Source organism: Globicephala melas, chromosome 3 (assembly GCF_963455315.2).
Source record: "Globicephala melas chromosome 3, mGloMel1.2, whole genome shotgun sequence".
Classification (NCBI taxonomy): domain Eukaryota; kingdom Metazoa; phylum Chordata; class Mammalia; order Artiodactyla; family Delphinidae; genus Globicephala; species Globicephala melas.
Window position 1 is genome coordinate 730,874 of NC_083316.1, and position 69,884 is coordinate 800,757.

At 57.4% G+C, this 69,884-nt stretch overlaps 2 protein-coding genes and 1 pseudogene across 2 annotated transcripts in view; 1 reads left to right on the forward strand and 2 right to left on the reverse strand.

The window, feature by feature from the left end:
• The first annotated feature begins 17,906 nt into the window (after nt 1-17,906).
• LOC132596972 (guanine nucleotide exchange factor subunit RIC1-like) lies at nt 17,907-20,316 on the forward strand (annotated as a pseudogene).
• On the reverse strand, nt 20,085-54,891 carry SLC6A3 (solute carrier family 6 member 3). Its single transcript, XM_030856526.2, has 14 exons — nt 54,606-54,891; nt 53,354-53,485; nt 47,535-47,760; nt 43,172-43,310; nt 42,148-42,282; nt 38,215-38,318; nt 36,680-36,804; nt 33,143-33,255; nt 31,858-31,986; nt 31,121-31,220; nt 28,662-28,762; nt 27,348-27,515; nt 26,419-26,490; nt 20,085-21,270 (listed from the first exon to the last, which is right to left on the reverse strand). Exons 1-14 carry the CDS (start codon nt 54,889-54,891, stop codon nt 21,247-21,249), a joined length of 1,854 nt encoding a protein of 617 aa, XP_030712386.1. The 3' UTR covers nt 20,085-21,246.
• A 14,857-nt stretch (nt 54,892-69,748) lies between these two features.
• The window catches only part of LPCAT1 (lysophosphatidylcholine acyltransferase 1), a 48,285-nt gene continuing 48,149 nt past the window's right edge, over nt 69,749-69,884 (reverse strand). The window contains exon 14 of the mRNA XM_030856527.2: nt 69,749-69,884. This exon is cut by the window's right edge and continues 1,962 nt beyond it. The gene's annotated coding sequence lies outside the window, so the exon portion shown is untranslated.

The window sequence follows — 69,884 nt, forward strand, 5'->3', positions numbered from 1 at the left end:
ACCGCCCAAGGGCCTTTCTTTACTTCATTCATGGTAATTCCCAAGTGGAGTGGACTCCCGGTATGATCCCAAGTTTTTATTTTATTTTTTGGGCCCAAGAACTACTCACCACGCCCCTGAGGATGAATGACTATGGACAGCCTTGGATGGAGTCCACAGACCCAGGTTCCCAGGATAAGGGAGGGGGCTGCCATCGGGGGGAGAAACCTCCTCCGTACCCCCTCACTTCCAGGTACGCCATCGAGTCCATTGTTGTTTTTGCTTTAAACATTCAACTAAATTTTAAGTAAATTTAAAATGAGCAAAGATACATTTTGTTTCTGTACATACACCTGTGCTCTTGGCTCTCGTGTACATATGCTGACTTCTAGCTGGTGTTTATTCCTTTAGCCTCAGTAACTTCCGTTAGCATTTCTTGTTCTGCCAATCTGCTGGTGGTAAATTCTCTCAACTATTGCTTGTATGAGACTCTTTTTAATTTGCCTTCACTTTTTGGAAAGATTTTCACTAAGTGTATAATTCTAGGTTGATGGGCATTTTTTCTTCCAGCATGTTAAAGAATATTGTTTTATTATCTTCCAGTTTGCATTGTTTCTGATGAGAGGTTAGCGGTTATAGCTATATTACCTTTGTTTCACTTTATGTAGGCTGTCTATTTTCTCTGGCTGCTTTTAGAATTTTTATAAAAAGTCGCTGGTTTTCGGCAGTTTGCTGTAGCAGTTTCCCTTGTTTGTCCTGTGTGAGGCCAGTTGAACTTATTCAATTTGTGAGTTTCATCAAACTTTAAAATGTTGCAGCCAGGATTTCTTCAAATACTTTTCGTCTGCCTCTTCTTTGGGGTATGTACGTTGACGTGTATGTTAGACAGCCTGCTCTCCCAATGTCAGTGAGGCTGTTGACTTTTTCGGGTTTTATCTCCTCTCCTTGCTTAGGTTTGAGTACTTTCTAAAGCTATGTATTCAAGCTCCCTGGTATATTTTTGCAGTTTCCAAACTGCTCTTAAGCTTATCCTGTGAATTTTTCATTTTAGATGTTATAGTTTTCATCTCTAGAAGTTCCACTGAGTTTTAAAAAAAATTATTTATTTTATTTATTTATTTTTGGCTGCGTTGGGTCTTTGTTGCTGTGCGTGCGTTTTCTCTAGTTGCAGTGAGCGGGCTTCTCATTGCGTTGGCTTCTCTTGCTGTGGAGCATGGGCTCTAGGAGTGCGGGCTTCAGTAGTTGTGGCACACGGGCTTCAGTAGTTGTGGCACACGGGCTTCAGTAGTTGTGGCTCACGAGCTCTAGAGCACAGGCTCAGTAGCTGTGGTGAACGGGCTTAGTTGCTCCGTGGCATGTGGGATCTTCCTGGACCAGGGATCAAACCCATGTCCACTGCGTTGGCAGGCAGACTCTCAACCACTGCGCCACCAGGGAAGCCCTCCATTGAGTTTTTAATTCTTTTGTTTACCTGCATCTGGAGAAAACGCCCTATGGTAAATGGTGGTGTTTCTTGTGTTTCTTTACAGCCACACGTCTCTATTTTGTGGATGTACCACAGTTTATTCAATGGTCTCCATGTTGATAGACAACTGGGTTGTTTCCAGTCTTTAGTTATTAAGACTAGGGCTGTAATGCATACCCCTGAATATACAATTTCTCATAGTTTTTGACGGTGTGTCTGAGATAGGTTCTGAGAGGTGGAGGCGTAGGTTCAGATGGTAGGTGCAGGTGTTCTCACCAGGTGCAGCCACGTTTCTTCCCCGGCTGGCACACGGCTCAGATTCTCACCGCCAGTGTGAGCGTGCGTGCTCTTCTGGTGCTCTGCGTTCAGGGTCCAGTGTCAAACAGTCTGACAGGTGAGGTGCTGTTACGTGGTGGGAGTTTTCGTGGGTGTCTCTCTGAAGACGAGAGACGCCTGGCCGTGTTGGAGCAGAGCTGTGGCCGCTCTGAGCCCCATTCTGTGCTGAACTTGGGGTGTTTCCTGAGCCCATTCATCCTGACGCATCGGAGGTGACTCTGCAGGGTTTATTTATCAGCAAAAATAAAACCCTGTGAAGAGAAACTGTGAGAAATGCAGTTGAGGTGCTGCTATGTGGAAACAGCAGGAACGGATCGGAGGCGCCAAATGGGGTGGGTGCCGTCCTCTGGGCCCCTTCTCCCCTGGGGTGGGTTGGCTTGTATTCCTAGGTGTGGTCACAGCTCGCGGAGTGAAGTTGGCCGTGACCAGTCAGTCCTGGACACTGGACTCAGCTTTCAGGTGAGACGTGTAACTCCTCCTAGAGTTACCTTTGGTGAAATCGGGATAATCCGCCTATTGGCGGAGAGTTGAGGAGAGCAGAAGTTGGAAACCCGCGGCCCAGAGCCCAGCACGAAGGACCAGCCAGGCCCTACTAGGTTGTCCTGGCCGCCGGACCATCGTTTGTTGGACGGCTGCCCTGTGAGGCCTTGGCCGGCCTGGAGGGAGGGTCAGAAGGGTCTGGCTCTGGGTCCGTGTGGGTTTGCCGTGGTGGCTTCAGCAGCTGACATCCCTTGTCTGAGTTCTGGAGGCTGGGGGCCCAAGATCAAGGTCTCTTTGAGGGCCATCTCCTCACTGTGCCCTCATATCTGTCCCTGCCTGTGTCCTAATCTCTTCTTGCAGTGACAGCGCTCGGATTGGATTAGCGCCCTCCCTGGTGACCCCTTTCAGCTTGATTACCTCTTTAAAGACCTTATGTCTGAATTCAGTGACATTCTGGGGTCCTGGGGGTTAGGGCGTCAACATGTAAGTTTGGAGGGAAACAGTTCATCCCATACAGCCCCTCCTCCAACTCCATTGCGAATCCTCCTGGAATGTCACCAAAATCGGCTGTTTCGAGGCTTAGAGGAGATGGCGGGCAGGAGTGTGAGGTCACGGGAAGGGAGGGGTGCACACAAGCGGGTGCAGCGGCTCTCACCCTCTCAGGAGTTGGGCGCCCTCTGCTTCTCTCACAGCTGGATTGGCCCTGGCCCCAGGGCGCAGTCCCCACCCCGGGGGCAGCGTGCGCCGTCCTTGCGCGAGCGGGGCTGGTGTGGGTCGTGTCCTGAGGGGCTCGGGAGGCAGGCCCGTAGATCCCTCTGCCCCGGCGAGGTGCTGGTGGTCTGCCCCGCGGTGCCCTCACGGACGGACCAGCTTTCCAGGAGGAAGATCAACGTGACGAGAGGTTTCAGCCTTAGAGCCCTCAGCCCTGTCATCATCTCACACATAGCTCAGCCCTGTCATCATCTCACACATAGCTCAGCCCTGTCATCATCTCACACATAGCTCAGCCCTGTCATCATCTCACACATAGCTGGGCGAACCTTCCTGCAGAGCTTCTAACATGACTCCGTGTCGGTACTGGAAACGTGTTTTTGAACAAATAATAGATTCTCTTCTCTGGAACATGCGGGGAGCCAAACAGCTTTTGAAGGCCCCAAACCTTCAGGAAATAGCCCTTCATGGCAGGAAGAGGCCAATTTGACATGGCCACGTCTGGAGCTCTGTCCTGCTTCCCTTGTGCTCTGATGTTTCTGTCTGAGCTCCAGCCCTGGGCCCTGATTGTTGCTATAACAACCCCGCCCAGGACTGAGAGCAAAATCGACAGCCCTGGATCTTCCACGTGGAGACCCCACTGCGAGGGTGCAGATCCCTCCCAGAGGGCACGGAGTCTCTGCACACCTGCCGCAGGTGCGCACGGGGAGCTGGGGCTGAGTCCAGAGAGGCTGCCCCAGCGCAGGGCGAGGGCCAGGAGGGAGCGAGGGAGCCTTTTAGCAGCGGGAGTGGGATGGGCACAGAGAGGCCGGGCCCCGTGCTCAAGACCTGGACGGCTGGGGCCGGTCTCCTGGGGGTGGGTGGCGTCCCGCACAGTGTCCCCGCCCGGCCTCTCCCGCTGACATCGTCTCGGGCCTGGCCTTGCTTACACTGAGCTCGTTAGAGCTGTGAGCAGGGCTTTCTTCCAGGCTGGACTGGTCAGCCCAGCACTCACATCTCATCGCAGAGTGAGCACAGCCCTCGCTCGGTGGACGTTGGGTCCCAAATGTCTCCAGTGACGTCAGCTGCTCAGGCAAGCTCCGTGCGGTTCACCATGGCGGGGGGTTGGGCAGAAACGTTAATTGCGAGCCCTCCGTACGGCGTCCAGAACTCAGAGAACAGGAGACGATCTGCTCACGAAATAACTACATTTCTGTCTGAACAGAGTGCGTCTGTGAGATGCTGTCCCCGGGAGAGTCACCCCCGTCACACGTCCACCCGAGCTGGTGCACAGCCATGTGACCTCAGGTGGGCCCTGGGCCGCCCCAGTCGCCCGTTCTGTCTGGGGTGCGTGGGTGAGGAGGGATCCCGCGACTCAGGGAGCCTTCCTTGCTGTCTGCGGCCGTACATCTCCTGGTGGGCTTCCGAGACCACTCCCTTCAGCTGCTCCCAGCTGGACACGTCCCCAGGGAGCTCCGGGTCATGCTTCTCTGGCCACCAGGTAGTCTTGTTCTAAACGGTTAGCTTTCTCTTCCTTCACATCTTTTCTCAACGTCTCTCTTTCCAGCCTGAGTTAAGATCTGAGGTTTTCCAGTTCTTCACTGGTGGCCTCCAGTTTTCACGTCTGTTGATTTGATCTCGAGTTTTGCTTCCCTTTAAGCTGACTCAGGGCCCCTCCTATAAGTGTATAAGCTAGTATAGTATAGTATAGTATAAGCTATAAGTGTCTCAGAACTTGCTGTCTTTTCTCCAGAAGAGCAGAAGCTCCACTGGCCAGTCCCTTGTCCCCACCCGAATTAACTAAAACTCTGACCGGGACCGTACACACCACCATCTCCAGGACCAGCGTGAGGCAGACACTGAGGCTGACAGCCGACGTCCAGGGCCCGGCCTGTGCGGCGGAGGGTTTGCCCTGCCCAGGTGAGGCCTGGCCCTTTGCCCCCGACTCCAAGGCCCTGGAATGTCTGGCCTGATGCGAGCATCCTTGCTTCCCTGGCCCAGGGAACATGACTCAGGTCAGCCACGCCATGTGGTCACACCAAATAAAACCCTGGACTCAAGGGCTCAGGCCGGGCTCCCTGGCCGTCGCCCCCCGGGCGTGTTGTCACCGTCCGGGACTCCTCGGAGGGAGGGTGCCCGGGCTCCCCTGGGCCCTGCCTTTGTGTCTTCCCCCTGCACACCCCTCCCCCGCCGGCTGGCTGTAATCTGGGCGCTTGGCTGTCATAAGTCATAAGTCAGTTTTGCTGAGCTGAGTCCTAGTGAGTCATTGAACCGCAGGGTGGTCTCGGGACCCTCGCACTGCACAGCCAGCAGCTGCAGAACATCACCCGGCACCGCCAGCACCGGGACACAGAGCAGACCTGGGGCGGGGCCGGTGGGGGGGGGACTTGCAGCAAGAGGGTGCCTCCTGCCTCCCTCCCTCCCTCCCCCTCCCCCGCACAGGGATGATGTCACATGACCTGGGGGCAGGGCGGGCTGCCTGGCGGGGGGGGGGGGGGGGGGGGGCAAGACTCTGGCAGATGTGGTGCTGTGGACGTCTAATGCCCCGCAGCTCAGGGTTCACCTGCAGAGAGAGGTGCTGAGAAGGACCGGGAGATGGCCTCAGGGGTCCCTGGGGAGGCCCTCGCAGTCCCTCGGAGCGGGGCACAGCCCTGGCCACGGCTGCATCCTCCCGGGCCCCTGGCGACGGTGGGTGTGCTGTCACCCCAGGCTGCCGTGCGGTCCCCGACATGCACACCCGAAGGAGGATGCCAGCACTGGCGAGTCCCGGGGCTGGGGGAGCGGACCGGCAGGGGCGGGTGGTCAGCAGGGCAACTGCAGGTGCCAGTCAGGGCTGGCGGGGTGCCGCCATGTAGGGAGACGCAGAGGCCAAATCTCTGGGGATCCGCCGAGCAGGGCTGCAGAGCACAGGGCGCGGAGGCCTCCGCGGAGCAGGGCCGCGCATGTGCAGCAGACGGAGAGGGCAGGGCGCCCTCCAGGACCCCATTCTCACCAGGCACAGGGGCTCGGGGGCCCGCGGTCTCAGGCGGCAATAGGAGCGGGCGGATGGGAGCTCCTTACGGGTTTGGGAGGTGGGTGACGTCGGGGGCACAGTTGCCGCCGGGTTTGGGCGCGTTTGGAGCTTTGAGTGCAGTGCGGCTGGCCTGTCAGGTGACGGAGGGCCGGCTGCGTGGAAGGAGGGGCTCAGGCCCAAAACGTGGGGTCTGCATTGGGGGAAGGGGGCGTGACAGCAGCCCGACCAATGGCTGGGGTGGCAGTGATGGGGTGAATGACCCCAGAGGACTGGAAAGACAGCCAGAGAGAAGAGGCCACATGGGGCGAGGTGGGTGGAAGGTGACGGCTCCGGGGACAGGAGGTCGAGACCAAGCAGTCTGGATGTGGAAGGTCCTGAGGCCGAGGGAGGAGAGCAGAGGGAAGAGAAGGACACGGGGAGTTGGCAGAGAAGGCCGGCCGCTCAGCGCCGCGAGGAGACTGCCACCCTGGGGTGCAATGCGGCCAGGACCTGCAGTCACCCCGCAGGGGATTGGGGGGGAGTCAGGGAGGGAGGGGCGGAGTCTGGCAGGGTAGGGGCTGGGATTATCTACCCAGGGGAAGGCAGGGTCCATTCATCGCCCTTCAGGGTGGAAGCCCGACTTGCTCCGCCGTCCTGGTCGTCATCTCGGTGAGGAGAGGCCTGAGGAAGACAGACCCTGGGCAAGAATTAACACGTCCAGCCGGCTCTTTCCGCCTCTGTCCAGCGTCAAAGCCGGTGTTGGATGGGCACGTTGGTGACAACCACGGCCTCTGACGGGGGCCAAGGGCTGAAGGAGGCGGCTGGGCCTCGCGCACAGGCAGGTGCTGCACGGTGGTGCCGCGTGGCCATGGGTCCAGGCAGCCAGTTACGTAGATTCCCCCACCGCCTTTGTCACTCTCCTCCCTCTGTCTTCCCCTGTGACCCGGTGCCCCCTGCCGGGGGGGACCAGGCCCAAGGGCTGCGCTGGACGCTGTGGGCCTTTGGCTGGTGGCCCCATGCCTGGTCGTTAGGGTGCCCTGGCCCTGTGTGAGCGGTTCGCAAGGTCTTGCCGGACACCCGGTGGAAAGCTTGAGCCCAGATTCTGATTATTTACATATAAACACATAATTTTTGCATGTTTTTAACGAGTCTGATCTTTCTAGGAATTTGCAATAAGGTGGTCGGGGAGGACGGTGCTCGGCTCTGTGGAGAACAAGCACGTAGTGGCCGTCACTCTGGACAACAGGGCACTCGTGTCACCTGCCCTCCCCGCGGCTGCAGTCCCACAGCACCACGATGGGGACGCTGGGTCCAATACCTTGCCTTCCAGGGGAGGCATCTGTGCATCTAGGTACCAAAGTACCTGTTTGCACGTGCAAACTTATTCACCCTCTGCTCCTTTATGACAGGCCGTTACATTGATCTTTCCGAAATGATACGTACAAGTAGGTAACACTGACCCTGACTTTCATTTCGGCAGAGCAAGAGGCGACGGGAAAATGTTTGTTACAAAAGGCAGGCACCAAGGTCGGCAAGATTGGGACTCACGGACGGCCAGTGAACATCCTCTACGACGGCCGAGGGAATGGTGACCACGGAACGTGTGCCACCCGAGAGGCGACAGCAGCAGAGGACGCCCTGGAGGCCACTCTCGGCCCCTTCTTGTGCCCAGGTGGATGGAGATGAGGGTTTTCGTCATTAATTCTTGAAAATTCTTCTATTGGTCTGAATATTTGAAATTTCAGTTTTTGGACAGCAGACCAGTGGAATAGGAGGTATAGAATCAGATGCACATAGACATTTGGCCTATGGTAAAGGTGGGAGGAGATGGACTTTCGAAAATAATATTCTTGGGACAACTGGGCAGCCATTAGAAAAGGATAAAACGGAATCCTTAGCTCATACTCTACACCAGAATAACCCCCCAAAGGACTAGAGATATAAATACAAAAAAATGAAACGTTAAGTTCTAGAGGAAAACACAGGGGAGAAAAGCCTTTCTAGTTACAGTTTACAATTCAGTAGAACAAATAAAAATCAGTAAGTTTAACCATTTAAAATGAAGTGTACCCAATCAAAATCCCAGCAAGTTATTGTAAGTGAATGTCAAGAAAGTGATTCTCAAATTAACATGGAGAGGAGGGAAAAGACCCAGAACAGCCAAGGCAACATTGAAGGAGAAGGACCGAGTTGGAGGACGGACGCCACCCGACTCCAGGACTTACTGTGAAGCTACAGTAACCGAGACTGCGGTGTCGGGGACGGAAAAGACGTATAGATCAACGGACAGAACAGAGCCCAGAAACAGACCCTATAAATGTGGTCACTGACCTTTGACAAGGGAGCAAACACAACGCAACGGAGCAGAGACAGTCTCTTCGACAAATGGTGCTGGGACAAGTGATGTCCACACAGAAGATGAATCGAGACCTCACACCCTTCACAAAAATCAACTCAAAATGGATCAGGGACCTAAAATGAAACTACAAAACTATGAAACTCCCAGAGGATAAGACGGGAGAAACCTAGATGACCTCAGGTCTGGAGATGAGTTTTTAGACCCAACACCAAAAGTATGATCTATGAAAGAAAGAATTGATGAGTTGGGATTTGTTGAAACTAATGAAGTGTCTGTGAAAGCTAAGAGAATGAAAAAAGTCATAGACAGGCATGAAGTATTTGCAAAACACACATCTGATAAAGGACTATTATCCAACATATACAAAGAACTCTTTACACTCAGTAATAACAAAACCAGCAACCCCATTTTAAAAATTGGAAAAGATCTGAATATACACCTTGCCAAAGAGGATACACAGATGACAGATTCACATATGAAAAGATGCTTCACATCCTATGTGCAAGTTAAAGCAACAACGAGACACCGTCATGCACCTATTAATCCAGAACACGACAGCACCGAATGCTCACGAGGACGTGGAGCAACGGGAACCTCCTTCACTCTGGTGGGCACGCAACGTGGTACAGACGCTTCGGAAGACAGTTGGGCAGCTTTTTACAAATGTAAACCTACTCTTACCATACGATCCAGCAATCAGACTTTCTGCTCTTTACCCAAAGGAGGTGAAAACTTATGTCCACGCAAAAACGTGCATATGGACGTCTATAGCAGCTTTATTCATAACTGCCAAAGCTTGGAAACCACCAAGGTGTCCTTTAGTAGGTTGCGGGGTAAATAAACTGTGGTACATCAGACACTGAAAAGAAGTGAGCTATGAAGCTGTGAAGAGACACTGGGGAACCTTAAATACATATGATCGAGTGAAGGAAGCCAATCTGAAAAGGCTACAGACGGTGTGATTCCAAATGTACGATATTCTGGAAAAGATAAACCTACAGATACAGTGAAAGCATCAGGGGTCACCAGGGCTGTGGGGAGCGATGAGCAGACAGAGCGCAGAGGACTTCCAGGGCGGGGGATGCTCTGTGCGACACTGTAATGATGGAAGCACTGATCTAGCCGTCGGGGTTGAGGACGGCCAGCCTCGGGTGAATCGGCCTCGTCTTCTCACTTGAGGGCGTGGAGTTCCCACACATGGAATAATATCATATCGTTAGAAAGAAAGAAACGGGCAACCGCTGGGAATTCCCTGGCTGTCCAGTGGTTAGGACTGCGCGCTTCCACTGCAGGACTGCAGGGGACACGGGTTCGATCCCTGGCCAGGGAACTAAGATCCCACATGCTGCGTGCTGTGGCCAAAAGAAAAAAAGAAAAAAAAAAAAAGAAACAGGCGATGGGAACAAGCGCCTGGGGCTGCCCAGCGAGCTCGCAAACTGCAGGGTCTAAAGCGACAGGGGTTTATTGTCTCTTGTCTGGGAGCAGGTGCCAGACGGTGGTTCCCGCTGAAGCCTGGGGAGAACCTGCCCCGCTCTGGCAGCTCGGGGCTGGGTCCCTGGGCAGGGACCACCCTCCTGTTCCCGCGGCTCCCCTCTGCGTGCCCGCCCTCTTCTTACGGGACGCCCGTGCTGGACTGGGCCCGCGCCACCCGGTACAGCCTCGTCCTGGCCACCCACTTCTGCGGAGACCCTACGTCAAATAAGGGCCTGTTCTGGGTCTGGGTGGACATGAACTTGGGGAGGTGCCATTGCACGCGGGCACAGCCGTAGGACAAAGCGGCGGTGACGTAACCATGCAAGTCGAAGCCTTCGAGCACAGCGCTCACACTGTGTGTCAGTGAGGTATACGCCAAGGACAAAGGAACATCGTTTACTTCAGGGTCACGTTCTAACTGTTCGTTTGGAAATGACTTTGGACTCATAAAAAAGCAAAACCGCACAGGGTGTTCCGGCGTGTCCTGCAGCTGCACCCCCGGAGCCAACGACTCCATCGCCACCATGCCCTGCTCACGGCGGGGAAGGGAACACCGACCCAGCTCCGTGAGCACTGTTGACACCGGTGCAACGTGGCCTCATCTGAGCAGGACCCACCGCAGGACACGCATGGCGTTTAGTCACCATGTCTCCTGGGTCTCCTCCAAGGAGACCTCATTCTTGGACGTTTGGGGGACACTGGCCCGGGCTAGGCCTGTCAGCTGGGGCTCGTCTGCTGCTGCCTTGCGGCCACGCTGAGGACGCGCCCCTGGGTAGGAACCCACAGGGGCGGCACTGGGCCCTTCTGGGGGCCTCTTGTCCGCGTGTGCGCGGCAGGTGGTCTGCTCCACCGTGAACATGCTGCGTCTCCGTTCGCTGTCTCACGGGGAGACTATCTCACGTCTCATCATAATTTCCCACCAATTTTTACATCCCTAGATGCTTCTGGCCTAACACAGTGATCACTGTGGTGTTTGCTGAGTGGCCGTTCTGAGCCCATTGGCCCTTCTGCGTTTATGAACCATAATTCGGCTTCTCCTCCTTATCTGGGCATTTGTTTTCCTAGCTGGTGTGATGGACTACACATCTGTGTGCCCCAAATCCGTATGTTGAAGCCCTGACCCCCAGTGGGAAGTATGGGGAGGTGGGCCTTGGAGGTGATTAGGTTCAGACGAGCCCACGCAGGTGGGGCCCGTGGTGGGACTGGTGTCTGTGTCTACTGCGTGAGGACCCTGCCAGCCCCGTGGCCTGGGGCCTCCAGCCTCCGGGGCCGTGAGATCAGACGAGCCCACGCAGGTGGGGCCCGTGGTGGGACTGGTGTCTGTGTCTACTGCGTGAGGACCCTGCCAGCCCTGTGGCCTGGGGCCTCCAGCCTGCGGGGCCGTGAGAAATCTGCCTGCTGTTTAAACACCCATCTGTGGTGTTTGTCAGGGCAGCCTGGGCTGAGGCAGGAGTCTGTAACCCGTCACTGTCATTATTGTTATTCTTTGGTCAGCTCATCCCAGGTTTGGCCTTCGGGAGCCCTTCGGGGTGGCTCTGTCCTTCCCATGGGCCCCCCATTGTGGCCCCAAAGGACACTCCAGGCTCACTGGCGCCTTCTGGGCCTGAGCTCTGGAATCAGCGGTTTCTCCAGGGCGCCCTGATGCCTCTGGCGGGAGAAGGATCTTCGGAACTGCGGTCTGGGCTCAGAGTGGGCTCCATGCCCACCTGGGCGCTGCGGCGTCTGAGGCCGGAGCTCAGAACATGCTTCCACACACACGTGTGCCCAGGTCTCCGCCCGCCTGCCTGGCCGTGCGTGTCCACACCCATATCTGTGTCACAGTCCTGAGCGCGTGCGGACTCCCATGTGGGGCGGCAGCCCCCCTCCCCCTTCCCCTGCTGACGTGCGGCTCCTTCCTCCAGCCCAGACTCGCATTATCCAGGGCCTCGTGCTTGGAGGGTTTGCGGCTCTGCTGTTGCCGTCCTGAAATTCTGAGCGAGTTTTGAGCAAGGGCCCCGCGTTCTCATTTTGAACAGAACTTGCAAACTGTGCAGCCGTTCTGATTACCTACGCGTTTGCCTGCTTGCCTAATTCTAGAATAAATACAGAGCAATTTCAGGATGGCTCACTCATCTCTGTGCAAAACAAACGCCCTAACTAGGGCACAGCTCTACGCCTGACGGTTCTCAGTCAAAACACCGTCTTCCAGTGACCGGGCTGGGCTGGGGTCAGGTGTCCATCTGTCCACCCACACAGGCTGGGCTGGCACACCCTAGGTCCGGTGGACGGTTGGCCGGCCCAGTGAGGGGGGCTGAGGGAGGAGGGGCATGCAGGGCTGGAGAGGGAGGGACGTGGGGACACTCAGGCCTGGGCCAGGGAAGGGCTGGCCCCCATCTGGCTGGACGGGAGCACGAGCTGGGCACCAGGCCGGTGGCCGGGCCTGGCATGTTTGTGCTTTATCTGCACCTGGTCACCCAGCTCATTCAGTTTTAATTAAACTAACCTCACGAGTGAGGCAACGGCTTAGCATCACTCCCATGAGAAACAGGGGAAGGATGACGGGGGCAGTGCCCAACGGCGGAGCAGCCCCTCCTGTGTGGGATGAGCGGTCAGCAACCCGGCCAGGGGTCAGGAGTGACCATCTGGACGGCCAGCCCTGGTGGCGGCTCTGCAGGGGCACTCGCATCAGCTGTGGCTGCTGAGCCTGGCCTGGCGCCGTGGGTGGGATCTGTAGCTTCGTGGGCCCCCTTCCTCGTTAGCACATCCTGTGCAGACTCACATCTCGGGACACACCTACTTTGTGGAGCATGTGGACATGCGACTGGCCCTCCGGCTTCCGGCGGGGCACAGGGAGCAGTGGGGAGCCCCTCGCAGGGTGGCAGAAAGGGAGGTGCCGAGCACAGCCCCGATGCGGCCTCAGGGGAGCACCGGCTGGACCGGGTGCAGAGGGCAGCGCCTCTGGTGCTCCCAGCACCCGCTCCTCGGCTGCCCCGGCCTGGCCCGGATTGCTGGGACACCTGGAGGGCTGGCCACGCCTCCCTCGCCTTCAGCGACCCCTGCTTTCCCCCGGATCTCACCGTCCAGTGACTGTCGTGCGTCCCTGGGGCTCCTCTCTGGCTTCTGCCCCCCGAGTCACTTGGGGAAGAGATCCAGGCACCTTCCACCCCCAGCCCGGCACCACGATGGTGTGTGTGGGTGAGTGCACACACGTACCCCACACGCGTGCACATGCTCACATGAGCACACATCTACACACACGTGCACACTCACGCGTGCACTGGCACGAGTACACCTACATCACTCCCTTGAGCGTGTGACGTGCTTTCTCGACCACGACACCGGTGAGGTTGGTGGGAATCCTCTTTTCCCCGGGCCATCGTGCGCTTTCCAGGATGGGCAGCGGGTGGGACTTGGGGTCCCGGGCAGCGTTAGATGGGGACCGCCAGCACAGGGCACACACAGCTGGCATCCGTCAGCACGTGAGGTTTTGGGGTCCGGCACCCAGGCTCTGTCCTGCGGCCGTCGCTCAGGAAGAGGCTGGCGGTCTGGCTCCGGAACCCTGGCTCTGCCTGCTGTGGAAGGCATTGGGGCTGTCTCGGCACCCAGGTGCCTCCTCCGTCCTGGGCTGGACATCGAGGTGTGGATCAGTCGTGTGCATCTGTTTCCTGGTGGGCACTCGCGGCGTCAGACAGGAAGCAGTCTACTCCTCAGCCCCAGTGCATGCGTAACCTGTGTCTAAGTAACTGAACAAAAAGTCTCCGGAAACAATTCTTACCCTTGTAACATACAGCGCACGTGGCGTTTTCTAATTCATTAAAAGAAAGAGTTGCTACCCTTGTGTTGGATCCTCCATCCACTGATGGTTATGACCTGCAGGCCGGGAAGCACGGCCCTCGCCCCCCCCACCCCCGTCTGTGTGTTTCTGGTGGGGCTCACAGAGCGGCAGGGAGGGGCTGTGCCGGCCACACCCGCCCACGTCAGCCCCCGAGCGGGGCCTCAGCCCTCTCCTCTCCCGCGTCCCCATGAGCTCGTCAGATCATTGCAGCTGCCACTGAAGCATCTCTTCTGCATCCCGCCTGCTGTGCTGGGACCCTGGGGCTCTGGGGCCTCTTAGCACATCAGCGTCAGTGCATTTGCTGTGTTTGTTAGGCTGAGAGTCTCCCCGGTGAGCTGTGGACCCCAGGACGTGGCCAGGCCTGTCTGGGGCTCCGTTGTCTCTGCAGCACCTCCCAGGTGCTTGGCACTAGTAGGATGTCATGTGTGTTCACTGGACAGAAAGATGAGGGAGGGGAGGTGTGAGTGTCCCGGGGCTGCCATAACCCCTGTTCAGCGGCCGGAAGTCTGAGGTCAAGGTGTCAGTGGGGCTGGTTCCTTCTAAGGCCGAGGGAGAACCTGGTCCAGGCCCCCTCCAGCTTCTCTGCTCTGCTGGCGTCCTTGGCGCCCTGGACCTGTGGAAGCGTCACCCCATCTCTGCCCCATCTTCACATGGCGTCTCCCGGGAACGTGTCTATCTCCGAATGTCCTGTTTCTACAAGGACGCCAGTCCTACTGGATCAGGGCCTGGTCCTGCAGTGTGACCTCATCTTAACCAAATCTATTCACAAAGACCCCATTTCTAACAAGGTCACACTCCCAGGTACTGGGGGTTAGGACTTCAACACGAATCTGGGGGCACAAGTGCAGCCCTAACTGGACAAGAAGTGTGGTGGAGTCCTGGAAATCCCGGGGGCCGGCGTCCAGGCTGCGGGCCCCAGCTCTCCCTCAGGGCCTCTGTTTCTTCAGCCCCAACTCAACGCGTCCACAGTGAGTGCCGAGTCCTCCTGGCCAGGGGCTCACGTGCACGCAGGACCCAGCTGGCTCCCAAACCCGAATGCAGGAAGGGCGGTGGGCCGTCGAGGGGCCCCTCGAACGCTTTGCCCGCCTGTCCCAGCCCTGCGGGACTCGGAGCCCTCCTGGCCTCCCCTGAGCTACGGGGGCCTCACGCCCTGGCCTGCTCAGCCACTGGTCTGCCAGTCTGTCGACTGCTGCCGTGACGGGAGGCTGGGGGCCGGGCAGGAGAGGGTCTCGGGCCGCGGCCCGTCTGAGGCCCGACGGGGAAGGACTCTGTCTAAGCCCCCAGGCTGCTCTCGTGGCCGCGGGCCGGACTCGGTTTTGCTGAATGCTGGCCGGAGGCTACTCCCGCTGCCCCCGGGACCTGGGCCGTCTGCGTCCTCATCACGGAGGAGACTCCAGTAAAGCGGGTGCGGCCTCCGCGGTTTGTCCCTTCATTTCTGCTGCGTCCTGTCAGTTAGATGGGAGCTGCAGGCTGGGCGGCGGGGGCAGGGCACCCGAGGGCGTGAGCTCTGGGAGGCGGGGCAGCCAGACCCCTGGGAGCAGAGGAGGCCTGCGGCATGGGGCAGGGGAGAGGCCACGGGGAAAGGGTCACACGGCCCCATTCGGACTCGTTTCCTCCAATGGCGACTGGCGACAGGGTCGATGGCGGGGCCTGGGGCACCTGTGGCTGAGACGGGAGGTGTCCCCGGAGGGCAAACAGCTCTGTGGGGTGGAGGTGGAGGCTTGGGTGCGTGAGCCACACCCTCCCGGGGCGGGGATGGCAGAGAAGATGCCCCAGCGAGGCCAGTGCACACGTGCATCGGCGTCTGGTCGACATGAGTAGGATGGAGAAGCCGCCCAGGGACCCAAGGGGCCGGACGGTGGTCGGCCGGACGCTCAGCGACAGGCAGGGCGTTTGCGGGCGGGGGCGGGGAGAGGGGGCGTTCCCAGCGCCCCTCCCCGCCTGCCCTGTTTGCGCCGGGTCGCGGGCGACGGGCCTGTGGGAGGGGTCTTGGACTCGGCTGAGGCTCTAATCTCCCTCGTGCTCCCTGGAATCTCCCAGCCCTGCCTGGGAGCTTGAATCTCATTTTGTGCCATTTTAGTTTCAAAGCATTTTTTTATTTTTGGTGAAAGTCTGTTGTTTTGCTAAAACAAGGAAGAGTTTCCTGATATGAGCCCAAACGCAGGGATGTGTTTTTCCATCAGAGAAGAGAAGGTCTAAGACTTTCCCAGCTGAAGAGCCTCAGCACAGAGAGCAGGTGTTTAAAGGCTGAATTCTAGACCTGGACCCAGAGACGTCACAGGGCAGCGCAGGGCTGGAGACCTCGGCCAGGCCCTCCCATCTCACCCGGAGTCACACCCATCAGTGGTGCAAGGGGATGGGGGCTTGGAGGAGGGGGTGTGAGCACTGCACTCGGTCTGCTGAGTGTAACGGGCCCTGCATCTACAAGGTTCTCAGAGCGGGGCCCACGGGAGCGGGGGGGGGTGCCTTGGACCCTTGGGCGCCCATCCTCGCTGGCGTTATCCACTCCCTCCTTCCTGCCCAAGAGGCACTTCCTTCCCGGTCCTCGTTGGCTGCTACGGACACTTCACTGCACGGGCAGAGCGTCTCCCGGCCAAGGCTGCGCCCACATCTCCAAAGCCCTGGCCCCTGTATCCACGTGGGCACCGTGGATGCCTGCAGGGAGGCGTACCCGGGCCACGCCCACAGGGGGCGCGTCAGAGTGACGGGCGTCCCAACGCGCGCACAAGGTAATGGTGCTGTGGTCAGAGAGCGAAGGAACGGACAGCTTAGGGGTTCAAATAAATTTGCATTTCCAAAGTCAGATAGAGCCATAAAAGCAAACCATTAGCTGGATTAAAAACAACTTTTCTACATGCCAGCCGTAACCAGGAAGCATATTAGAAAACGTCAGCTCTCTGTCTGAGATACCGCTCAGAGCAGACGGAAACACCACCAGCCACACTCACCCAGGACTTCTCAGCACTTCCCACATTTTAACACTTTAACGCTTTTAATAGCCACCCAGGTGGGCAGGGGGAGGCACCTATGACAGGTGGGCAAACAGGTGGGCAGTGAGGACCCAGGCAGCGGCAGGACCAGTTATTCACCTGGACAGTCGGGCCAGCCCTGCCCTTGCCTCCCTCTCCCGCTTCGTCCTCAGAGAGCTGAAGTCCCCACCCAGGAGATAAAGGGTGAGCCGGGCCGGCATCACCACCAGAGGGGGAGCCCAGGGTCACCCTCCGGCGGCTTCTCATTCAAGGTGATCATTTCTGGTGTAATAGAACATTTTAGAATTTACATTTAGTTTCTCTGTGTGCACAAGGCTTTAAAGATATCAGAGCATTTAATAGCTGATGGCTCGTAACACCATCTTTGAATACATTTATTGAAAACTGTTCCAAATATTAACCTTTGATCCCGGTGGGAAGGAGCTGGCCGACTGCGCTGCTGCGTAAATACAGACGCCAGGCGGGTTTTAACCCAGAGCAACGCCCTGTCTACACAACAAATGACTTGAAGCAAAGAACTCAGTTCTTGGAATAAGTAGAATTATTCAAATTCTAGGTAAACATCTTCAGCACCGAGTCAATACTGACTTGGGTTTTAAGTTTTGTTAAGTAAACGCAAGCCAGCCTGCGCTGGGGGACGCAGTGGGGCCCCAGGGGGCTGGAGACTAGGCCGTTCTGGAGGTACCAGGCAGACTGGGGTGCTCGCTGCCCTACCCAGGGCGGGGCCTCGAGGCCTTTGACCCTGACCTGCAAGGGCCTGTCTCCCCCCACCCTGTTGTCTCTGTCTGTCTCTGACTTTCTGTCTCTCTCGCGGTCGCTCCCTCGCGCAGGTAAGGTGCATACCTGAAACACGTTTCACAAAACAGACCTTGCCCTTCTTAGGTGCGCTGACTCTGATGTTTTCTATTTTGTTAAATTGCAAAAAACTCAAGGCAGACTCACTAAACTGGCATAGTCCAACGTTTCCCATTCTGTGTAACCACACCACAAATTGTCTGCCGTGGCCCAGTGCAGGGGCGGCCGGGATCACCTGGGGCGCCATTACCTAAGGCCAGGGGCTGGGCAGGTGGACTACCATCTTTGGTTTTGTTTTCCTAGCTCTGGGTGGGCCTTCTGTGCTCAGTGGGAGGCCCCCGATCTGCTAGGAGGCTCTGTCAGTGGCGTTGGGGCCCTGGGGGTCCTTGGGGGACGAGGGGAGCAGGAAGGTCCCCCGAGGTCAGGGCGTGGCAGCATCTTCCACAGGGGACCATGGAACACAGGACTTGCTAATTAAGTGTCTCAAAAAAAGTGACCTTTTCCTGCTGTCAGTGACCAGGAGACAGGTAAAGATGCTGGTCAGGTGCGTCTATAGAGATTAAGGGAGAAGTTGTGGGGCAAAACCAAAGAAAGCCAACTACGGAGGAATCTGTTTACCCTTCAAATCACCTATTTCACTGTTGCCAAACCTTTATTAAAATGCTTCTCTCAAAGGAAAAATCACACGGCTTTTCTGGGCTTTAACACCCAGATTTTGTGTCTAAAGGTCACTGGGTGAAGAGTGTGAACCTGATGGCAAAGTGCGGTGTGGACAGAGGGACCGAGGCCTCCCATCAACAGAATTAGGGTACGGGCGGCCTCCTCCTGCCCAGGGAGCTGGCTTCTGCACCAGGTTAGTGTGGAAAGAAAACACTTCTTCGGGTGTTTCAAAATTGACACGTTTCACTTGTATTAAAGAACCTGACCTCCCCTTGGAGAACAGATGCCAAACACAGCATTCAGATGGCTACTGGGGTGTGTGAGAGTGGACCAGAATGGTAGACCTTTACATGTAATACAGGACCTTCCACCATCTGTGTTTCCACCCATCCACCTACCTGTCCATCCACCCAGGTACACACCATCTACCCATCCACCCACCCATCCATCCACCCATCCACCCACCCATCCATCCACCCACCCACCCACCCACCCACCCATCCACCCACTCATCCATCCATCTACCCATCCACCCATCCACCCATCCACCCACCCACCCATCCATCTACCCACCCATCCATCCACCCACCCACCCACCCACCCATCCATCCACCCATCCACCCACCCATCCATCCACCCACCCACCCACCCATCCATCCACCCACCCACCCACCCATCCATCCACCCACCCATCCACCCACTCATCCATCCATCTACCCATCCACCCATCCACCCACCCATCCATATACCCACCCACCCACCCATCCACCCACCCACCCATCCATCTACCCACCCATCCATCCATCTACCCACCCACCCATTCACCCACCCACCCATCCATCCACCCACCCACCCATCCATCCACCCATCCACCCATCCATCCATCTACCCACCCACCCATCCACCCATCCATCCATCTACCCACCCACCCATCCATATACCCATCCATCCACCCATCCATCCACTCACCCATCCATCCCGTCATCCATCCACTCACCCATCCATCAGTCCACCATTCCTCCACTTACACATTCATCATTCATCTATCAATCTAACCACTTGCTCATCAGCCCTCCATCTATCCATTCATCCCTCCGTCATCTGTCCATTCATTGTCTACACATCCATCCATCCATTTTCTACCCCTCTTCCCTCACTCCTTTCTCCATTTCCTCCTTCTATCCATCCATCAATCCACCCGTCCACCAACCACCCATCTATCCATCCACCTAAATACCCATCCATTAACTCATTCATCTGTAAATATAAATTGAGTGCCACTGTCTACTGTGTACCAGGTCTATTTAAGACAATGGCAGAAGCGAAGGAGACCAGCTCAGCCCCTGCTCCCAGGGGAGCTCCTGCTCAAACTGGGGGGGGGGGGCAGTGAGCGCTCTCCATTCCATGGGACACCTGCTGGGGAGGCCTGGGGACAGTGGGCGATCAAGGAGCACTGAGCAGGGCAGAACCCAGAAGCGGGGCCAGAGAAGACTTCCAGAGGTGGCGTCCAGGCATAATGATAAACAACGGAGCTCTCCTCTGGGCTGTGACCAGAGCTGACTGGTGTCTAGAAGGACCTCTTTGGCCAGGGTGGACAAGAGATCCTTAGGGACCAAAGGCAGGGAGCCACTCGGGACTCTGGTGTTGTCTCCCCAGAAGAGGCTCTTGGGCTGGGCAGTAGCAGTGGTCAGACCACATGGCTGGAGTCTGGACACCTGGGGAGACTGCAGGGGAGCTGACCAGGCAGGTGAGGGCTTGAGAGAGAGGTGGGACAGACGGGGGCAGGAGGGCGTGGCACGCAGCCAGCGGGGGCCCTGGGGTGGGGCTGGGTTAAGCCCACTGGACCTGGGAGGGGCTGTGCTTGCTCTTGGCCAGGGAGACGTGAGTGAAGGCAGGTTCTCAAGGGAGGGGGAGGGGGGGCCCGAGGCAGCCTCCGGCACAAAACGACATCGAGCGGGAACCTGGCCGTTTTCCCATGGGTTTCTTTTATTGTTGGTGACGACCACACAAGAGGCCACTGTGAGACAGATGGACGTGGACAACACGAGTGCTCAACACTCCTGGGAAGGACAGGGTGGGCCCGATTCCTCTCGCGCTCCGGTCCGCAAGCTGCTTTCCTGAGCGGCCGGTTCCACAGGCCTGGGCCGAGGTCCATTCGCAGGGATGGCCGAGGAGCCGCCGTGGGCCTGTCTGGCAGTGCCTCTCCTGCGGCCCAGCAGCCCGTGCTTGGACTGCGGCCGTGCTCCCTCCAGGATGGCAGTGCTGGGAGCATTTCCCAGCTGAGGGTCCAACACCCTCGCCAAGGACCACGGGAACGTCAGCAAACAGATTTCAGAAACCAGCCCTGCGCTCTGAGAACTGGCTTTGATTCCCATGTCAATACGATTCTAAGAGCCGTGCTCTTCCTGACGTGACACGTGCCTCAGAGAGAATTCCGGCGGGGCCTCCCTCCCAAGACTGCGGGGTTCCAGGCTGCCACCTCGGGGGCTCCGCGTGTCGGGGGCCACCACGGGGGGCGCACTCCTGCTCGTGCCAAGCTCACTGTCTCCGTGGCTGGGGGTCCACGGCGGGCAGGAGTGGTGGCAGCCCACATGCATTTTATGGAGTTTTCTTGTAGCTACAAGGAAATAAACAGCACCCCCATCTCACACCCGGGCCCTGGCCCTCCGTGGGCTCTGAGCAGACCTGTGTGATGTGGGGACACGTGGACCCACTTCGTCACCTTTCGTATGGCTTCCGCCATTTCACCTCTGCACAATTAGGCAAAATACGGCACTCGGTATTTTTAATACGAGCAAAACAAAAGATCCCAGAAGCTATCGTGAGCGCTGGGATTCTCCGAGAACCCGTAATCTATAATTATCGTATTTCTCCTGCACACGTGGGTGACAGCAAGCTGCGGGCTCCAGGGGGCCCTGGGGTGGGCACGGGAGAAGGGAGCAGCTCTAACGCACAGAACACGACTCAGACGTTTCTACCTGTGGGACGGGCACAGACTAGGGAAGTTACACAGTGACACGGCGGACGGAGGGTCGTCTCTCCGTGGCACAGAGGGTGTGACCAGTCAGGGGAAGGGCTTGAGTGTGTCCGGCGAAGCAGAAGGTGCAGCATATGGGAGCAGCCCTCCTTTCTCTCAAAACTCCGATTTCCCTTCCTCGTTGCCTCTGTCCTGCCGTGGACGGTGCCCTGCGGGTCTCCTTCCTCCGCTCCCCTCTACACCACGAGCCAGTGGCGGAGCTGGAAAGAAAACAGGGCTTATTCAGACGTGAAGGGAGGAGCTCCTTGGATAAAAGCCGCTCCTGGGCCGGCGGCCCGGCTTGTAGCTGGGAGATCCCTGAGCCCAGCGGGCGGCTGGGGGCCCAGCACTGCTCCTGGGGCACCACAGACCTGACGCCTATGGAGACAAGTCATCACTTCACGAAGAGATGTTGTCGGCGGGCACAGTGGCCTCGAGGGGCCAGAGCGGGGACCAGCGGCCTCTGCCATCCCTGGCCAGTGTGGCATCAGCTGCTGGGCAGACACTGGATGCCAGCGTGCCTGGGCTGGTCCAGAGCTCTCGCCTACTGGCTCGCACGTGACCTGCGACGCCCCTGGCCCCCTGGGGCCTCTGATCCCGACCCAGTGGAACCCTGCACCCCGTGGAGCTGTCTGCTTTGTGTGACCCTGTGGGTGGGGGATGAGGCCTCGTTCACCGCTCGGGGAAGGGTGAGACGGACGGGGCCCTATTTAGTTGTCCACAAATGTCATCACCTGTTATCACCCAGCTGTTAGTTCAGCTTAGTTTTGAGCACAGGCCATTCGATCACACTAAATGGCAAGGACTGTGTTTTGTAAACATTTCCAGACAAAGACGGGCAGGGCTTGTTTCTGACACAGCCACACGGGGGTAGGAAGATGCTGCCTCCGGTCCCACCGCAGGGCCCTCCGTCACCACGGGGAGAGCCTGCTTAGGACACACCCACACAGCAGCCAAAGGGCCGCCAGAGGGCAGGGCTTGACCAGGGACGCCCCAGACCAGTGCTGAGGCCGGGGGGCCACACCTGGGGCCCCAGCTGAGACCCGCCCCCGGGGGTGAAGTGGCCCTGTGTCCTGGCCACAGATGAGCCGAAGGCGACCTTCTCAGAGGAAGGTGTGCTTACGGGGCCTCTCAGAGTCCCCACAGGTGGAGATCAGGCCGTGATGCTGCAGCCAGAAGGGCAGAAGCACAGGTAGCAACCACCCCGGGCGGATCGGCAAGAACCGGAAACTCCAGTTCAGATCCCCGCGGACCAGAGAGGTTGTGTGGTCCTCAGATTACTGGGCAGCTGGGTAAGAAATGGTTTAAAAAGCGATAGATGCCACGCACGGTGCTGCACAGTTCCAAGGCCAACTGCTGCTTCCAGACACGTGAACAATGTAACTGTCGGTGAAGGGGGACACAGGAAGGGGGTACGTGACGGAGACGCGTTTCCATAACTGCACACGTGACACTTCCATGTGCAGCGTCAAAGTGAACGGCCACAGCTACAGACGAAGATATTTCTGGTCCAGATGGAGTAATGGGGACTGAATATATTCCACCATCTGACACAGCTTAAAGTGAACAAAATATATATAATAGTGGGTTTTCAGACACAGGAGGCCAGACGACAAAGGACAGATTCCCCGAGGGAGACAAGCAGGGGGGTCTGTCCAGCTGCCCCATTGCGGCCTCGAGGGGCTATCTAGGCTTCAGCGGGGGAGGGGACGCCCAGGTGGGGCAGCGAACCCCTGGCCTGATGAGCTGGGGTGAGCGCTGGGGAGCCCAAGGTGGCTGGAGTTCACAGGATGGAGCTGCAGAGGGGCGAGTGCGGCACTGAGCCCTGGGCACGTGCACAGGGACCCGAGGGTTCAGCTGAGCATTCAGGGCACTCGAGGCCGGAGACACCCTCCCGGCAGGATTCGGGAAATGTCTCTGAAACTCACAGGACGGGAGCTGTGCCCGCCCCGCAGCCAGGCTGGAGCATCTCCTGGATCTCGGGGCGCCGGGTAGAGTGTTCACCAAGGTCTTGCACCAGCATTGGAAACCGCCCCCCACTAAATGCCGCTCTGGTCCCACCTAACAAGTCTTAAAAGCCAAGTCCCCCAAAGATCAAACTGTCTCCGAGTAACTTAATGACGACCCAGAACAAAGCTCAAGAATACGTAAAGGAGCACAGGTACATCCAGCCTCTAACAAGGTAAAACTCACGACAGCCGGAATCCAATTAACAATGACCAGATGTGTGAAGCAGCAGCAGAATTCAACCCCTTATGAGAAAAGGCAACTGACACTGACCCGGAACAGACACAGATGCTGACACTGGCAGATGAGGGAATTACACAGTGATTATAACTGCAGTCCACATGTCCAAAAAGGTAAGTAGAGGCACGAAGGACATAAAAAGACCCAGCGTGAACTTCTAGAGATGAAAACTACAAGGTGTGAAATGATAGGTGTGCTGGATGGGATTATTAGCAGATTAGACTTTGCAGAGGAAAAAAATCAGTGGACTAAACAAAAGCAACAGAAAGCACGCAAAATAAAACACACAGAGGGAAGAGAATTAACGTGGCCTAAAATATGTGTAACTGGAGCCCACGAAGGGGGTGGGACAGAAAAAAATGGAAGAAATGATAGCCCCAAATTTCCAAATACACTGAAAATTATAAACCCACAGTTCCAAAAGGCTCAGTGGACTGTGGGTGTGAGAAGCATGAAGTACGGTGCTGTAACCGTGCACAGTGGAGAAATGACCCCGAAGACTCAGGCAGCGTGATGCCCTTTCAATAAATTTAAAAACAACTGAACCCAAACAGTCTACTTTTCAGGAATAGAGCAGTACCTACAGATGCAACAAAACTGTGCAGCAGAAAATGCATGGGAAACATTCAGCTAGACTGAGATGGTGTTGATTTCAGGGGCAGGAGGGTGGCAGACACGGAGGTAGATGTGAGTTACTATCAAGGTGGACTTTTGTACGGTTGTTCACAAGGGTTTATTTCGTTATGTGGTTAAATAAATGAAACACAGGCACGGGTGGACTAATGTACAATGGTGCACCCGGACACAAAACCTAAAAAGACACCTGAAAGAGCATGAGACCCGGAGGAGCCAGGAAAGCCTCGTATGGCAGAGCCCAGGACGGAAGCAGAGAGGCAAGGGGCAAGATTTAAGTAGGGCTGCAAAATTCCCAGAACTCACAAAAAACATGAATTTACAGACCCTGGGCACACAAGAGATGCCGGGAGGAATAAGTAAATAAAACTACTTACAATAGCTTTGCAATAATATAAATAAAAGAAATCTATGCCCAGACACATCACAGGGGAACTGCAGCACCAAATGCAAAGGAAGCTGGAACGGGTCCGGGGACCCCGCCCCATGGAGCCACATGTCTCAGCAGGACTGCAGGGCTGCAGGTGGAGAACCAACATCTTCAAAATGCTAAAAGACCATAACTTGATCGAGAGCCACATGCCTGTGGAAACTCTGTCATAAATAAGGGCAAAGTAAAGACATTCACAGACACACAACAGTGAGGAAGTTTATTAAGACACCCCCTTAAAGGAATGTCTGAAGGATGCTTCTTCGAAAGGCAAGAAAATGGTCCTCAAAGGAAAGACGTATATGCCAAAAAGTAGAGTGAACAAATAAACACTGGACATGCACACTTGTCCAGGGAAGTTTCTGGACAAAATAACAACAATAATAATAGTGACTAAGTTGTGGGTTAAAAATGACATAAATGGAATATTGGACAATAGTAGCTTATTAATCTGTAGGAGGAAAATTTAAGTCCTTGTGATATTCAGGATGGGGGTTCAGATAATGTTTAACTTTATACTTAAAGTGAAATATGCATGGTACAATTTCACTAACAACTATGAAATGAATAGAATAAAGTATATAAATTCCAAACAGAGAGGAAAGAGTAGAACAAGAAAAAAAAAGACCAAGAAATCAATCATAAAAGGCAATAATAAGGTGGAAAAATAAACATTAAAAAATGGAACAGGGTTAAAAAATAGAAGAATGAAGCCCAACTGTACCAATAATCACAACAAATATAAATGGATTAATCTGCCCAGTTGCCAGACTAAAGCATTCCAGTGTATTCGAGGTTTGCAAAAGACACCTAAGTGTTAAGATGACTGCAAAGTTGGAAGTTAAAAGATCACAAAAGACATTTCAGGTAAACTCAAAAGAAACCTAGTGCAGCTGTAGTCACCTCAGACAAGAAGGACTTTAAGAGCAAAAACACAGCAAGGGAGCAAGGATCGGCCAAGGAGATGTGATCATTCTGAACCCATAACTGTCCCAGAAAACAGGCTCAGAGTAGATAAAGCAAAACCCAGTAGAACTACAAGGGAAAATTGGACAAATATGCTTTCAAGGTCAGATATCCCGTAAACATCTACTGATTACTGATGGTTAAACAGAGCTAAAATGTGCAAAATTGTAAAAGATTTGAACAATGCAGTTACAAGCTCAATCTAATGGACAGAAGGAGAATTGCATGTCAACAACTGGAGAATACATCTCATCTAAAGATACACGTAGCACTTATGAAATTTGATTAGGTACTTGGCCATAAAGGAGTATCAATACACTCCAAAGAATGAGTAAAAAGGTGTCTGAACACAATGCAATTAATTTAGAAATCAATAACAAAAAGATAAATGAAACATCCCCAGATATTGGGGAATTTAAAGGCAGACTTCTAAGCATGGGTGGAAGAAGTCACAATGAAAATTAAAATACGCTTAGAACTAAATGATACACAAAATGCTATGTTAAAAGTTGTGACATATAGCTGATTCACTTTGTTATACAGCAGAAACTAACACAACACTGTAAAGCAATTATACTCCAATAAAGATGTTAACAAAAATGTCTAATTATAAGAAAAAAAAAAAGTTGTGGAACACAGCCAACAGGGTATTTTGAGGGAAATTCTTAGCCTTGAATGCTTATGTTAGAAAAGAAGAAAGGTTGAAAATTAATGATCCATGGTCTAAGTTAAGAAGTTAGTAAATGTATGACAGAGTAGACCAATGAAAGTAGAAGGGAGAAATAATGACAGCTGAAATGAACGAGACAGAAAGCAAAGCACAAACAGAGCACCCTGCAACCAAGTCGCGACCCTTCGAACTGCACAAGGGGAAGTTCTCTGTCCCAATAGGCCCCCACCTCCGCCCCTGCCTAAAATCATGCCCCTTACGCAGCTTTTGAGTCAGAGTGTCCACGCCCTGGAAGGGCTCAGCTGTGCAGCATTCACAGCTGACGCTGGCGTCCTGACCACGCACCTCGCTCTGGGGTTGGAGGAGGGTCACCCACCCAGGTCGCCTCCGCCCCCAGCCAGCGGCGGGGAGAGTGGCACTCACCGTGAACTGGCGCACCTCCCCTCTGTCCACCCGCTCGTGCTCCTTCTCGGGCGTGATGGCGTAGGCCAGCTTCTAGAAGACAAGGAGCAACTGTGGGCGCCGGCCCAGCCTCAGCGGGGTGAACGGGCCCTGGTCAATGGCTGTCGACGTGGGAGCTGATGGCTTGGGTCTCCTTAGACCCTGGAGCAAAGTCCAGCCCAACTCGAAGTAGCCACTACTGGAGGAGGCTCATCTCCACGTCAAGCTCACGGTGGGCCCTGAGCAAAGGCGCCCTCCATCTCTTCCAGGAATCCCGGCATCAAGATGTGAGGTGGAGGGACCCCTGTGCCCAACCCACCCACCTCCTCCTTCATAGGTGATGCAGAAGCTTGCCCGAGCGACTGCGAGGCCCAGAGCCACTCCCAACCCACACGGGGGTGCCCGCCTGGGGATCCCGCTGGCCCTGCTCAGCCCCACGTGGACTCGGTCCCAGGAGAGGGTGGGTCCGCTGCTTCCACCCCCACCCTCAGACCACTGCCCTTCCACCTGCACTGCACGCCGTAGACCATGTGTGCACACACACAGAGACACACACAGGCAAGTACGCTCGTGTATGTGCCCACGTGAGGACACACACACACCAAGACAGGCACACACAGGTGCGCGCACACACACACAAAGACAGGCACACACAGGCGCGCACACACACAAAGACAGGCACACGCACACACACACACACACACGCACACACGCACGCACAGGCACAGCCCACCCCCACACCAGCCCACGTGTCTCTGGCATGATCACCGGCCCCTCCAGCCCCTCCTGCTGGGCAGAGATGAGCAGGCGGGAGCAGGCCTGGGACAGGGACACCCGCCTGACCTTGTTGGTGGCCTCACAATCGGGGGCGGGGGGAAGGGCAGGTGAGGGAGACCCATCCAGATACACACCTCCCTCGAGGAGCCGGGCAGGCTGCAGAACTTGTAGGCAGCATAGATGGGCACCACGGACATGGAGGACGCAGCGATGGTCCAGCCCAGCGCGTTGGCCCACTCGGGGAAGACGTAGCCTCCGTAGTGCGGGGGCCGGAAGGTCGCGATGCTGACCACGACCACAAACTGAAACCGAGGGACGGGGTCAGGGGCGGCTGGGGGCAGGGGTGCCAAGCGGGTGGCTCCGGTGGAGGGCCCCCCGCACAACGGGACTAGGCCGTGAACCTGGGCAGCGGGCGTCTGTGTGTACTCTGCAGACCGGGGCTGCTGCGGGACGGGGCGGGCGTGCTTGGGGGGCACACAGCCCTCCAGTTCTTAAGTCTGATGGGTGGGGATTCTCTCGCTGTCCCTTGTACACCTCACAGGTTGCCACGCGGGGAGAAGCAGGACAGCTGGCTGGTCTGGAGGTCACATGCCCCAGGCTGCTGGGTAGCTGGAGTGACCAGCAGCCCCTGCAGGTTTGGAGCAGCTCAGGGAGCTTGGGGCTTGAACCGGGAACCTCACCCCCACTCCGCCTCCTCTCTCACGGGCCCTTGGGGTGGAGGGGGCGCTGCCCGAGGCCCCTGCCCCATCTGTGGACGCCCTGGGTGCCGCTGGGCTGGCTGGGCAGGAGGAGGGCCAAGGTCACGAGGTGCTCGCCGGCCTGGGCTCTGCACTCAGAGCTGGAAGGCCGCTGAACGGCTGCCTGGGGCCACCAGACAGGGCAGGCAGTTCCAGCTTCGTGAGCCGTCGGGGCTCGGCCACAGCCACCCAGCCCTGAGGTTGTGGTGTGGATGTGAGGATGAACCAGCACGGCCCTGTTCCAACGCAACAGGCGGTGGGTGGACCTGGCCGCAGGCCCGAGCTTGCAGACCCCTGTCCTGGATGACAGCAGCTACTGGGGAGCCCTGGGGGCCGTGCTGTCACAGAACCTGAGCGGCTCCCGTCCGGCCTCGCATCTGAGCACCCATCTTCCCAGGTTCTAACCCTTCTCTCGGGCCTCCAGGCAGAGGTCAGCTGACACCCTCCAAGCACAGGGGACGAGCAGGGCCTTAATCGGGTGGGAGCCCTGCCTCCCATGAATGGTTTCTCAGTGGCTCCAGTCGGGGGGGATCTTCAGGAGACCAGAGGATGTGGGGGGCCAGCCTGCCCTCCTGCCTGAGTCCGGTGACATGCTGACTCCCGCCCGTGGAGACCCTGGTCCCCGGGCAGCACCGAGCCCCTCCCCCAGCATCAGGCGTGTGTGGCCCCTGCTGGACCAGGTGGCGGGGGAACGGGGAAGAGGGGCCTCACCAGGAGGAAGCAGGGGCTGATGAACTTCCAGCACAGCCGCCAGTAGAGGCTGGGCCGCTGCCCGGTCATCTGTTTGATGTCGTCGCTGAACTGCCACACGCCTGTGGGGAGGTGGCCAAGCAGGCGGTCAGCACGGCACCTGCCCGAGACGCGGGCCCCGCCGGGCCCTTACCAACCCCGGGCCACCCCCAGCAGACCTGGAGCTCGGGCTGCACGCTGGTGCCCAGGCCGCCCCACCCAGCCGCCCAGGGGTCTTGCTGACCCGGGCCCGATGCATGTCCCCGTGGTGACACTGGGATCACCGATGACCCCAAGGGGGCCTGTGGGGCCTCCGCCCTCCTCCCATCTCAGGTCCTCCCTGTGGCCCACGGCCATCCGTGCTTCCCCTCTGTAATCACTTTTTTCATTTACAAAAATCATAAAATATATAACATATATAAAATAAAATATATACAACATAAAACTTACCAATTTAACCGTTTTTAGTGCACAGCTCAGTGGCATCAAGTACATTCACACTGTTGTGCGAGTACCACCACCATCACCTCCAGAACCGTGTCATCCTCCCCACCTGAGATTCTGTCCCCATTAAATGCTCACTCCCCACCCCCTCAGCCAGCCCATGCCACGCCCCCATCCCACTTCCTGTCTGTGAAGCTGACTCTCCCGGGGACCTCACGGGACTCCTACAGGATCTGTCCTTCTGTAACTGGCTTATGCCACCGAGCATGGTGTCCTCAAGGCTCCTCCATGCTGTAGTAGCGTGTGTCACAATGTCCTTTCCGTTTATGGGAGCGCTCTTTTGTAAGGAAAGCTACTTCTAGAAGCTCCGTGTGCCACAGCTCTCTCCAGATCTTACAGTGATTTCTCTTGCCCTGAGCCTGGCCTGGCCTCTGGTCATGTGACAGCAGCTGGTTGGCCGAGTCTGTGCCACATGCGGGGACACAGCAGAGCTACACCGCCGTGCAGAATCCCCTCTTCACACTCCAACCCCACCAGCAGATCCCGGACTCGGACCCTGGAGGAGTGGGGTGGAGGGGGCTGACCCCAAAGGCCAGCAGAGACGGGCGTGTCCGCCAGGCCCCTCGGGCCCTCGGGCAGGTCCAGGGCGGGCCAGCCCGTCCTCAGGGACCTGGGGGCACAGAGGTGGGCGCGTTCTGGGTGTGAGCTGCCGTCCGGAGAAACAGCGTGACCTCTGTGTTCGGAGGCTTCGGGGAGCACCCGGTCCCTGCAGGGCCAGCCTCCCTCCGTCTCCGCCAGCCCCACGTTCGTGGCTGTGGGATACGTTTGAAGCACTTTCTCTCCTTCTCTGAGGTCTTATTTTGGGGTGGGGAGATTATGATTTAAAGCTACAGGCAAGTGTTGATTCCAGGTGCCAATGAAGGCACAGAGAGCTCGATATTTCCCTTTTCTGTAGCAAAGTAACTACAATTGGGAGAGTTCTTGGGATATGGACTATTTGCCAGGTTAAGCCTCTCAAAGCTAGAGTGCTTTTCAGGTTGTAATTCCAGGGCCGAGGCAGAGACCGTGACCCCCTCGTGTGACAGCAGGGCTGCTGCGACACTGCGGTTCCTGAACAGCACAGACCTGGCTTGGGCTGCGGCACGTACACGTGCAGAGGCGTGTGCCCGTTATCGCGAGCTTTCACTGCAAACTCCCCCAAGGATACCTGGCCAGGAGAGCTGAGCGGCCCCATGACCCCAGGTCACAGGAAAGAAACGGAGAGAGAGCAAGGTGGGCCCGGGCAGCAGGCTGGAAAGGGCACAGCGTCTGCAGCTGTCAAACCTACAGCAGGACATCCCGGGAAACATGGCGGGCGCCCCAGGAGGGGCCGGGGAGCACGGCTGCAGGCGGGGCTGCGCCTCTTCCAGGGGCTGCCTGCTGACCAGCAGGCCCCTGGCCTCGAGGGGCTCCCAGGCCTAATCCACGAATGAGCGCTGGACCAGGGCGGGGGGTGGTCTGGAGTCCAGGTGGTGCTGTCCGCGCAGGGTCAGGAGCTCTGGCCTGACGCTGAACAGCGGCTCTCTGAACACCACCGTCACCCCTCCCGTCAGCTGAGGGCCTTAGTGCCACGTCCCCAGAAAGAAGCCCACTCAGCCTGTTCCCCTGCCACCTCGGTGCTGAGACCTCGCCTCCAGCACCAGCCAGTGTCCCAGCGTCCTCGCAAATCCTTCCTCCTCAAGAACCAGCAGCGTGATTATGTGGCCACCCCGAGAGCTCTGACCGCAGTAAGGATTTCGGGCTGCCGTCCAGGCTGTCCTCACTGATCCATGGAACCGCTGGCCGCCAAGCCTCCTCTGTGATGTGTGGTGACCACAGAGCAGGGCAGCTTTGCCAGAAAGGAAGCAGCACAGCGACAAAGCCCAAGGACGCCGGCCCGGCCGGTCACAGTGACGGCACAGGGGCTGGGTCTTTGCGGTTGGAGCACACCAGCCCCCCGAGGGAAGCTCCGTCCTTACCGTAGAACCAGGCCACCCCGATGACCTCCATGAGCACCCCGAAGAGGATGGACGTGCCGGCCGCAAAGTGGTCCAGCAGCGTGAAGACATAGATGCCACCCTAGGAGAGAGGGGAGCGCCTGCTGAACTCGGGGTGCCCGGTGTGGCACGCCTCGCCCACGAAGGTGCGCTCTCCAAAGCATAAACCTGGCCTGCAGTTTCAGTTGACAGACAACTTCTAGTTTACTCCCTAGAGAGTGTTATTTGAATCACTAAAATTCAGTCCACAAGCAGCTTAGGGACCCATCTATTCCGAAAAAGAAAAACTCCTCTCCTCCCCAGCAATTAGGGATGAAGGCAAAGCAAATGCCAAAGTTGGCAGGGACTCTGTGAGGGAGGGGACCTGGGTCCTGCATCTCCCCGACAGGCCTCCCCTGAGCCTCCTGGCCCACAAACCCACGGGCTCTTCCCAGGGAGCTGTCCAGGTTCTGAAACACTCCAGACCAAGTGCTCAGGCACCCAGGGACCGCGTGAGACCATGGCGACTCTGAGTGACCGTGGCTCCCTGCGTGTGTTCAAGGCCACCCCGAGTGTGACCACAGCCACCCATGTATTACGGGTCACGGGTTGTTTGGAGGGGTGCAGCCCTCGGAAATGCTGTGGTTCTGTCTGGTCTGACAGCAGTAACCATTGCTGCCCAACACCAAATTCTAATGAGACATCGTCAGGCGGGCGAGCGCAGGTACGCAGGTACGTACGTTGGTGACGCAGAAGAGGGAGAGAAGGAAGGTTGCCAGGACGATGACGAGGGTGAAGAGCTCCCGGTGCCTGTGCAGCAGCTGGAACTCATCGATGAGCCCGGTGATCACCGACTCCATCCCGCCCATCTGCAGGCGACACAGGGCAGAGGAGCGCTGGGGGCGGGGCCGGCGCTCTGCACCCCGCCTAGGCCGCCATTCGGGCAACGCAACGGACGCGCACCGTCAGGAGCTGCACGGTGTCCGGGGTGCAGAGTACACCCTCGGCACGGGCTGCCCTGGAGACGCGGCCACTGGAGAGGGAGGACCTGGGTAGATGCCCTGTCCCCTGGTGAGGATTTGCCAGACGGGGGTGGAGCGCTGCGTGGCCCTCGTCATACCGTCCCCTGCGTCGCCACAAGGGCTCAGCTCTGCTGGGCTTTTCTAAGCAAGTGTCTGCCCCACAAGCACAGCTTAGTTTCGCTCCCAGGGAGGACCTGGCGTGGCCACTGGCCATGTCCTCACTGCTTAAGCCCTCCTGACTCTCAGTACTGTCGTGACGGGGTGTCGCCCACGAAACCCGGCCAGCTGGGGAGCCTCCCTGCCCTGCGCTGCTGGGACCGCCTCCTCCAGGAAGTGCTGACTATGGGAGTCACCGCCAAGGCTGTGCCCACCCAGTGGGCAGGGGACAAGGCTGACGGGGAGACGGAGGTGGAGGGCTACAGCGCGTGGCCAGCAGTCACACGGTGGGGATCCGTGGGCCTCCGCACTTCCCAGGAAGCTCGGATGAACGTGGGGCCTGAGGTCCCGGCTGGTGGTCCCAGCAGGCCACGTGGAGGAGTAGCCCGAGGAAGTCCGCCTGCCGAGCCAGCGCCCATGCGCCCGCAGGGCCGCCACAGGATGCTCAGAGGGCCTGGCTGCAGCCTCCGCTTCCCACCCCGCACGGGCACCCTTCCTCCTGGTGGCTGAGGGGCAGGGAAGGCGTGAGTCAGGCTGCCGGGGCCCTGTGTGTCCCGTCGCCCCGTTGCCTCGTCTTCCTGCACGGCCCTGCTGCCCCCGGCCCTGTGCCTGTGTGTTTAGGACTCTCGGGGGCTTGCTGTTCGCCCCCCACCCCCAGGGGAAGAAGAGGGGCGAGCTGGTCCGAAGCCTCCTTGCCAGTTACTGTGGGACCCTGACTCCCATGCAGGGGCTCTGTGCAGGCACAGGGGTTTGGGAGACCCGCAAGGGCATCCGGGGCCGGCCCGGCCCTGTGAGGGCTGGCTGTCACTGGCGGGCCCACGGCACGCGGAGCGCCGAGGTCACTCACGGCGCTGTCGATTCCCAGGGTGAGTAGCATGACGAAGAAAACCACGGCCCAGACGGAGGACAGCGGGAGCGTGGCAAGCGCCTCGGGGTAGATGACGAAGATCAGCCCCGGCCCTGAAAGCAGACCCCGCCGTTGCTTCCCGCCACCCCCAGCTCCACCCCCGCCCGGAGACCACAAAGCCCTGCCCACGGCCTTCTTTCCGCCCTCCTTGGAAAGTCCTCCCTCCTGGAAGTCAGGGCCCAGGACTCTGGAGAATGGAAACTGGATCCATGGGAGGGAGGGCCTCTGTTCTGTCCCCTCCAGCCCCCCCGACCGCCTCCCGGGGCTGTGCGGGCCCTGGGAGAGGAGGGGGCACAGCCAACGGGAAGAGGGTGGGAGTGGCTTCCAGGGGCCCTACCCTTTATCCCTCCAAGCACTCGGGGCGCCTCCTGGTTTGTCTCTCGTGCCTGTCGTGGACACACGTGCGCTGCCCACACGCTCAGGCATGCTGTGGTCCACGTAGCCCACACTGTACACATTTTTCTGTGCCAACGTATTACTCTGAGTATCATCTCTAGAAACCACGTACTGTTACGTGGTTTGGAGACGGGGCGGACAGACCCCTCCAAGACTGCGGTGGGAAAGCTGGGGGCTGGGGTGGAATCTCAGCAAGTGTTCCCAAAGTAAAAAAGATGCCCACAGGAAACCGCTAGTTGATCATTTTCGCGGGTAACCTAAAAAGCGCCACGTAGCTCCCGGGCACGGGCTGCCGAGCACTTGATCACGGAGGTGTGACAGCTTTTCTGGTTCCCTCGTCCTCAGCGGGGCCTGTTCGGGTGCCAGCTGATAGGAACAGGGCACTTACTGACCCTGCTAGAGAAACAAAGGCCAGAGCCAGGGTCCACCCCCCAGGGTCTCTTAGGAGCCCTGGTGTCAGGCCTGTGCTCTGCGATTCCCAACCCCACGGAAGGAGCAGGGTTTCCGGTGTGGAGCGAAGGGGTGGCTCGTTTGAAAAGCTCCACAGTCTAAATGCCACAAACCCAGGAAGATATAACCATGTGCTCGGCCGAACATAAGCGCAACATCCTCACCTTTCATTTCTGTTCTCGGGTTAACATTTCACCCTGTTTTCTTGAGAATTAGAGCCATAAATGACATTTACTTTGCTTGTCACGGAAATGCATAGAATACATTCAGCTGACTTCAGGGGTTGATGGAGGTTCTTGCAAACGATTGCTACTCACCATAATAAAGGGCAGAAGCGCGGTGCAAATGCATAAATGCCACAGAGTAAATTTCACTGCTCTGCGCTCATTTGCATTATGTTCCCTTTCTCCTGCCTATATTGGATTTTTTTTTTTTCCTACAGGAAAGAGTATGGATTTGGAAACACTTGCTGAGATTCCACCCCAGCCCCCAGCTTTCCCACCGCAGTCTTGGAGGGGTCTGTCTGCCCCGTCTCCAAACCTCTGTTTCCTGCTTTCAAAGTGTGGCTCCAAATGGGATCTAATGCAACTGCAAAGCTCTTGCGCAGCAAAGGAAACCATAAACAAGACGAAAAGACAGCCCTCAGAATGGGAGAAAGTATTTGCAAATGAAGCAACTGACAAAGGATTAATCTCCAAAATTTTCAAGCAGCTTATGCAGCTCAATAACAAAAAACAAACAACCCAATCCAAAAATGGGCCGAAGACCTACATAGACATTTCTCCAAAGAAGATGTAGAGATGGCCAACAAACACATGAAAAGATGCTCAGCATCACTAATCATTAGAGAAATGCAAGTCCAAACCACAGTGAGGTATCACCTCACACCAGTCAGAATGGCCGTCATCAAAAAATCTACAAACAATAAATGCTGGAGAGGGTGTGGAGAAAAGGGAACCCTCTTGCACTGTTGGTGGGAATGTAAATTGATACAGCCACTATGGAGAACAGTATGGAGCTTCCTTAAATAACGAAAAATAGAATTACAATATGACCCAGCAATCCCACTACTGGGCATATACCCAGAGAAAACCATAATTCAAAAAGAGTCATGTACCACAATGTTCACTGCAGCACTATTTACAATAGCCAAGACATGGAAACAACCTAAATGCCCATTGACAGACGAATGGATAAAGAAGATGTGGCACATATATACAATGGCATATTACTCAGCCATTAAAAGGAACGAAATTGGGTCATTTGTTGAGACGTGGATGGGTCTAGAGACTGTCATACAGAGTGAAGTAAGCAGAAAGAGAAAGGCAAATATCGTATGTTAACGCATATATGCGGAATCTAGAAAAATGGTACAGATGAACCGGTGTGCAGGGCAGAAATTGAGACACAGACGTAGAGAACAAACCTATTGACACCAAGCGGGGGAAGCAGCGGGGGTGGGGCTGGGGGTGGGGGTGGGATGAATTGGGCGATCGGGATTGACATGTATATACTGATGTGCATAAAATTGATGACTAATAAGAACCTGCTGTATAAAAAAATAAATAAAATTCAAAAATTCAAAAAAAAAAGTGCGGCTCCCAACACTCAACTTCTCAAGAACTGGATGGGCTGACGGGCCGACCCGCTGAGAGCTCAGGGCGCAGGTGGGGTTGGCCCTCTGTCCCCCTCAGCCCCTCCCTGAAGGCTACCCTCCCGCTCAAGAGTGAGAAGACCCAGGAGGAGATCAGTCCCCCAGCCCCCGGGAGAAGAGGGGCTTCCCAGGGGAAGGGAGGGGCCCACCCCTGAGCAGGACGGTCTCGGGGGAGGCCCCTCCTGGCTCACGCACAGAGCGATCCTGCAGGCCGGTGAGGGTGGCGGCCGTCGTGGGAGGCCTTGGGGTCCTGGGCTGACCCAGCTTCAGGCTGCCTAAGCCGTGACTTTCTGCCCAGCACCCCGGGGGCTCTCTCCTGCGGGGCCCAGCTCGGTCCCTGTGTCACCTGGGCCCCAGCCCTCCCCCGCCCACTCCCCCTCAGCTAACTTCCTGGTTTGCAGACACTCGGTGTCTGTGACAGCATGGTGAGCAGGTTGGGAACATGGGTCTCTGTTGTCACCGTGTCCAGAGACTTCGGGGGATTCTCAGCGATTATCCAAATCCCATCTACACGTGCCATGGCCACTGGGTATCTGGAGGAAAAGCTTGGAACAGAGTAACTGCTATGTCCAAACCAGTCCAGCTTCCTTCTGGCTGACCACACCGAGGTCCGTGCCGCTTGGAACAGCTCAGAGCCCTGAACGTCACATCCCTGGCCAGGTGTAAACGACGGCGGGGGCCACCCAGTGAGGGGAACCAGACCCTCGTCCTGCAGCCGAGTGGTCTCTGCAAGGCACCCTGGGACGAGGGGCAAAGATGCCCCAGCCTCTGCATGCGGTGGCCCGAGGGGGCAGGTGCAGGGCGCGCTGCACCCAGGATCCTGTTCTCAGGAGCAGCAGCAGCTCGTGGGAAGGGCTCTGGAGGCCTGTGCATTTCCCTCTAGGTTTGCAGGGAAAACACTCATCGAGAACTGGGCAGCCTGAACCCCGGGAGCGGGCGGGGTGGGGGGAGGGACCTGCCTGCCCCGGGGCACTCACCGTCCTTGGCCACGTCCCCGATGGGCACACTGTGCTTCTGGGCCATGTACCCCAGGAAGGAGAAGACCACGAAGCCGGAGGAGAAGCTCGTCAGCGAGTTGACGGAGGTGGTGATGATCGCGTCTCTGCAGGAACAAGACGTGCTGTCTCAGCACCCGGCCTGGAGCCGCTGCAATTTCCAGTCATTATTCGTAATTTACTGCATCTGGGGCAGGCAGCTCCGGGGGCGCTTCCCCAGTCGAGCAGGCCAGCCCCTCCTGCAGCCCCAGAGGCTGTCCGGGGCTGCCCTGCGGGAGGGAGGCTGGCATCCGGTGATGGTGACAGGACCTCCCACCTGGAGCCCCCACTGAGCGGCTTAGGGCTCTGGTCAGACGTTGGCTAGGCCAGGCCCTACGGCCCGTCCATGTTTGCCTGGGGACCCCGACTCAGTGCTGAAGGCGAGACAGTCCAGCCAGCAAAGCTGGGGCTCCAGGTGGGCAGCACAGACGACCACAGGGGTCCCGACCCCCGCTCGACAGGGGCTGCCAGGCGGGGCTCTGAGATGTCTCCCGGGGAGCTTGTTAAGATGAAGGTTCTGACGGGGCGGGTCTGGTGGGCCCCAGATGCTGTGTTTCCCATTGGCTCCTGGGGGTCCCGTGCTGCCGGTTGTGGACCCCACTCTGACGGCTGAGAATTCAGAGAGCAGGGGAGGGGGGAGTGTGGGGTCAGCCCTCCTGGTGCCCGAGTGGAAGGACGTTTGCAGGGTGCTCAGACCCAGGCGGGCACAGGGTGGGCTCTGGCCCTGCCGTGCAGACCCCCCCTTCGTGTGGCCCTCTGGGTAGCAGTCAGCCTGGCCATTTTGCTGGGCGCACCGTCTTTGTATTTCTACCGCATTTTTATCCTCATGATAAGAGAGAGAATAAATACAGGCTCATGAAGGTCAAAGAAAGCAGTCCTGGATGAAATGCTTTCTCTGTTTTCAGAAGGATTTCAGGGCCAGCAAGCGGCTGCAGGTCACTCAGGTCATCCGGGCGGGGAGGCCCCAGAGCCCTGGGCGCACAGTGAAGCCACCTTCCGGCTTGTCCCGGTGCCGGGTCCCCGGCGGCCTCTGCACAGTCTGGGATGCCCCTGGGGCCCAGGATCCCTAGGTGTGGGCCGGGTGGGGACACATGCAGGCCCTTCCTCGTGGGGCACGTGGGGGAGGAGACCCACCCTGAGTGCTGGGAGGATGAGGCCGGCTGGGTGGGGCAGGGGATGGAGCAGGGGGCAGAGGAAGGGGCCTGGGTGTGTGGGGGGGTCCCGGACGCCTCCTCCCAGCGAGGCGATCAGCATCTCCACTGCTTCGATGCTCCCTTAAAGCCACAGTCAGCATTGAGCCTAGAGCTTTCCTGTTCGGTTTCCACTTTAAAAGCCATTTGCTTTGAGTTGCAAGCACAGCTCATTTCCCCCTCCCTTCATCCAGGGACACATTATCTCCTAAAGCCAGCGATGCCCCCCCACATCAGCTGTGCCCCCACTTGGCTCTGCAGAGCCTCTTACAGGAGCCCGGGACTCACCTGTAGCAGTTGTTGGTGAATTTATTGTAACTGGAGAAAGCTATGAGCACTCCAAGCCCCACTCCCAGCGAGAAGCATATCTGGACGGCGGCGTCTATCCAGACCTGCGCGGAGCAGGGACACAGACAGAGCGGCGGTGAGAGGTCCCTGCGGGGGGCTCGGCCAGCCCGAGGACAGGGAGTGGTCATGGGGTGGACCCACTGGGGTGGACCCACAGACGGCCGCGCCTTCGCTGCCAGGGGCTCCAGGGAACAGGGTCGAACTTAAACTCGACATCATTGTCAACAAGCAAATGTCATCTCAGGGAATAAACCTTTCCCGCGTTGCTGGCCCGAGAGAGCCTGAAACACAGGGGGCTGCGTCTTGTTGCAGGACCTGCGGTTTCTCATTACTCCAGCTGGTGAGGGTTGGTCTGGCCCGTGACCCTGGTAACAGCAGTAATTTATGAAAATGCTGTGTGACGTGCGTGCCTCAATCAGACACGTGCCCACCAACACGCGCTTTCTGTCCTTCCCATGGAAGCACATCGTGAGTGCAGGGTGAGTGCCTGGTGCGTGCATGGTAAGTACACAGTGAGCGCGCGGTGAGCGCACGGTGAAAGCACGGTGAGCACATGTGAGTGCAGGGTGAGCACGCGGCGGGACGTGAAGAAAGCCCTGTGGAGCTGACCGTGGCTCTGACACTGTGCGCTTGCTGGGGGTGGCACAGGTGACATCCGGGTGCCAACACACATGACAAGTGAAGGCCTGCAGTCGATACTGGACCAAGGAGGTATTTTAAAAGTCAGACACGACCCTCTTGGTCAGGGTGATGTGGAGACCAGCTGGTGATGGCGATGTGGGCCCCCCTTGGCCCTGCATAGCCTGGGGCAGGGATGAAGAGAGTGGAAGCCCACCCTGGGGGCCTGGTCAGACCTGCTGTGCCGGAAGGTCCTGGGGGCTGTCTCCACAGCCCGTGGTGCAGGCCTGTGGGCCGAGGTCCTCAGGCAGTGACTCCAGAGCTCCCCAGCTGGAGACACAGGGCAGCTGGCCTGAGTGTGACTGAGTGAGGGGGCTGGACGTGGAGCCCACACGCCAGGACCAGTGGTGCTTGGTCCTTCGGGCAGCACGCCCAGTCTTGGGGTCACCCCAGCACTGGGGACAGCATTTCCCAGCTCAAGGCCTAGAGTGGCCGGGTGGGCAGGGGGCCGAGGGGTCCCCTCGTGTTGGTCACCAGCCAGCTCGTCTGGGCAGGTAGCTGCGGACCGGAGGCGGTGTCGCCGGGGGGCTCCTGTCTCCTCTCAACCCCAGGTCCTCACAGTGGGCAGCGGCCACCCCAGAGTCTTTGCACGTGCAGCTCACCCATCGGGTTACGCCTCCCAGCCATCTGTCCAGGCCTTTGCTCACTGCCGCTCCTAGGACCCGGCTCCAGACCCAGGCCACGGTCCACCCTGGGGCCCGCCTGGGCAGCCTCTCAGAACTGGCCTGGACTTGCCCTTCCTTTACTTCCCGTCCTCCTCTCTCCTGCTGGCATGGAGCCCTCCCGGACAGCACTCTGTCCAGCCCAGACCCCGCCTGTCCGCTGGAGCAGCTCCACGAGAGCTGCAGATGACGACTGAGAGTCTGGACGGCCTGAAAGGGCTGGGCCTCTGGATGCCACTGAGGACAGTGGCGCTGACCCCGAAGGCAGTCCCCTTCATCCCCATGGGGGTCTAGCAATGGCCCCAGGCCGCAGGGCAGCCTCCACGTCAGAGCAGCACAGGGTCCCCGCTGCCAGGGGCACAAGAAGGGACGGAGCCGACGGTTACTTCCGCCCCATCCGCTTGCTGGCCCGGCCCCTCAGTGGAACCTCTGCTCCCACCCGGCCCGGACCAGTGAGGACCTGGCCAGGCCCCTCCCTGTGGCCCCTCTGGACTGAGCCATCATGGCTGAACCCCCAGGGGGTGGGCAGGGGTGAGCCTGGGACGGTGCTGGGGCCCTGCACCCCGATCTGGGCCAGTCCCCAACCACATCCCCTCGGGGCCTGTGGGACCTGGCCCCCCACTGCCAAGCCCCAGGGGAAGGGTGCCGGGGCCGCTCAGTCTCTGAGGGAGGCTGTCCTGAGCCTGGGAGAGGGTGTACAGGCAGCCGCTGGGCCCGGAGCAGTCCTGGGAGGACGGCTCAGGACGGCCGCCCAGCGGGTGAGGCCCAGGCCCTGCTCTGTCCTGGAGGACGTGGTGCAGAGTCAGCCAGAACCCCACGGGGGCACCAGGAACGGCCCCAGCCTCTGCGCTGGGGACTGCATAGACCTGTCCTTTGGGGACTGTGGTCTCCCAGGAGCCCAGTGCTGTGGGCCTGCTCTGTCCTGGTCTCTGCTCTTCCCCTCCCTAGCTGACGGGACTGTTAGAGGCAGGGACACTCAGGTCAGGTCCAGTCCTGTTGTGTCTCCGTCGCCCACCACCTACGCCTGTCCTTCTGTCATCCATCTGTCATCCACTGCCTGTCTGCCTATGATCCATCATCCGTCCACTGAAATCTATTATCTGTCTCGTCCATCTGCCAATCTACCTCGCTTGTGACAACCACCGGTTCCTACTTTTCTCTGATTTCTTCACACCCCTGGCATCTGTTTTGCGCACCCTCATGCCGCCTGTCCTTCCTGACGCCCCACTTCTCTTTGACTTCCAGATCACGCCCAGCTGGCCTTGGACGCCCAAGGCCACCTCCTCCTGCCAGCACCCCCCAGCTGCCACGGGCTTTCCTGAGGACGGATGCCCTGCTGACCTCTCAGCTCCCCGGGCTCGGCTCTGCAGCTGTGGGGCCCCGGACCCGCTGCTGGACGGACTCTGCCTTTAGCTGTCCGTGGAGACCCGTGTGCTGTCCTCACAGCCTCGGTCCTCGGGTGGGCTGCCCGGCTGGTGCCCTGCTCACGGCTGCCCTCGCCTGTGTGCTTGTGGGGCCGAGACCATGGGGCTTTCCTCTCGCTGCCCCTCGGCGCCCGACCTCCGCCCTGCCAGCGCCCCCCATTCCCATGGTTCCTGGGGTCGGAGCCACGTCTGCCTCCCCTTCTCGCCCTTCCTGCCCACTGCTGCCCCAGGCGGTGCTTCCTCCGGCCCGATGAGCCCCACAGCCGACCCTCTCACAACCTGGCAGCGTCAGGCCCGGGCCCCACGCCCTCGCCCTCGTGCTGCTCCCGGTAGCTCAGCCTCCCTGGGTGGCCACTGGGGCCCCTCCCTCTGCCCAGTCTAGTCCACCTGATTTTCCAGTGACCCTGCCTCCCGCCCAGCCTCCCCGCTTCTGGGCCTGTTTCCCTGCGATGCTGCTGCCTCTCTCTCTCTCTCTCTCTCCCGCCACCCACCGCCGCCCCGCCATTGCCTGGCAGAGCCTCCTCTCTTCATGAGGTTGTCTTCTCATACTTCAACCCAGAATTACTTCTTCCTTTGCTGAAGAAACCTGCAGCCTGACTGTGGAGTAAGTTCTGGCCACGATGCGGTCACATCGCGCCTTTATGCCGGGGGCGCCGGGTGCTTGACCATCAAGGTCTGGCTCCCCGAGGGGGACCCTAGTTCACGCAGCCTCAGCCCAGCTCCGAGGATGCATCCGGGGCCAGAGCTTGCGGCTGCGATCCAGCTGAGCGGCAACAGCCTCGGGCACAGACCGGGCGGCCCCACAGGTGCTCATCCCAGGAGCCGGGAGCGTTCCTCCAGGGAGAGCACGGCCCACGGCGAAGAGGTCGAGAGGCAGCCGACTCCCGCTCTCTCCCTGCAGAAACCTGGGTGACCTGTTCCCCTAATGTCCTTACTCTGGTCCATTCAGCTGCTTGCTGTGCCCACACGGCCCCTCGTCACCTGGACAGGGAACTCTGCTCGGTGGGCCCAGCACACAGCGGGGGGAGTGAGCCTTTGGGGTCTCCTGCCTGGGATGTAGAGCCCCGTGACCCACAAGGACTGGGGCCGCGAGCGGAGGGCGCACTCACCGAGGCCTCGCAGAGCCGATGGAAGTCCACGCTCAGGTACGCTCTGATGCCGTCCACGGCCCCAGGGAGGGTGACGCCTCGCAGGAGCAGCGCAAAGAGGACCACGTACGGCATGGTGGCCGTGATCCACACGACCTGGGGAGCGCACAGTGTCACCAGGCCGCACCGGCCCCCGGCCACCCTCATGGTTTGTGCTCAGAGAGGGGGACCTCAGACTGGGAAGCCCGGCGCCCAAACAGTCACAGGACGCCAGCTCAAAAAATGCCTCCTGGAGCGAGACTGTCCAGTGCCTTCTATCCTGTATGTTGTCTTTCCCGGGGATTAAAATGGACAAACAATTTGGCAAGGAAGGAGCCCTCCTTCTCTGCACTTGGGCTCTGGCAGTAGGCAGCATTGGCTGAACTCCTGATGAGGCAGATGTGAGTGATTTGCACTGACTGTGCAAATGGGCACCTGGCTCACTTGTGAAAGATGGACTCTGGGCCGCGGGGGTGTGGAGGAAGCCCCTGTGGCCGTCGGAAGACCCTCAGGTGCTGGAGAGCCCCTGCAGGTGTGAGCCCGAGGGACGGGGGCATTCTGGTCATCGTTGCTTTGGGCGCCCAGATAAGGACCAAAATATTTTCATCAGCAAAAATATTTTGTTGTGCTTGTCTTCACGCTGAAAGCACTCTCCTGACATCATTCTTCAACCACAGCCACCTGTCCCAACCCACCACGGCCACCTGTCCACTCCCAACCCACCACGGCCCACCTGTCCACTCCCCAACCCACCACGGCCTACCTGTCCACTCCCCAACCCACCACGGCCCACCTGTCCACTCCCAACCCACCACGGCCCACCTGTCCACTCCCCAACCCACCACGGCCCACCTGTCCACTCCCCAACCCACCACGGCCCACCTGTCCACTCCTCAACCCACCATGGCCCACCTATCCATTCCCCAACCCACCACGGCCACCTATCCACTCCCAACCCACCACGGCCACCTGTCCACTCCCCAGCTGGCGAGCCTTGCTGCCTCACCTTCCCAGAAGTCTTCACTCCCTTCCACAGGCTGAAGTAGAGCAGGACAATGACCAGTACCAGGCAGGATGCGAGCTGCCACCGGGGAGGGCCCAGGTCGTCAATGCCCTGGCTCTCGTGGAGGTGCAGCACGCCGCGCCTGGAGAGGAAGGAGATGGGGGTCCTGGGGGGGCTGCCTCCCTGCCCAGAACTGGAACAGGGGGCTGCACTTGTGCAGAGACCCGCCCTCCCCCACTCGGCATGGCAGCAGGGACCTGGCCTGATGGAGACCCCCACCCCTCGCCCCCCACCCCAGAAAGGCCAGGACCCCAGCCTTAGTGGAGATGCAGGGCCCACCCTCCAGGTGAGCAGAGCAGGTGGGCCACCGCACGCTGGGGGCCCACAGAAGCCCAGCCCTGGCCCAGGGCCACACGGTCAGGAGCGAGTAGACTGTGATAACTTAGAGACGCAGGTTGCAGACCCTGTAACAGCCACTAAAAATGAAGACAGAGAGCTAGACGGACTTCCCTGGCGGCCCAGTGGCTAAGACCCCACGCTTCCAAAGCCGGGGCCACGGGTGTGATCCCTGGTCGGGGAGCTAAGGTCCCACATGCCGTGTGGTGTGGCCAAGAAAACAAAACAAAACAAGAAAAGAAGAGCTAGAGCTTATTAGCCAATGGAGTAGGTAAAGTGGAAGCCAAAATAATGAATTAATTCCAAAGAAAATAAACAGAGGAAACAAGAAACAATGAACCGGTGGGACAAGCAAGACGAAAGACTAAGCCCTAACCATACTGATAATTATTGATTGGAAACACTCTAATTAAAGGACAGAGATTGTCATAGTAAATAAAAAAGCAAGAACCAACTCTGTGCTGTCTGCATGAAACCCACTTCAAATATGATACATATAGGTTTAAAACATAAGGATGGAGAAGATATCCCATGTAAACACTATTCATAGGAAAGCTGGAGCGATCATATTAATATCAGACAAAGCTGACATCAGAATGAGGAACAGGGACTTCCCTGGTGGCACAGTGGTTAAGAATTCGCCTGCCAATGCAGGGGACACGGGTTCGAGCCCTCCTCTGGGAAGATCCCACATGCCGTGGAGCAACTAAGCCTGTGCTCCACAACTGCTGAGCCTGCGCTCTAGACCCCACGAGCCACAACTACTGAGCCCGCGTGCCACAACTACTGAAGCCCGCGCGCCTAGAGCCTGTGCTCCGCGACGAGAAGCCACCGCAATGAAAAGCCCACGTGTCGCAACAAAGAGTAGCCCCCACTCACTGCAACTAGAGAAAGCCCGCGCGCAGCAACAAAGACCCAATGTAGCCAAAGAAAGAAAGAAAAAAAAAAGAATGAGGAATGGTACCAAGAGGGACATTTCATAATGGAAGAGGGCTCAATTAAAAGATTTGATAAACATGTGTGCACTTTAGAACAGAGCTTTAAAATACATGAATGAAGCAAAAACTGATAGAACTGTGAAGGGAAATAGGCAAATCCACAATTATAATTGAGGTTTCAACACCCCTTTCACAGTAACTGATAGAACAAATAAACAGTAAGGATGTAGAAAACTTAAACAGCACTAGGAGCTGACAGGACCCAGCCAACATGTCTACCCAACAGCAGCAGGACACACATTCTAAGTGCACGTGGAATACTTACCAGGATAAACCATATATTGGGCAATATGACAAATCTCAGTATATTTAGGAATAATGAGGTTTTAAAATATATTATCTCACCAAATCTGAATTAAATTAGAAATCAATAACAGAAATATATCTAGAAAACCTCCAAGTATTTTAAAGTCAAACAACAAATTTCTAAAAATCTCCTGGGAATCAAAGAAGAAATCACAAGGCAGATCAGGGAATACTTGAATACACAACATACTAAACGTGCAGGAGGCAGCTAAAGCAGTCTCTTAGAGGCAAGTTTGTAGCTTTAAATATATCGCGTTCTAATTTATAGTAGGAAGTAGGTGAAGGTGGTTTTAATAAGTGTTTATGGAGTTGAGGGAAATTTAACACTAGTTGGAGTTACAGGGGCCAATCTTTTGGGGTTTCCGAAGCCCACATGCACTCTGTAGCACTTACAGCTTTACTACTTCAATGATTATAGTTATCCTGGAATTTCATGGTGGGATGTGAGCTCCCTAATTACACGTGCCTTCAACAACATGTAATGCTTTCCACAAAGATCCGCTTTATAAAGTGGGTTTACATTCCAGAAAACCCTTGCAGACCTGACACTCAGTGGGGCCTGTCTCAGGGAAACCCAGTCACCACCGTTAGTGAAATCACCTGGCGTGTCATCAGTTCAGTTTAATAACTCATCGTGTCATTAATGATCTATGACTTCGTCGTAAACCTTCAAAGGCCCCGCCTTTGTCCCAGGGTCACCTCCAAATACGGTTGGACATCTGCTCCTGCTAACAGCCCTTTACGTGGAGGGTTCAGGAAGCTTTCCAGCTCAATCTTTCTCTTCCAGACTTGGAATTTCCAAACAGACTTCACTAGTGAGCTCTTTTTTTTTTTTTTAATTCATCTATCACATATGTTTCCTTCTAGCATTCTTAATAATAAATCATTGACTAATCAGTTTTTTTCCCTCTATTTTTCTCACCTGAAAAATCATTTAGTTAAATCAACTCTTTCCACACCTCCCAAACAAAAGGTAAGTATCCCCAAATGGCCTCACCTGACACATTTGATATCTCTTAAAGCTTTCTAAACATTCTAAATTGCACCAAAATCCATCTTAAAATTGCAAAAGACACACTAGCTTAAAAACTTAGCCATCGTTTTGTTGGTGAAATGATAACTTAAACCCAACTCTAGCGAGAGCTGATTCTGCACGTCTGTCAGTGGTGGGACGGGTGGGATGCTCCCAGGTGCTCGCCCACAGCCATGTCTGCTTTCTGGTGCAGGGGTCCCCACCCCTCCCTCTCTCTCTTCTGGCCCCCCGTCTCCCATCACACACGAAACCTGAGAGCTGGGCCGCTGGTGAGAGTACTTGCGGCCCGGGCTTTGACCTGTCCATGAGATGCTCTTAGGTCTGGGAAATGCAGTAATGAACCGGCTGGCAACAAGCCCCTGAGAATGCACAGGCAGCTCTGATGAACGCTGTGCTCTCCTCTACTTGGACGAATCTATCATCTCTTGCTTGTTTGTCGCTCTGTGTCCTGCCCACACACTCGGGTGACAGGGCCTGGGTTTCCATTTCTCACGGGTACGTCCGCATTGGTGTCTTTCAGGCAGATCTAATGGGACCCATCCCAGGTGGACTCTCGTCTCCAGCCCGTCCTCTGAAACCCGCTCGCCCCCTCCTGAGAGCTCCTGGAGACCCAGGCCCTCACGCCCCAGCTTTGGACTCTCCCTCCTCCGGGCAGGCGGGTTCTCAGTGGCCCCTCTCTTTCCCGCTTTGCGGAACCTCCCTCCCTGCCCTCCCCAGACTCCTTCACTCTCTAATCCCAAACTGCCCAAAAGAGTATCTTCCAAAAAATTAAACAAGTCCCATCACACACAACCCTCGTCCGCACGCTAACCATGCTCTTCCCAATAATGCCTGAGAAAGGCACCCCATCCCTCCGGCGGTCCCCCCAGGCCCCCCAAACCCCGCCTCGCTCCGTTCCTGCCCATCGCTGCCACTTTCTGAAGCAGCCAGTCCTGGAGATACGTTCCCTACGTGTGGCGGGGATTCTAGAGCAAAGGACTTAGACCCTGAGTATCTGAAACACACAACTTCAGATGCTGAATGTCTGCAGGTTCCATGAACATCCCTTGCCCTTCTGGCGGTGTCACTCCTACCCCCACACGACAGATTCTCCCAGTGCCCGAAGGCTCAGTTTCTCTCCTGCACACCTGCTGTCTCACCCAGCTCCACAGGCCCCAGGAGTGGGACGGTGCCTTCCCTCAGGGAAGACCTCGGGCAACTGTCTGATGGTCCTGCCTCCGGCTGGAGGCCGGGCCATGAGCGGAGGGAGAACGGGGAAGGTGACTGGGAAAGGGGAGCCCGGCCCCCTCTGGAGGCAGTGCTGCAGCCCCCGGAGCCCAGCCCCACACGCCTCCTCCCTGCGGCATCTGCAGGGTCACAGGCCATCCCCCCCAACAGACCCCAAAGGGCCGCAGGGAGCAGGTGGGGCAGCCCATCCAGTTTCCCTTCCCTGCGAGGTCTCCCTGCAGGAGCCGTGCTGAGCTGCTAGAGGTGGGGTCAGAAATAAGCCCACAAGAGCCCAGAGGAACGGGACGTGGCACTGGCCAGGGAGGGGTCCTCCCCACATCCTCGGGAGGCAGCAGGGGCGGGTGGCTGGCCCGGGTCCCCCTCCCCACCCCCGGGGGTGTCATCAGACCCCGAGGCCCCCACTTACTCAAAGTACTCGGCGGCAGGGGTGGTCCTGAAGGTGTCATTGGGGTCAGGGCTGGAGCTGGGGGCGCGGGCATCGGAGCAGCGGGGGCTGTTCCAGGTGTGGTTGCAGTGGGTCCAGGGCAGCTCCGTGGTGAAGGAGGAGAAGAGGTAGTGCAGCGCCCAGGCGATGATGACGTTGTAGAAGAAGCCGATGTAGAGTGAGATGAGGATGACCGTGTAGCCCACGCCTGGTGGGGAGAGCATGGCCCCATTAGCAGCTCACCCGTGCCCCTCCCCCCACGGGTCGCAGCTCCACCTGGGCTGTCCCGGAACCAGGCAGCGCCTTCAGACACGCCAGAAGACGAGGGAAAGGGTGGGTCCCAGACTTCGCGTCATGGTCAGAGAAGGGGCTGCCCACTTCCAAAACCATCCGTGGCTCTTGACGTCTACCCAGACATGCAGGGCTATCCAGGGACGCCCTGGTACAGCCAGGTCACCCGCAGACATACGGGGTAACGGAGGGCCATCCGTGGCTGTCCACCATCACTCACAGCCAGTCCGGGTCATCCAGGCTCACTTAAGGTCATCTAGGGCCACGCTGGGTCACCCAGGGCAACTCAACCCAGGGTTATCCAGGGCCACTGGCCAAACAAAACCATCAGAATCGTCTGCAGGCACCCAGGCCCAGCCAGGGCCATCTAGGAACACCCAAGGGTACAAAACATCACGTCGACAAAGGCCACCCCAAACCGCTCAGGGTCACCTAAGGCCATCCAGGGCCACCCATGCCAATAGGGCCATGAAGGCCATCCAGGGTCACCCAGGGATGCCCAGTGCCTCCCAGAGCCATGCAGGGCCACCAATAGTCACTAAGGGATAACTAGGGTCTTTCACGCTCTTCCACAGCCATCCAGGCTCATCCAGGACCACCCAGGGCCTCCAAGACAATCCATGCCTACCTGGGCTACCTAGAGCTGTCCAGGGCCATTCATGGCCACCCATAGCTAACCATAGCTAACCTAGTGCCTCTAGGCCACTCAGGGCAAACAGAGTCAGCTGGGTCTACCCAACATCACCCAGGACCATGCATGACCATCCAGGGTCTCCAAGGGTCACCTATGACCACGCTGGGGCCCCCAGGGCTTGTCAGAGTCCCTTTCCCGGATCACAAGCCCTGGAATTTGTTGACAGTCCCTGAGGGGCTCCTGGCTCCTGGAGCAGAACAGAGTGGTGAGCAGTCTTTGGAGACGCCACACCCTGGCTGTGGTGGACGGACGGTCTGGCAGTGAGACCTCTTCCCTATTCAGCGTTGGACAAGCACTGTCGGGTCCCGCGACTGCGGGTGACTGTAACAGGCTCCACGCAGAGCTCTCCTGTTTCAGCATTCTTTCCCGGCGTTGCTGCTAGGACTAGTTTGGGCTCTGACTGTAACTTCACTGTCTTAGAACCTGGGGGGCGCCCTGCCCCGTCTTTCCCGCCTGTGTCCAGGGAGGAGCTTGCCTTCAAGCTGACGTCTTCGCGGAGTGGCTTGGCTTGTTTTTTATGGGTCTAGCCCTTAGGAGAAGCTATTTTCCTGCTCAGGACACTTCATTAAAATTCTCTTTCCTCTTCTGAAAGCAAAAAGAGAGGGACTACAATTTACTTATGTGTAGATATTAAACAGATACAGTATCAGGAGTGATTTATTTAAAAGCAAACAGTCCCTGGTACGTGGTCCCTCTTGGAAAACACGCTCAGTAGCAGTGATGGCAAAACCCAAACTGTTCCTTCAGAAGGCCTTCTGCAACGTGGACTCGTCAATGTGAAATAACTCTTTACTGCACTTCTGCTCCCTGAGCTCCTTAGGAGAGGCTGGCTGCCCGTGAACTCGCCCCGGCAGCCACGTCGGCGGGAAGTGCGTCCCGGAAGGTGTTCCGTGGTGGTGAGCGGCTGTGGGTGCCTGCCCGGAAATCTTGGGAAGGTGACAGCGCTGCACACCAAATCCTCCGCTTGAAGTTTGGGGAACTCAACGGAGCCTCTGATCAAACGCTAAAGCAGGTCCAATCCGGGGTCGGAGAGAGCTGCCTCCGCTTCCGGTCCTTCAGAACCCACCGCCGTGTGGACAGCCCTCCGCGGGGCAGGCCAGGTTTCTCGCTGTCACAGCAGAGGGACAAGGGTGCCCGGGCTGGCGTGGCTCCTAGGACACGTGGGCTTTGCCCCATCAGCCGCAGCACACCAGCCCCGGAGGGCCCCCCATCCAAGGGCGCTGCCGTCCAGCTGCCCCAAAGGCCTGCGTGAAGGAGCGATTTCCTGGGAATGTGGCTGTGAGCGCCAGCCATTCTTTCGGTCCGAGTTCTGTCCTCCAGGACCACAGAGCCCCAGGAAGCCCTGGCCCTGGGCCGCCCAAGGGCAGCCCCTCACCGACCCTCCCTCCAACTTCTTCCTTTCTGTCACTTAAGACCCAGCCGCACGAAATCCACTGCCCTGTTCGCTCTGAGAACGCTCCTGTTCAGTGAACGATCAGGGTTCATACGTCATCACATACGCTAAATCAAGCCCCACCTGATACGTTTCTTCTGTTATTCTGTGTCACAGGAAACGTCCCTCCCAAGGAGGTGGCAGGCTCGGTCCCCTCTAATACTTCCAGTGAAAATAGGAAGGAAAACTTGATGTGTTCCTCTTTTGTCCTGGAGGCTCGAGACCGAGTGTGAATTTCGATCACAGCTTTTAAGGTCAATTTTCTTAAATCTCAGTTTGTTCAGTATTTTTAATATCAACTCTGCATGCATTTTGTTTTCTTTCAAGCCACTTAAAATTCCTTTTTAGAAAGAGGGAGAGTTGGTAAACCACACTAAAATATTACTGACCACAAAATATAATAAATTATTTGATAGTCGCTAAAATAGGTGCTTTCCATGCCGTACACACAGTGGCGGGGGGGGGGGTGTTCTTAGGCAATTAACCAGACAACCTGAAACGGGGCATCCTCGGGCCTCAAGAGGGACAACAGCCCCCTCCTCCACCACTAAAGCCAGGTCACTCCAGAGCGTGCCCCGGAGCTGGCTTCAGCAGGAAGAGGGGGTCAGGGCCAAAGAGTAATTCCAGGACCCCGGCTGGAGGACACGCCCTGATGGGGCAGCTCCCATTCCTTGCAAGACTCATTGGCAGGTCTTTGAAGAAAACAGGAGAGAATTCCTCCGCTGTGGGTCTGAGCGCCTTTCGTATCTACTTGGTGTGTGTGTGCGTATGTATGTGCACGTGTGTGTGTGTGTGTGCGCGTGTGTCTATGAGAGAGAGGGGGCAGGGGGAGGGGAGGGGCAGGGAGGGAATGAGAGGGAGAGGGAGAGGGAGAGGGGAGACAGAGACAGAGGAAGGAGAGGGAGGGAGGGAGGGAGAGCTTGGAGAGACCCCGTCCCAGGCCCCGTGGTCACACTGGCTGCCCTCAGCATCACCGACAGCCTCTGGAGGGACAGTGCCGGGGACCAAGGACACGGCACGGCCCTCTGAGGGCCCTCGCCCTGACCGTGGGCGTCACTGCCTGGCCTTCTCGGGTTGATCTCAGTGCTGTCAGGCCCATGGAAGGACTCCCGGGTCCAGGGAAGGGAAAGACGGGGAAGAGGGCTCCCCGGAGAGCTGGCTTCCCTTCCGCAGGGCCCGGATGCGCCAATCGCCCATTGGAGGACCTGCAGCCCCATGATGACCGTTTGGGGCATTTTAACTGATGTCTTCGTTTATCATGTGTTCCCCCTACTTGATGACACATGAAAGTACGTGCAATTTTATTAGTTAAACTTTTTTTAAGACAAGGAAGGAAAGGAAGACGTGTGTCAGGGTATCCAGGACAGCATGGTTTGCCTCACCTCACTCAAGGAGCGATGCCGACCTCCCGTCCAATGGGCATCCTATGGAGAAACTTAACCTGAATGAGCAGGTGATCACCTGCTAGGGATCGTAGCTTCGTTAGTATCAAACATTCAAGGTTTCTCTTCTTCACACATAGAAGTTCTTGCGTTGATTCTCTGATCTGCAACAAACAGCCCTGTGCTGATAACACAAGGATTCCAAGGCTCCACGGCTGACGTCCTGTGATGTGCGATTTCCCCAAATCTCCAGCCCGCGGGCGCTGCAGGTGCTTCTCCATGTGGCCTCACTGGCCCCGCACAGCCCTCCAGGAGGATGAGTTTCCAGACCTGGGAGGCAGCAGCGTGGATGGGCCTTGACGTGGAGTAGAGCTCGGAGCCAGCTGGCGTCTGCCCGGGTCTCCAGGCTCCGAGGCCAGGCCATGCTGACGGCCCCGCAGCTGCACGCGTAACTTCCCCGTGGAGGGGCTGACACTCTCACTGTTCGAGTCAGATGTTCTGCAGTAACCAAATTCTTCAGGCTTAACTAGTCCTTCGAGACCCCTGGAGACCCCTCATTGACGTTCTACAAACTGCAGTGTAGAGATTCACTTTGGCAGTTTTGTTGGAGAAACTTCTTCTTCTGGTAGGACACACGGCTGGAAATGTGCTTCTGTCTGCGGGCCTGCAGCCCTGGGGTCAGCGTCCTTTTTCTCGGGAAGGAGGCCGAAGTAAACGTGTCGCGCAGCCGGCGTCCTTCCCTGGCGCCCCCAGGACGGTCACTTGAGGGCGGGCCCGCCTCATGTCCGACCCGGCACCTTCGTGCTGTGTAACTACCGACTCCTGCGCAGCCCATCGCGGGAGATGCTGGCTGCCCGGCAGGCCCGGAGGACAGGATGAACTCACGCGTCCTGAAGTGTCAGGGTGGACTCGCCGCCCCTGACGGTATCGGCCCTGCCCGCAGACACCGGCCGTGCCCTCGACCTGCCCGGCTCTGAAGAGGCGCCCGCAGCGTCAGCTTCCTGCGCTTCCGCCCTCGGGAACCCCGAGCGCACCAGAGGCCGTTCCAGTGACTTACTTAAGCTTGACTGCTGTGAGCAAATCCTGCTAAGGGGACGCCCAGCACTGGCACCTGAACCCAGAGCTGCTGCCTCGCCCTGCAGAGGCGTGTGGGGTGAGCTGGGCCAGGGGTTCCCTGCAGCTGCATTGCTGGGTGAGCTGTACATCATCTAGCCTAGGAGAAAGGGGCTCATGCCTTAGGGTTCAACCAGCAGGCCACCAAAAGGAAGAACTCCACCACAGATGGTAGACAGATCGTGCTGTGGGTTGGATCGTGGCCTCCAAGGTTCATTTGTTGAAGTTTTCCCCCAGTATTTCAGAATGTGACCTTATTTGGAGGCAGGGTCTTTACAGAGGTGGGCCCTAGTGCAGTGTGACTGATGTCCCTGTAAAAAGGGAAGTTTGGATGGAGAGACACACATGCAGGGAGGATGTGAAGACCCAGGGAGAAGACAGCCGCCCACGACCCAAGGAGTGAGGCCTGGAGCAGCGCCCCCCGCTTCCATCCCTCAGAAGGAATCAACCTCACCAGCACCTTGAGTTTGGACTTCAGAACTTTGAGACAACAAACATCTATTATTTAAGCCACTCAGTTTGCAGCACTTCGTAAGGCAGCCCTAGCAAACTAATACAGATGGAGAGATAGATGAATGACAGATTATAGGTGACGGATGACAGATCTAGAGCTAGGAGTATTTTTTATCTTTTCTACTGTTTTAGCACTTTGACAAAACAACACTACTCATCCATTGCAGGCTGGCCTCACCTGGGAACAAGGAGACACACTCAAATCCTTAGTCATTACAGAGCTTTAAAGTAGGACCAACATTAAAAGGATGTGTCCACGTGCCTAGACACCCAGCAAAGCAGGACTGAACGCACACAGCTGGGGTTGACTTGCTTCAGAATCGCTCCAGGCTTGCCCTGGTCCACACCGCGTGCAAGGGGCCGTCCCCGCCGTTACCTTTCAGGATAGGGCAGATCTTCCAGACGCCGGCAGCGCCCTCCCTGTTGAACTGCCCGAGGGCCAGCTCCATGTAGAAAAGCGGCATACCGGCAATGACCATGAAGAGCAGGTAGGGGACCAGGAAGGCACCTGGGGGACACGACAGCGTGTTCAGCCTGCGGCCGAGGACGGGCTGGCCTGTTGTCATTGGGGCGAGGGCTTGGCCGTCCCAGCCGACCACGTGTGTCCTGGGCACGACCCTTGTCATCCGTCTCCTGTCCCTGTTTCTCCCTGAAGCTCCCTGCAGGCAGGGGCGGTGAGCTTCCTGCCTCCATGCCTGGCCCCGGCTGTCCAAGACTCCGGTCAGCTCCCTCCCCAAGTCACGGGTCAGCCCACGTCGTGGCTTTGCTCCTGGGCGCCGTCCCTTCCCCACCTGCGCGGCAGGGCCTGCCCTGTGTCCCCCTCCCCCCTCCTGAGCCGTGAATCCTCGGGATGTGACCCTGCCCGGCCCCTGGCATGTGGAACCTGCAGCCTCGCTCAGGGCACAAAGTTCAGGCCCCGCAGGCTCAGCCTCCTTAAGCCCTCTGGCTCCCCCTCAGATAAGGGCTTTGTCTCGGCTCTCTTCCAGGGAGGGCGGGGGAGACAGGGAGACCCCAGACTGATGCCTGTCTTGGGGCAACTTCTGTACCTGCTTAGGTCTCCAGTGGGGTGCCAAAACGCCGACCCACGCCCAGGCACCCTGGAAGGCCCTCCCCAAGGAAGCCTGCCGAAGCCCCAAGTGTGGGGCATGGAGTGACCCCTGACAGGGGCTGGCAGAGTCGGGGGACTCACGGGAAACAGGCACCAACCTGTTCTCAGCTCGAATTTTCGTGGTGACCCTGGCCCATCTCTTAGTTTTCTGCCTCAAGCCCACACACGGGAGTTCTGGGACCGGCTGTGCAGGGGGAGGGGGATGGGCACACTCCCAGGGCATCTTTGGTGCTGTCAACGGCCACGGGCCTCTGCATGCTTGTAAACACGGGTTAAATCAGCCAAAGATACCACTCTCTGGGCCTTGGAGAATTTTCTTTTCCAAAGTGAAAGTCACCTTTGGAAAGCGGAGCCACGGTGCCTCTGACCACTCGCTCGGGGACCCTGCCTTCCTGGCCTCAGCATCAGCTCCAGGACATTCATCTGGGGAAACTGCGCCCCACTTACGCCGCATTCCTCCAGATGCCAGCCGTGTGGCCCTGGCTGGCAGGAGGGCGCGGGGGAGGGGGGACGCACTCACCCCCGCCATTTTTGTAGCACAGGTAAGGGAACCGCCAGACGTTGGCCAGGTCCACAGCGAAGCCAATCACCGAGAGGAGGAAGTCGGCCTTCTTGCTCCAGGTCTCCCGATCCTGGGCCTGCGCGGGGCTCTGCGGGGGGTTGAGGAGGGTGGAGTTCGTGAGCTGCATCCCATTTTGTTCCTTGACCAGGACGAGTTCCACCGCCTTCGGGCCGGTGGCATTGGCCTCCTTAGCTGTGGCCACCACGGAAGACATCAGTGCCACAGAGCACCTGCTCTTACTCATGGCCTCCTGGACTCAGAGCTTCCTCCCTCTTGGTCTACAACCAGCATGAAAGAGAAACACACAGGGATGCACTGATTTAGTAGCCGGATCACGGTGCACCCGGTGGCCTGAGCACAGATCTGAGGCATTTCCAGCCATTTTTGGGGGGCAGAGCAAACGCACTCCAAGCACCCAGGAGGACACAGCCAGGGTTGAGGACAGTAGGAGATGAGCTGCCTTCCTCGTGGGGCTGGGAGACGGGCCGTGGAGACCTCAGGACAGACTCTGCTCCACTCCCCCCTTCCCACGCACCCCTCTCCATTCCCATCCAAGTGCAAGGCTGTGTCCTCTCTAATTTAGTAATAATGCAAGATGCTACCTCCGCACTCCCCACATGGCCAGGGAGTAACTGGCAGCACCCCTACAGCCTGGACGCTCAGCACCCCACAACCCTGCACCCCTGCCCCATCTCGACAACCTTCAAATACGACAGTGCACATACATTCTTTATACTCAGAGACCAAAGGCAAAAGCAAAATTCTAAAACCAGAGTCAGCCACGGGAATTCAAAGTTTCAAAGGAACGATTACAAGAGTTTCCTTCAAGGAATGGCTGCACATTCTACGTCCACCTGTGGCCACACCTGGAAGGGCTGGGCAGGGACAAGAGCTCCCGGTCAGGTAAATCCTTCCAGTCAGGATTTACCTGGGGGTTTACAGGACTAGCTCCTGCACGTAGTAGCTTTACCAGGGAAATCATCTCCAGGTTACCTTCTTGAAACTCTGGGTAACATAATCAAGGAGAACAGAAGGAATTACACACAGTGCGTAACACAGAAATTACGCGGCCCTCGAGGCCCAGGGCAGCTTCAAATATGACTTCTTCTGGCATTTGGATGTTTCAACTGCAGACGCTTGCACGTGTACACGTACACACACACACACACACACACACACACACACACACACACACACTCTGAAGCAGCAGGTAGCAGGATGGTAGTGGTAAAGGGGTTATTTTCCTCTGCACCCAAGTTTGAACAGAAACACACAACACGTCATCGTATGCACCACGTCTCTGTGACAAACACAACAGCACATTCCTGAGATGAATGAAAAGGGACAGAAGGGACTCGGGGGTGGGGAGAAGCGGGAGGGACGGGCCTGCAGCGGGGTCCAGCGGAGAGGGCCGGGCAGGCTCCAGATCCCGGCCGGTTTGCTCTGACAGCGGCCCTCGCAGGCGCATCGGGGACCACCTGCCAGGCAGACCCCGGCTCTGCATTTGGGGTGAGCTCACCCCACCCCTGAAGCCCCGGTCTCAGAGGCCAGGTTTGGGTACAGAAAGCGAATGTGGTGCTTAGAAAGTGTGATTCTGCACCGAGAACAGAAACAGAGCCGCAGTCCGACCCTACAGCCTGGACGCTCAGCACCCCACAACCCTGCACCCCTGCCCCGCCTTAAAAGTCAAAGACTAAGCCCTGTGAGAAGAAGCGATGGCTGAGAAAATCACCACTACTGGCTCTGGGGGCCGCTTGCCCAGGTGCCCCCAACCCCGGGCAGGTCTGGTTCAGCAGGGAGGGGTCAGCGCCTCAGGGAAGCCGGGACAGCCGGCCCCTGCCCCGTCTCTCCGAGCCTGGGGCAGGATGGGGCCAGGGGCCACGGGGGCGCACATCAGCCCCGTGCCCGCTCCGGGGCTCGCACCTCTCGGCCACCTCACCTTAAGATCGCCAACGGCACTGTCGCGGCGCTGTGCACCCCAACTGTTGGCGACTTTTGGAGACGCCGCAGCCTGCGGGACACGGCGCTCCCCGACGGTGCTCGCCCCGGCCCGGCGCCCCCCGGCCGCAGCCTTCGGGTTCAGAGGCGGGAGCGGAGCGCCCGGAGGATGCGCAGGGGCACCTGTGCGGGGAGCGGGCCACGGGGCGGCCCGGCCTCACCTGTGCGCCCCAGCCTCGACTCTGCTGGGGTCCTGACACCGAGCGTCCACGGAAGCTCCCGCTCGGGTTCCGCTGCGCTCCGGGCTCTTATCTTGTCGCCGGGACCCGCCCCGCCGGCCACCGGGGGCGCTCACCCGCCCTGGCTCCGCCTCCGTGCCGCCCCGGGTGGGCGGAGGACGAGCCCGGACGCGCCCCCGAGCCCCGCCCCCCAGGACCCGACCGCCGGCGCCAGTCAGCGGCCAGCAGCGCGCTCTGCCCGAGGCCTCGCGCGTCCCGGAACCTGGGGCGAGTGACAGCAGGGTCCCTTCTGGGTCCCAGGCCTCGCAGGACCGAGACGGGCGGTTTTCTGTCTCCTTCCACTCGAGCTTGCGCCCCCCGGGGCTGCCCCGCGCATCTGCCTGGGGCGGGGCTCCCCTGGCCCACCCGCCGCTCCGCCCGGGGAGGAAGCTGGGTGGCGGGCGCGCGGGGCATAGCGCGGGATCCCGCGGGGCCGAGCCGGGTCTTGCCTCCCTCCCCCTCTCCTGCCCACTCTCCCTGTTCCCGACGCTGCCGCAGGGGCCGCCTTCCCGATGCTGCACCGACCCCTCTCCCCAGACGTCGGTTCCGTCCGTTCCTCCCGCCGCGGCCGCTCATCCCGAGGTCTGGCGCCCTGGGGGCATCACCTCCACCAGCCGGTCCCACTCGAGTTGGGCCGGCCTGGGGGCAGGGGTCCTGCGTCTGGCGTTTGGGGTCCTGTGGGCGTCCCTAGCCGGGCCGCGGAGACCCCGCCCGGGTCTCTGCCTTCTCTCCTCCGGTCTTGCGCCCCGGCCGCGAGGTACCCGATCCTCGCCCGGATCCGGGCTGCGGGGACGCGGGTCCTTCTGTGGCCCGAGAGCCGACCCCTCGCAGGACCCAGTGTCCGCGCGCGTCAAGCAAGGAGCGAAGCGTCGTCGCGCTTTGCCCACATGGAGAGCGAATCGACTGGAACCAAGGGGCTCGAATCACACTCGCATCGGAACACGATTTCCAGGGACAGCCCGGAAAGCCACAGCTGTCGATACTGGCTCAGGACGGACTGATTCGGAATCATTGCTGAGATGACCCCCAGCAAGTCGGCACATTCATGACGCGGAGGAATGGAGTCCCCAGACCACCAAGCAGGCCCAGGACCCCCAGGTGCAGGACAGCATCAAGGTAGGTGGCACCCTGGCTCTGCACATGGTGGAGGCCCTGGTGACCCAAGCCTGGGCCGTAACCCTCCCCTCCCCACTCCGTGTGAGCTTTGATTTTCCTGCCCTGCGCTGGCTGCAGAGGGGCGTCCACGCCAGCTGCTCTCCACCCTGTCTGGGCCGTATGTCCCTCCTCGGCGGTGCCGCAGAAGCAGTGACCCTGTACAGGGGCCCGCAGAGCACCCTGGCTCATCTCACTGCCCCTCTGGCAGCTTCCCCACCAGGGGCTGGTGCCCAGGACAGGGCTGGTACCTGGTACCGGGGAAGCACTGGCAGGGGCTGCTCTCCCAGGCAGGACTGGGATCCGTGGAAGAGCCCACGACTCAGGGTCCCGGCTTCCGCTGGCTACGCTAACAGAAACGCCACAGGCGGGGCAGCTTACGCACAGGGAAGTGTTGGCTGGAAGTCAAGTCCTCGCACGGCGGAAGTGCTCTGGAACCACCTTTATGAGAGCACTGGGGCCACTCATGAGGGCTCAGCCCGTGACCTGACCACCTCCCAGAGGCCCGACTCCTAGGACCATCGCACGGGCGTTAGGGTTTCAGCGTGAATTCTGGGGACGCAATTCATTCCGTACACCCGGGGAGGGGCAGGGATTTCAGAAGATGGTGATGTGCCGCCTTGAATCTGTGACCAGTGGCCATCACAGCAGGCGGGCTCTCCCCACAGATGCTCCACAATGGGTTTCAAGAAAGAGGAGTGATCCTAGGTTTGGGCCTAATGGGCAGGGTCACAGGAACACAGAGCAGAGCCAGTGAGCTCAGCAGTGTATGTTAAAAGCACACATACTAGGGCTTCCCTGGTGGCGCAGTGGTTGAGGGTCCGCCTGCCGATGCAGGGGACGCGGGTTCGTGCCCCGGTCTGGGAGGATCCCACATGCCGCGGAGCGGCTGGGCCCGTGAGCCGTGGCCGCTGAGCCTGCGTGTCCGGAGCCTGTGCTCCGCAAGGGGAGAGGCCACAACAGTGAGAGGCCCGCGTACCGCAAAAAAAAAAAAAGCACACATACTAGATGGAAACACCTGGGAAGCAGAGCAAACCCTGCCGGGGCCGGGGAGGTGGGAGCAGCTGTGGCTCAAGCCCAACAGCGAACCTGCACCGAGGAGAAGAGTCCTGCGTGCGTCCAGGAGCGCCCCCCGCCCCGCCCCACCCGCCCCTCTCTTCTAACGGTGACGCAGGATGAGGAGCCTGGGTGCGCTGGAGCAGAATGACGTGGGAGCTGGGCCCGCAGCCTGGCCGCAGAAGGCAGAGCAGGCAGCTGCCCGGCTCCTGTGCACCTGCATCGTCCCCGGCAGGGCCCCCCCGTCGGCACCTGCATCGTCCCCGGCAGGGCCCCCCCTGTCGGCACCTCCATCGTCCCCGGCAGGGCCCCCCCGTCGGCACCTCCATCGTCCCCGGCAGGGCCCCCCCTGTCGGCACCTCCATCGTCCCCGGCAGGGTCCCCCCTGTCGGCACCTGTGCGGGTGGAACCTGTGGGGTTAGAGCTGATTAGACGGCGGCCTTCGCATGCTTGGAGCTTTGCCCAAGGTTTATTATTGGCGTGGCTGCTGTTGGCTCAGAGCCCTGGATGGACGAAGTATCTCAGAGTATCGTCCTGCCGACCCTCAGGGCAGTCGCTCGCTGTCTGCTGTGGACCTGTTGCAGCCGCAGAGCCCGTGGGGGGGCCCAGGGGAGAGCCCGGGGCTCTGGCTCCCAGCTGCTGCCCCCAGAGCGGCTCTGCCCCGCTGGTGACACCCATCTGGGTGCCGCCAACCGAGGAGGTCGCTGCTGGACGTTGCCCTGTGTCCTGTCTCGAGCAGCCTGCTTCACCCTGACTTGGAAGGCAGCGTGGGTGCTCCCCCGACAGGGGGCCCATCCACGGGAGGAAAAAGGCCACACGCTGATGTCAAGGCCTTCGAGGTTCCCGAGAGGCTGGAGCCATGGTGGATAAACGCAGAATTCTATCTGCGCTTCAGAAAGCCATCTGCAGGTGAGGCCGGGGTAGTGGTGCCCGGTGAGCACAGCAGTCCAACAGCAGAGGGGAGGTGCTTCTTCATCCCCAGATGCACGTCTATCAGGAGGTGCCTGGCTGGAGGGCCGCCACCCCGAAGCTCTGTTAGGAAGAGCTGGAGAGCTCAGGTGGCACCACACTGGTGATGGGGTCGGTCCCCGGCTGGGTTTTAAGGGTGATTGCCGTAACTGATGGGGTGGCTTAAACGACAGAATAGCGTCCTCTCTGTTCTGGAGCCAGAAGGCTGAGATCAGGGCATCGGCAGGGCTGCCTCCTTTCGAGGACTGAGGGGGAGTCAGTTCCAGGCCCCCCTCCAGCTTCTGGGGGTTTGCTGGCATCCCTGGCGTCGTTGGCTTGTAGAAGCGTCGCCCCATCTCCGCCTTCACGCTCACATGGTGTTCTCTGTGTGTGTGTGCGTGTGTGTGTGTGTGTCTGTGTCATGTTGATCGGGGCCGGACCTAATGCTCCATTTTAGCTTGATTACCTCCGCAAAGACCTCAGCTCCAATTAAGGCCACATTCTGAGGTCCTGGGGCTTAGAATTTCACAATCTGAATCTGGGGGTACAGTTCAACCCACAACAAAGAAGAACCTTAACAGGGCCGTTCTCGAGGGGAGCAGCTGAGAACACGTCCGAGCCTCCCGACACGTGGTCCCAGCAGCTCAGGCTAGTTTAATCTGGACGCGCAAAGCCTTGGAGGGGGAGGAGTGCGGTGCAGGAGAGCTGGCTTCAGGCGTCCTGCTGCTTCCAGGGAAGAAGGGACTCTCGGGGGCGGTGCCAACAGAGGGTGGGAGAAGATGCCCTGCTTAGGGCACTGGCAGGGCCCTTGGGGCTCAGTTCAGGCCTCGCTCCCTCTGGCTTTGCTTTAGACGTAAGGGGCCAAGCAGAACCGTGGTGCTTGGACCCTCCCTGGGCGCTGGGCTCGGAGCCCATGGGAGCACCTCTGCTACAGCTCCCTCGCCATTTCTGACCCTACGCTGCTGCAGGCATCGACACCAGACCAGAATGCCGGGCTCCAGGTGGCCGGACGAGGCCTCGCCCCAAGTTCACAGGTCACACGACGTTCGTGAGGTGGCCCAGCCTCCGTCCTCCCCTCTGCTTGCTGACCACCCTCACACGGTGCGAAAGGGACCGAAATAACGATCGCTTCCGGCAGCGACCCTCAGGGCCGCGCCGGGCTTTGTGCTCAGCGGCCTCCTGCGCTCAGAGGGTCCTGGCCACCCTGGCCTGGCTTCTCCTCACCGAGGGACAAAGGGCAGCGAGCAGACGGAAAGAAAAGCCGCCAGCAGGCTGGGAGCGCCCCCGGGCACTCCATGCTGCTGTGGCCATCTGTCCGGATAGATGCTTGGACCCTGCACCCCAAGCTCCCACGTGCCGAGGCTGGAGCCTAGGACTGCGCTTCCCGAAGGGCTTCCGTCAGGCCAGCTCAGGGTCTGCGGTGGGAAGACCGGCCAAGCCCGCAGGGGCAGCTGCAGAGACGGAGGAGGAGACCCGTGGGCGAGCCTGCTTCCCAAGTTATTCATGGGGTTCATTTTGAGGGGAGCGCAGAGCAGGCGGCACTGGCAAGAGGGGGCTGTGACCTAGCGCGGTTCCCAAGTCACCCGCGTAAACCCTGGCCCGCACCCAAAGCAAGGATTCTGGGTCTCACCCTCAGAGACTCTGAGTCAGCAGGTCTGAGGTGGGACCTGGGGACCTGCATTCCTAACAACTCGGGGGATGCCACTGCTGCTGGTTGTGGGGCCACACTCTGAGAAACACTGACCTGGCCGGACCCATGGGGCGTGGAAGATTCTGGAAGATAGGGATGCAGCGTGGAGCCCCCGGCAGCCCCTGCAGGGACTCAGTGCAAACACTTGGAGTTCTGGAGAATAACCAAACAGTCTTCTGAAAAGCCTTATGCTCCGTTTGAATTATATACCGCTGAGCCGTAGTAGAAACTCAAAGAAACTCAGTTAGCATATAAGCTGAGCTGCCTGGCATAAATTAACCAGCCAACCCATGAAGTTTGGTACTGACAGCAATTTGCCATCACCACGTGGAGGCAATACACATGCTTTCAGGCTCGGGCGGGTGCTGCAGACACAACGAAGCTGCAGGAACAGGCGCCCCCCTTGTTGCACCGGTATCACCCCGTTAACCCGTACCTGGGCTTCACGGGCGTTTCTTATGACCATCTGACTGCGGAAACATGGATCCCACAGTGTACCGACCCCACCGGGGAGTGGAAGCCTGCAGCACTGCAGCCACGCTCGGAAGACACAGGGAAGTCTTCCCAGTGGGCAGATACCTGAGCAGTGCACAGGGCTGTACCTTAGCCAGGAAGAAGACAGTCAGAGGTACGGGTCTCAGTGATTCTTACACATTGGCTAGTGTTTGGTTGTGTGATAAGGGGGTTCAAAGAAAATCGGGAAATTGATGACCTTTAAAGTAAAATTTAAAATAATTTCATCTACAACAGTATCCGAAACAAAATGCTTAGGCATAAAATGCGTGCGTGCAAGACGTGAATGTTGAAATCTAGACACAGCTGAAGAACTGAAAGGGCCGGAGGAAGTGGAGTGGTAAGACCATGTCCGTGATAAGCTCCTGCGTATCCATCTTTATCCGCCCCACCCAGGCAACCGCTCGTCCGACAGCTATAGATTCCTTTTTTCTTCCTAGGATTTTATATAAGTGGAACCTACAGGAAGGGCTGTTTTTTGGTCTCTTCCTCCCACTCAGCATGTTTGAGCTGAATCTGTGTTGTTACACGAATCCGTGAATTCCTTTTCGTTGCTGAGTAGTGTTCCATCGTATAGATAGAGCATATAATCTATTCATCCATTCACCTGCTGATGGACGTTTGACTCTTACAAATAAAAGCCCTGTGAACACTTGTGCCTGAGTCTCTGTGTGGACATGTGCTTTCATCTCTCTGAGTTAAGTGCTTGGTTGTGGAATGGCTGGGTCATTTGGTTGATGTGTGTTTAACTGTTTTCAAAAACTGTCAGGTTGTTTTGCAAAGTGGTGACACTGTTTGACATTTCCAAGAACAGTGCAAGAGTTTCCATTGCTCCACGTCCTTGGCAACACTTAGAACGGCCGGTCTTTTAAATCTTAGCCATTCTAATAAGTGTGCAGCAGTATCTCATTACCGTTTAGATTGGCATTTCTCTAATGACTAAGTGTTTCAGCAGTCCTTCATGTGTGTGGTTGCCATCAGTATCACTTCTTGTCAAGTGGACGTTCAAATCTTCTGCACATTTGGGTTGTTTGTTTGTTATATTATTATTGAGTTTCGAGGGTTCTTTACATATTCTGGATACAAGTCCTTTATCAGGTGCTTTGTAAATATCTTTCCCAATCTTGGATTGCCTTTTCATTCTCTTAATAGAGTCTTTTGAAGAACAGAAGTTATTAATTTTGATGAAGCCCAACTTATCAAATTTTTTAATGAATCCTGCTTTTAGTGCCGTGTCTGAGAAATTTTTACTTAACCCAAGATCACAAACATTTTCACAAAAAAAGTTTTCCTCTAAGAGTTTTAAAATTTTAGGTTCTACCCTTATGAATAAGATCCACTTAAAATTACCGTGGTGTAAAGTATAGATCAGTTTCGTACCCTTGTCCTATTGGTCATTGGGAGAGAAGCGTTGAAACCTTGAGGCACAGCCATGGGGGCTGGTCTTATAGTCCTTGTGGTTCTGCTGTCTTTGCATGGTTCATGTGGAAGCGCTCTTAGGGTTGCCATGGCCTCCTGGGAGCTGAATCCTTACGTGAAATGACCTCTCTTACACCCGCTGACCACTTGGGCTCTGAGATCAACGTTTGCCCTACCTTCTTTGGATGATGGAGTTGGCACTGTCCTCTTCCTTTTGGCCCTTTGGTGGCCGGGTAAAGTGTGCTTCCTGCAGGCCTCTTGTGGTTGGTTCTTGCTTTTACATCCAATCTGACGATTTCTGCTGACTGATTGGGGTGTTTGACCATTTACATTTAATGTAGTGCTGATACAGTTGGGTTACATCTACCATCTGCTACACTGTGCCCTCTGTCCCCCTTTACCACCGTTCCTGCTGTCCTTCAGACTGAGGAGTTTTCAAGTCCCACGTTCTGCTTCCCCTGTTGGACTCTTAGCCGTATCCCTTTGCTGTGTCATTTTCGTGTCACCTTCCGGTGGCATCACACTGCTGTACATGTCATTAGGACGGACCTGGGGCCACTTCTAGTCACCCCTCCCGGCCTCTGTGCCATTGTCACCTATGTGCTATGAACCCCAGAAAGCACTGTCAGTTTTACTTTAGATACTCAGTCATCCTTTACAGAGATTTAAATGATGAGAAACAAGTGTTTCTATTACCCACGTGATTCCAGCTCTGAGCCTCCTCAGGCCTCCGTGTGGATCGAGATCTCAGAATGGAATCACTTTCCTTCTGCTGTAAGGACTTACTTTCACACACTGTGTAGTGAGGTCTGCCAGCCAGTGACAAATTTTTTTAGCTTTTGTGTCTAAAAACATTTTTATTTCTCTGTTGTGAAAGCTGTTTTTGCCGAGTGAAGAATTCTGGGTTGACCGTGTTCTTTTTCTTTGCGTGTTTTATGGACGTGGCTTCTGTCGTTCTGATGAAGAATCTGCTCTGTGCACACGGTCGTTGCCGTGTCCTTTTCCTCCGGTGGCTGACCTTCTCTTTATCATCTGTTTTAAGCGTTCGATTACGATGCTCCTGGTGTGTTTCCTCCATGGCGCCTGTGCTTGGAATTCATTGAGCTCCTTGGACCCAGGGGTTTATAGTCTGTACTGGATTTGGGAAAGTATTTCTTCAAATATTTTTGTTTGCCCTTGGGACTCCAGTGGTATATATATCAGGCCACTTGAAGTCTCACACTCACGGGTGCTCAGTGCAAAATTGGCTCTTTTTTCTCTATTTTGTTTTGAATAGTTTGCGCTACTACTCTTCACGTTCCCTTGCTGTCTCCTCTGTGATGTCAAAGCCACCCTTAATCCCAGCCAGGGTATCTTGCGTCACAAACATCGTAGTTCTTACCTGTAGAATTTCGATTTGTGTCTTTTAAAAGACACCTGTCATGTCTTAACTACACACGGTTAGTCTTGCTTCCAGCTAGCTTTTGAACACGGATTTTGCATAATGATTGTCAATGCCTTCATCTACTAATTCCATCGCCCGAGTCACTTCTGGGTCTGTTTTCGTTGATTGTAGATCATCCTTCCTGCTTTTTTGCGTCTAGGTGACCTCTGATGGGATGCAAGTCATTGTGAATTTGACCCCTTGAATGCTGGGTAGTTGTACATTCCTCTGAATATTCTCGAACTTTGGGCTGCAGGTAAGCTACTTACAAAGAGTTTGGTCATTCTTTCAGGTCTTGCTTTTAAGCTTTGTGTAGCAAGACCAGAGTCGAGTTTGGCCGAGGGGGTTACGACTTCTTCACGACTCAGGCAAAACCCATCTGAGTTTCCACCCGAAATCCCCTTCCAGGATGGCAGCCTCTGCCCCTCCATCTTGACCAAAAGCAAAATTGTGGCCTCATTAACGTTTATTAAGTTGAAAAGAACTAATCAGAGCCCGAGCAGCTCTTGACAATCCTGTGGTAGACCCCTGCCAGACTCTCGTGTGGCTGGGGCGCCATGGAGGTCGGTCCTGCCCCTGGAATATGGGCGGCTTCCTTTGGATGAGAGAACATACACTGTACGATTTAAATATTTTGAGATTTACTCTCGAGCCAAGCATGGAGTCTGTTTTGCCAACTGCTTCATGTGCATTTTTAATGGCAATGAAGTCAATTTGGTAAACAGCGTTTTTCAAATTTTCTACAGAACTGTGCTCCTTTCCCTGGTGGTTCTATAGACGACTGAGAGAATTGTGTGAACATCTCCAGCTATGTTTGCTGATTTACTTATTGCCTCTTTTCATTCTGCCTATGTTTGCTTAGTATATTTCAAGGTACGTCACTGGGGATGTACCCCTTTAGGAGGACTGTGTCCTCGGGTGAACTGAACCCTTCATGGCTCTGCAGTGTTTGTCTTTGACACCGTAATCCTTCTCCTCTTAAAGGTCACTTACTGTGATATTATTAATCCTGCTACATCAGCTGTCTTGTGGTTATGTTTGCACATTACATATATTTCCGTTTTTTGTTTTTTTTTTAAACTTTCAACATGTGTTTAAACAGCATATAGTTAGGGTTTTTTGTTTGCTTTTTAATTTGGTCCAGCGACTGTCCTTTAGGAGTTTTTAGTCTACATTTAATGTAATTACTGGTACGGTTGGATTTAGGTTTACCAGTTGCTGTTTGTTTTCTAGTTGTATCATCTGTCCTTTGTTCTTTATTTTTTTCTTCTTACTTTCCTGCTTAGTCTGGGTGAAATTATTATTTTAAGCTATCCCATTTTATTTATCTATAGGCTTATTAACTAGTCATACCTCTGTGTTTTTATTTTGTTTTCTCTGAAGGCTTCCAATACGTTTTTAAGTTTTCACGGTCTCTCTTTAAATAACACTAATTCTTTCTGCAGAGCCAGGTTTCCACATGCATGTCACTCTTACCTTCGTTCCATGATAGTATTTTCTTTTTCTCTGGCTGCTTTTAAGATTACCTCTTTACCAGCGGCTTCCAGAATTTTTTGTAAAGTGCCTTTTGCCGTATTTTTGTTATAGTTCTTCTGCTTGTGGCGAGTGGAGCCTCTTGGATATCTGAGCTGCTAGATTTGGGAAAACTCTGGCCGTTACTCTGTCCAATAGGTTTTTCTGTCCTAGCCTCCCCTTCCCTGGGCCTCCGTCACCTGTGATAGGACCCTTGGTGTTCCTTTCGGTCAGCTTTCTGCCCAGTCTTTGCTCCATCGGGCCCACACGTTGCTACACGATGGGCTCGTGGTGTTTTCTCTGTAGTGCGTATCTCAGGTGCCCCTGCCCAGGGCGGGATGCGGCTGGTGGCTATGGGCCTGCCTCTCTTCCCAGCCGACCCAGCGAGTACAGCACGGCAGGGGACGGAGGCGCTGGGTGAGGCACGGAGGCCCACCCGGAGCCGAGCGGCCAGAGCAGCCCCGGCTGGCGTGGCCGGGCCGGACCCCGCCTTGTCAGACACGGGCCCAGGACTTAGCTCCCAGCGCGGCCCCTTCTCTGGGCGTCGGCTTGCTCGCACGGGACCCCCGTCCTCGAGGGGAAATGCTTGTCGTCATCCTGATGCACTTGTGCCGGGGGTGGACTTCCTTCCCGCCCCTGCGGCTCTGGAGGCTGACTCCCGGCGCCCAGCTCGTGCTACGTCAAGAAGGGATTTATCTTACCGCAAGGGAAGCCTGGCAGCTCTGAGCGAGCCCCCACCAGAAGCCGCCGGCCTGACGGGAGGAGAACGACTTCTGACGCTTCAGAGACCGGGGTCCGTCCTAATGGGTGCCCCCGTGGCATGCAGGCTGTGCTTCGAGCTGGTCGCTCACAACGCACGTCCGCGACACCCGGGGGCCCGTGGGAACGCTCTTCTCACCCTCATGGCCGGGGACCGCGGGGTGTGGCCTGTGTGATTCTGCGTCTGTGGGATGCCCTAGCCTGTGGGACTCGGGTGCCTCGTGCTGCTCTCCGGCCGGGGACATGTGAGCAGCGGTAGGGTTTTATTTCTGTGCAGAAGCGTCGGGCTCTTCTCTTCCCTGTGCGGCCGCCTGGCTGGACCCGGGAGAGAGGCTGCGCTGGCAGACGGGGACGCGCGGGGACAGGCAGCTGGAGCTGCCCCAGGACAGGTGAGCGAGGGGTAACCCGTCGCTGCCCTGAATCTTGGCCCGAGAGCCAGCCACATGCTTCTGTTCTCTCCTCTGCAGCTCTGGGCTTGTCCGTCTTGAGGGTCTCCGTTCCGCTGGATGAGACACTCCTACTCGGGACACCGCGGAGCCTCCGCGCTGCAAGTTCAGATGGCCACCAGCCGTTGGGCTCCTCCGGCCGGCGACGTGACAGGGCCGGGGGTGTCACGGGTGCTAACGGCAGCAGGGGAAGGGGGCCCGGGGCTCCTCTGCGTGCTTCTCCGCACTTTCAGGACAAATCCTGTGACCAGCAGAGGCAAGACCACAGGCTCCGGATACTTTGGAGTGAAAATGTGAGTCGTCTCACTGGGCAAAGACCCGACCGTCCAAGGTGTGGTGGGGGCCACAGGACAGGGGACGGGGGACGGGGTAGGGGGGACGGGAGGACGGGGGAGGGGGGTGGGGGAGCGGGGAGGGAGGCTGGAGGAAGGGGGATGGGGGCGGGGGATGGGGAGCGGGGAGGGGGTGGGGGAGGGTGGTGGGGGAGGGGGAGGGAGCACGGAGGAAGGGGGACGGGGGACGGGGGACGGGGGAGGGGAGGGAGGAAGGAAGGAAGTAAATACCGGCCTCAGCCACACAACCGGCCCCGGAAGTGAGGACGGCAGCGCCCTTGCAGCCGCCTTCCTGCCTGGCGTGCGTGCGTGCGTGTGTGTGTGTGTGTGTGTGTGTGTGTGTGTGTGTCCTCAGTTTACAGAGGGAACGGCAGTGTTGAGGAGCGGGCACTTTGGGAACTAGGGAAAACCTAGTTTTCCGTGTGACAGAGCATCGGGGGGTGTCTGCCAGCACCGGAAGAGTGAACATCTCCGGGATGGACGCGAGGGTTCCCGGGATCTTACTTTCTGGGAGGAGGCGGAGCCTCTGCGTTTGCAGAAGTGACCATTACATCACGTGCGTCACTCCCTCGCGGGAAGGAGCGAGGATGGGCCCTGCGTGGCTGGAGGGATGGGCTGTCCTGGCCACTGGCCGCCTGCTGCTCTCGGCGGCATCCCCGTGTGCAGCGCTCTGCCCCAGGAGGGGGCCGGGGTCTGCCACTGTCCCACTGGCTGGAAGGCTTCCGGCCGGATCAGCAAATGGGGGCAGGGGGTTGGGCAGAGGTGAACCTTCTGCTTCTGTAGGAATCGCCACCAGGAACACCTTGAGCGCCCACCACTCCTTAACACCCGTCCCCTCTGGGGCGCTGGGAACCCCCTCAAGCCGCGGCAGTGTGCCCCCCCCGCCCCCACCGCAGCTCCCAGAGGCTGCTTGTCCCCTTCCTTCGACTGGGAAGCTGTGTCCAGCTTTGAATGTGAAATGTCCAGACCTTGGCTTGCTTTGGCCCTTTTTTTTTACTAAGACTTGAGCAAACTTGAACCAATTTCAAAGGCAACACCCATTTGTTATGTTAGGAAGGGCCCTACCCCTGGTGCATGAATGTCATTCTGGTGCATTTCGTCCGCCGCCGCCCCGATGGGGTCAGACCACAGGCTCCCTCTCCGGCTCCCCGGCTTACGACATGAACACGATGCGAAGGCTCACTCCATCCGGACGCCGCTGGCTACACAACCTCAGTTTTCTCCTCTACAGCTTTCGGGGCTGCAGTACGCGAGCTCTTTCTTTCACTTCTGTTTCTAAACCCCTCACTGACTTAACAGGACGAATTCAAGATTCCCGTCTCTCTCCGCTCGACAAAGCGTACATAGAAGGTGCGTGCTTCGCAGAGAAATTATAGAAACCAACTCAGCAGGTCGGCGAACAGCCTACGAGGTTGAATTCTGTGAGGCGTCAGCGGCTGTCTGCGAGCCAGTGAGACCTCCGACCCTCCCTCTGCCATCCAGAAAGCTTTTTCTGCAGAAGTTCAATTACGATGCTTCCCCAACGTCCTAGAAAAGCACTAAGAAATCTCAGCGGGACTGGTTCTCCTGTCACAGCCTGCGTCACGTCCGCTGTTGTCTTTCTGATGACAAAAAACCGCACATAACAAATACGTCCTCAAGTACATAAGACTTTGCGTTTTATTCGTTCCATTGAAAACCCCGAGTTTGTTGGGAGGCACCCGTCCCACCCCCTCGCGCCCGGCAGGGCCTCTGCAGGCGGCGGGCGCCCCTGCGGCTCCTGGCCCCACAC

Bases quoted from the DNA above. Each gene is read 5' to 3' on its own strand.
- SLC6A3 (XM_030856526.2), bottom strand. From the start codon at position 54,891: ATGAGTAAGAGCAGGTGCTCTGTGGCACTGATGTCTTCCGTGGTGGCC. The intron at 36,805-38,214 runs GTGAGTCCCGGG...TTGTTCCTGCAG, and splicing joins TTCACCAACAACTGCTACAG to AGACGCGATCATCACCACCT. The intron at 31,221-31,857 runs GTACGTACCTGC...CCTCTCTCCTAG, and splicing joins CCCTCTTCTGCGTCACCAAC to GGTGGCATCTATGTCTTCAC.